Here is a 72,089-nt window from a genome sequence, read left to right as displayed (position 1 = left end):
TCTTTCTCTAGCTTTTTTTGAATTCTAATTCATTTAATTCTGATTTCAATTTAATTATTTCTTTCCGTCTACGAGATTGGGGTTTATCTTTCTGCTCTTTTTCAAGAAGGTTCAGATGTCTCATTAAATTATTGGTTTCAGATCTCTCCAATTTGTTGATGTAGGAACTCACAGCTATAAACTTGCCTCTGAGTACTGCCTTTCCTTTGTCCCAGAGGAGCTGGTAATTTGTGTGGTCATTTTTGTTGAATAGCACGAACATTTGAATTTCCTTCCTAATCTCTTCCATGACCCACTGGTGATTCATCAGGGTGTTGTTCAGCCTCCATGTGTTACAGGACTTTCTTTGGTGGCTTTTGGTGTTGAGTTTTAATTTTATTGTCTTGTGGTAAGAGAGAATGCAAGGTATAACTTCAATGTTTCTGAATTTAGACAAGTTTGCTTTGTGGCCTAAAATGTGGTCTATTTTAGAAAATGTTCTATGTGCTGCTGAGAAAAATGTGTATTCTGATGCTGCTGGGTGAAATATTAGGTAGATGTCTGTTAAATCTAGTTGATCTATGCAGCTGTTTAGATCTGCGGTTTCTCTGTAGAGTTTTTGCCGAGTTGATCTATCTAGTGGGGAGAGTGGTGTGTTAAAATCCCCTACAGTTAATGTCTTTGGATCTATATGGGATTTGAGGAAAAGAAGTGTTTCTTGGATAACTTTGGGTGCTCCATTGTTTGGTGAATAGATATTTAGAATTGTAATATCCTCCTGAAGCAGAGATCCATTAATTAGTATGTAGCGACCTTCTTTATCTCTTCTCACAAGTTTTAATTTGAAGTCTATTTTATCTGATATTAGGATTGCAACTCCCCCCTGTTTATGGGAGCCGTTTGCTTGGTAGATTATGTTCCAGCCTTTAACATTGAAAAGGTGTTTGTATTTACGGGCAAGATGTGACTCCTGAAGGCAGCAGATAAAGGATCTTGGTTTTTAATCCAACTAGACAGTCTATGTCGCTTAATTGGAGAGTTAAGACCGTTAACGTTGAGATTGTACTGAGAGGTATTTGGAATTCCTGCCATGTTATCCATCTTCTTGGGAGCTGTGAAAACTGGGTTCTTCCTATGGTTCTTTGATTCTCAGTTTGGGTGCAGTTTCTTGGCCTTTATTGTGGTCTTGTTGGTTTTCTATGTGTAGGACATCTTTAACAGTCTTTTGTAGGGCTGGTTTGGTGGAGATGTATTGTTTCAATTTTTCTTTGCTATGGAAGATTTTTATTTGGCCTTCAGTTATGAAGGAGAGTTTATCTGCATACAGTATTCTTGATTGATACTTGTTTGTTTGAAGGGCTTGGCATACATCATTCCTGTCTTTTCTTGCTTTGATTGTCTCTGCTGAGAAATCTGAGGTGATTTTAATTGGTTTCCTTTATAGGTGATTAATCTTTTCTCCTTGACAGCTTTAAGGATCTTTTCTTTGGTCTGAATTGATCCTGTATAGACTATAATGTGGTAGTGGGATGTCCTATTCTGGTCTGGTCTATTTGGAGTTCTAAAGCTTCTTTACCTGAATAAGCCTATCTTTTCGTATGTTTGGGAAGTTCTCTGCTAGGATCCTGTTAAACAAATTTCCTAGACCATTAACTTCTGTTTCTAGGTGCTCCTCTATACCCATTATCGTTAGATTAGGCCTTCTGATGATGTCTTCCAAGTGTTGGATAGATCTCTCATATTTCTTGGATTTGTCTTGGATTGTTGTATGTTCTTTCTCTATAATATCTAGGCTGTCTTCAATCCCTGAGATTCGATCTTCTGCGTGGTCTAACCTGCTGTCAAGACTATCTACTTTGTTTTTTTTTTATCTCTTTTCTTTCTAATTGGTCAGCTTTGATGGCTTCAAATTCTTTGTTGAACCTTTGTTTTAGATCTTGTATGAACTTCTTTACTTCCTTAATTTGGTGTTCAGTGTTTAATCTCAAATCACTAAGTTGATTGGTTATGGTTTTCTTGGACTCCCAATCCTTCTGTTGGGTTCCATTCAGCATTCCCTTTGTTGTTTCCCTGACTTCCCTCAGCTCTTTGTTAATGGATTCCATGAATGAATTTAGTGATCCTTCTCTCTCAATTCCTGTATTACTCTTTGATTAGCTTCCTCCTGTTTGTGCGATTCCTGTAGTTTTCTTTGAGTTTTCTCAGCCTGCTCACACCATTCCTGCCTTTCTCTTTGAGTATTCTCAAGCTGCTCTTGCAAATCCTGTATCAGTTTTTGAGTAGCTTCCTCACGCTCATGATATTTCTGTATAAACCTTTGGATTGCCTCTTCTCTCTCCCTCTAACTCTCATACAGAGTTCTTTGTAGGTTTTCAATCTTTTCATTTATCATGTTTGCCAGCAGTGTTTATAGAGCTATTTGCGAACTCTCCTGGATTATTCATTATCTGTTCTGTCCCCTGGTTATCATGAATGGGAGTTGAGATACCCGGACTTGCCATTTTTCTTGTGTTTTTCCGGCTTATTCTGCCCATTTGGGATGAAATTAACACCAGTTTTGTGGTAGAACACTATCTTAAGGCAAGCATCAACCAAAGTCTGTATTTGCACAGTCAATAGTCTGCAGATACACTCTAGTACAACAGATACATCTATTCAACCTCTAACAACTATATATTAATGGACTATGAACCGCAAAGAAGAATTTGGTAAACCAGAAATTATTAGATTTGGAAGAGATGTGGGTAAAAAATAGGAATAAATTGATGTGGGAAGGCACAGGGAGTGTTAACTAAGTCCTAACTCCAAACAGGAAATAGGTTGGGCAGGATGAAAGTAGAGAGAGAGAAAAAAAAGAAGAAAGAGAAAGGGAACAAAAAGTGACCAGAAAAAATAGAAAGGTAAAAATTAACAATATTATTCAGATTCGAAAACAAACTATTCAGAGAAGAACATGAATATGATGAGAGAAGGGGAGGGATATAAAGGAGATGTGAAAAACTTAGAAATAAATATATTTAAAATACTATATAGGTATAGAGAAGTAGTAATTCTATTAAGGAATTTAAGTCTAAGAGGTTTTGAGTTGAGTAATAAATTTGTGGATTAAGTGTGTACACAATGGGGGATAAGGTCTATTAATCGACTATGGGTTTATCTGAGGATGTGCAGCACAGCAATTAAGTCACATAAATAACGAAAGAGAAGAGCAGGTGAAAAGGATAAGAAAGAAAGAAAAAAGATCAGAAGGTCAGTAGAGCTAATCAGAAAACAAAACAAGATAAAAAGGAAGAAACACACACACACACATTTATACCCCTAAAATAAAATTCTAAGAGGAAAAAAAATTACTAGAAAATATTTTTTTTCCAAAAGGTGAAAATTAAAGATTAAAAAAAAATTTAGAAAAACAATTTTTTTATAAAAGCAACAAAAAAGAAAAAGTTCTTTGATTTTTTTGGGGAGAGGTGGGAAAAATCCGGTGTCTCCCTTGTGTCTGTAACCAGCCTCTTGTTAAAGTCTCTGGTCTGCTTGTGGTCCTGTGTCTTGGTTGGTTACTTAAGTCAGTCTCTTTGAATAGGCAGAAAAATGCTCTGCAATCCTCCTCCCAGGTTAGTTCAATGGGAGGAGATGGATTTTTCCTCGAGTTTGGAGATGCTGTGATGAGGTTAGGTTCTGGGTAGAGTTGAGGCCTTTCAGCAAGCAGTACCTTTTCCCAGGGGAAGGTTTGTGAGAAACTGACAGAGCCCAGCCTGGAGCCACTCTCAGGGTTTCTGTTTACTGAATTTCAATTGATTGTCAAGGCTGCTAAAGGGAGGGGCAGCTCTGGCTCTGATTATCCAGTGAAGAAAGCCACTCCTGGTGCTGGGCCTGGAGCTGGGTGACTTTTCCCTGGGTAAAGCTGAGTCTGGCAGGTCAGGTTAGGCTCTTGTGACCTGCTAGATAACTCTAGATTTATTCCAAGGCCTGAGTTGGAGCTAGCAGCTCCGCTGAGCTTTTTTGGTATCCAAGATGGAGATCTCCAGTACTGGGAGGGGAGGGGTGGCCTTCCGTCCTCTGCTCCTGGAGAAGGAGTGAGGTCGTTAGGCTTCTACTCACACCGAGTTTGGTTCCTGGGTCGTCTCTGGTCTGTGAACTGCAGGATGAAGATGCCTTCTCCTTGTCTGTTCTTGCTGGTATTGAGTAGAATCCACTTGCCCGCTGTGTCTGGCTTATTCATTCCGGACTCTCTGTGATTCAGGTATGGCGGCTGCAGTCCCCGCCGCCACCATGGCTGCCACCATGGCGGCTGCTGGCAAGTGCTCAGGACTGTCTCCTTGCCTTTATTTTCTCTCTCTGGCCTAACTCTCTGTCCTGTGAAGGTACACTTGGTGTGATTCTCTGGCTTAGGACTGTTCACTGGAACTCTAAAACTGCTTTCTATGCGAGAGCTTGTTTAGCCTCCAGCTTCTCCTCCACCATCTTCCTACAAAAAAAAAATTAGAAGGAAAATTTCTTTGGGGAGAGAAATCCAGTTTATTCTATAGCAAGTCTCACTTCAGCAATAAATTCAAAAGCTAGACCTCAAGTAAGTGAAATTAACTAAGGAGTGGAGTTTAAAAAAGAAAATAAAAACAAACTCCACCCACTCTTTCTTGCCTGGACACCTGGTGTGGGTAAAAATGCATCATGTTCCTGAATTGAACCAAAGTGACAATGACCTTACTTGGTGGTTCTAACTTCACTGTCGACTATTAAATTAGCTTGAAAACAGCATTGGATCCATCAGTCTCAAGTGAAACAGACAGTGGACCAAGATACAAAGAAGGCTGCAAGATGGACTGTTCAGAGACACTCAGAGGATCCCTTTAAGGATAAGACTTACTAAGTGTTAATTTGTGCTAACTAGTGTGTTTCTATAATTTACCTGTTTTCTATTAAATTTTCATTTTAAGCCTGTTCATTAGGTGGAGATAAGGGAATTTTTAGCATTTGGTAAGAAGAAATCAAGGATTTGATTGCACATGAAAACCTGTGGGGGATGTATAAAGCATCTGGGCCATAATACTCAGCAGGGCCCAGTAATCAATGTGGCCCCATGTCCTGGCCCTTGGAGTGAACGGGGCATGCCACCAAAGGGTCAGGGCATGCTGCTGGAGGGGGTAGGATGTCATCCTCACATGATGAGCTTTGAAAAAGTGATTGGGGAACAGGCAGTTTGTGAAGTGATGGTTGATAACAGTTAGGCAGGAGACCCACTAGAATGATGGAGGGGTTCAACCTATATATAGGCTGCATGGTCAGAGCAATGGAATTGAAGAAAATCAAATTAAGATCTGGAAGAAAGGAAGTGATGAGGTATCAAGAGGGGAAATATCTGGGAGAAGAATTTGAGGGAAAGCACGCAGGGAAGGATGCCAATTGGCCACCAGGCCAGAGAAGTGTAGGCCTATGGATAATGGAGAGGCCTAAAGAGAAGCAGTAAGTGATGGAAGGAAAAAATATAAATGAAGAAAGGTCTACAAAGAAGGAGGGTGTAAGGAAAAAGGATAAAGCCTTAACTATTGAAGTTTGGAACTTTGGAGATAATTTGGGTGGGGGGGTTGGTGGTTTGCAGACCAAACTATGTGTGTGGCTGCCCATTGGAGGTCTGAGAATTAGTGGTTGGTGCTGGCTTGTCACTGAGTGTGCAGCACAGGACAAGGTAAATGCAGACCCATTTCTAGTGTAAATAATGTTTTCTTCAATGTGCCTCATTGGATTGTCTTGTTTTATGCATCGTAAGTATACAAGGTCACATTAATGGTCTCAAAGGCCACGAATTTTGTAAAATGTTGAGGTCATAATAGGTTTGCAAAACCCAATGAGAAGGTGATATTGCAATGGCAATATGATATCACAATCTCAAGTCATAATAATATTTTGATGTCATAATTAGTTTGTGATGCCATAATGGTGATGAGGTCACAATAGATTTATGATGTCACAGTGGGTTGATTATGTCACAATGGCATACTTGACTTCAATTTTCATTAACTCCCAATGAGAATATGAATTCAGAATGGGATTGTGAGATCTACAAGTCATGAAATGACCCAAACGTGATGAACTCCCAACAGGTATGTGATGTCACAATGTGACATAATACTCATGATATCTGACAGAGTGATGACACAATTTTCAAGACATCAGAGTGCATTTCTAATATCACATGTCATACCTGAAATATGAAGTCAAAAACAGATTATGAGATCACAAAAGGCCTATGTATCACAAGGGCATAATGACAAGGTTATGAAGAGAGAGCTGGTTAATGATGTTACACTGGTGATTCTGCCTCCAAAGGTTTGTAATATTATAATGGTGTAGCTGATCTCAATTGTTAGACCATAATGATTATATGAGTAAAGAATTGAATTTTGATGTCACAAAGACCATGTGCTTTTTCAAAGGTGCTAAGAGGTCATAACCGATTGAAATGTCTGAATGGCAGTGTGATGATGCAAGAGGTTAGTGATATCACGATGGTAATGAGGTCACCTATGGAATAGTGATGTCACTACGAGTTTGTAATATAATCATATGTCTGATTTCTATTGCTACTAGTTCACAATGAGGTTAAATGTTAAAGGAAGAAGCTAGAAGTCCTAAAACCCATGAATTTTCTAACATGTGATTTCAAAAAAGGTTTGTGAAAACAGAATGGCACAGTGATATCACAATGTCAATGTGATGTCACAATATCATGTCATAATATTGTTAAGGGAGTTCAGAGGAAGATGGCGGAGGAGAAGCTGAAGGGCAAACAAGCTCTCTTAAAGAAAGCAGTTTTAGTGTTCCAGTGAACAGTCCTAGGGTAGAGAATCACACCAAGTGTTCCATTACAGTACAGAGAGTTTGACCAGAGAGGGAAAATCTAGGCAAGGAGACAGATCGGAGCACTTACCAGTAGCCGTGGCTGCAGCAGATGCAGAGTCAGTGGCATCTGTAGCCTCCATACCTACAACAGAGAGAGTCCAGGAAAAAGGTGCCTGACACAGAGGACTAGGTGATTCTACTCACCACCAGGAAGAACTGAGAAGGAGCATATATCTTCATCCTGCAGATTGCAGACCAGTAATGACCCAGGAATCAAGACTCTGGCTTGAGTTGAACCCTGACATCCTCACTCCTTATCAGGGAGCAGAGGTGGGAAGGCCAGCCCTTGCCCCCCCCCCCACTGGAGATCTCCATTTTTGTGACTGACAAAGGCCCGGCTGAGCAGCTAGCTCAAACTCAGGCCTTGAAAGTAAACAAAAGAGTCATTTTGCAGGTCATAGGAACTAGAAGTCACCTGCCAGGCTCAGTTCCACCCAGGGGAAAGTCACCCAGCCCAGGCCTCTAGAGATAGCTCTGCCCTTAGAAGAGTGACTTTCTTCACCGGGTAAACAGAGCCAAAGTCTGCCCCTCCCTGGAGCAGCCTAGACAAACAATTGAAATTCAGTAAACATAAACCCTGAGAATGGCTCCAAGCTGGGATCTGTGAGTGTCTCAGGAGCTTGCCCCTCAGGGAAAAGCTACTGTATACTGAAAGGCCTCAACCCTACCCAGAACCTAGCCTCATCACAGCATCTCCAAACTAAAGGAAACAGCCAACTCCCTCTTTTGTGATACTCAAAGAAGATCTCCCTCCCACTAAACTAGCCTGGAAGAAAATCCTGCCTAACACAGAGCATTTTCTGTCTGCCCAAACAAAATGACTTAAGAAACCAATCAAGCTATAGGAAAATGAAACACCACAGCATACCAGAAACTCCACTAAGAGAATGGTTACAAACACAGGGGAGATACAGGGTCTTCCCATTCCTCCCCCTCCCCCCCAAAAAAAACCAAAAAATCAAAGACCTCTTTTTTGAACCTTTTTTAAAATTTTTATTTTTAAGTGTTTTCTGTTACCCTTTTTATTCTTATAATTTTTATTTTTGGTGTGTGTGTGTGTGTGTGTGTGTGTGTGTGTGTGTGTGTGTGTGTGTGTGTGTGTTGTGTGTTTAAACTCTTTTGATCTTTTGGTCTTTTTTGTTGTTTACATTTTTTTCTCTTTCTTTTTTTCATGACTTAATTGTTGCTCTGCTCATGCCCAGATATATACCTGTTGTCAATTATTAGACCTTATTCCCCATTGTGTACATACTTCATCCAGAAATTTATTACTCAACAACCTCTTAGGCTTAATTTCTTTAATAGCAGTATTATCTCTTTATAACTACATAATTTTCAAGTAACTAATTTTAAATATATTTTTATTGTGAAAATACTGAACAAAGGGTTTACAATTACATGGGCAAAATAATGAGTACATTTCTTATCAAGCATTGTAGCCTCCTCCTTTGTTTCCCTTTCTCATCCCTTGCCATCCTTCCCTCCCCCCACCAACTCCCCCCCCCAAAGTTGTAAAGTTCGTTTTTCGACATAACAACTTGTACATCTCATTATTGCAATGGGCCCACCTGTATCCTTATTTAAACGATTTGGTTTTTTTTTCCTTCCCTTTCACAAATTTATGTTTCCCTCTCCTCCTATCATTTTCTTCTCAATATAATTTCTTTAAATTTATATAATTTTAAGTGTTTCACTTCTTAAACTTAAATTTTTGTTTTTCCATTTTTTCTTGTTTTTTTAATCTCTTTCCTATCATTCTGTCCAATTCATTTCCCTCTCAAAGATTAGGACCAGGTTAAATTTACTCTCCTTTTACCTCTCCACATGCCTCTAGTCTTATTTTTCCCCACATTTCTCCCTAAAGCTAATAATTTCTGGTTTGCCAAATCCTTCTTTGCTGTTCTTAACCAATTAATCAATGGTTGTTTGATGTTGAATAGATTGTGTCTATTGATCTAAATTGTATCTTCAGCAATTTTGATTGTGCAACTATAGGACTCTGGTTGATGGTTGCCTTAAAATAGTGCTCTAGCACAAAATTGGTATTAGTTTCATACAAAATGGACAGAACGAGCCAGAAAAACACAAGAAAAATGGCAAGTCCAGGTATCTGAACTCCCACTCATGATAATCAGGTGACAGAATAGTTAATGAATAATCCAGAGAAAAGTTCCCCAAAAGCTCTACAAATACTACTGGTAAACATGGTGATTGAAATTATTGAAAATTTGCATAGGGGGAGCAAGAGGAGGCAAACCAAAAATTAATACAGGAATCTTGTTAGCATTAAGAAGCTACTTAAATATAAATACAGGAATTGTGTAAGCAGGTTGAGAACAGTCAAAGAGAAATACAAGAATCACGTGAGCAAGCTGAGAACAGTCATAGAGAATTACAGGAGTTGTGTAAAACATGAGGAAGCTAATGAAAGAGTATTGCAGGAATTGTAAGAGTGGGATGAGAATAGACAAAGAACCATAAAGGCATTCATGGAATCCATAAACAGACAGCAGATAGAATTCAGGAGGACCATAAAGGAAATGCTGAATGGAGCCCGACAGAAGGAATGGCAGTCCAAGGTAAACATAACCAATCAAATAAGTGATTTGAGAATAAACACGGAACACCAAATTAAGGAAGTAAAGTTCATAAAGATCTAAAACAAAGCTCCAACAAAGAATTTGAAGCCATCAAAGCCGACCAAGTAGAAGGAAAAGCAATGAAAAACAACGTAGAGAGTCTTGACAGTAGGTTAGACCATGCAGAAGATCCAATCTCGGGAATTGAAGACAGCCTAGATATTATAGAGAAAGAACATACAACTATCCAAGGCAAATCCAAGAAATATGATAGAGCTATTCAATATTTGGAAGACACTATCAGAAGGGCTAATCTGAGGATAATGGGTGTGGAGGAGCACCTAGAGACAGAAGTTAATGGTCTAGGAAATTTATTTAACAGAATCCTAGCAGAGAACTTCCCAAACATGCAAAAAGATATGCCTATACAGATTCAAGAAGCTTTTAGAACCCCAAATAGACCAGACCAGAACAGGACATCCCACCATCACATTATAATCCGCACAGCATCAATTCAGACCAAGTAAAGGATCCTTAAAGCTCTCAAAGAGAAAAGATCAATTACCTATAAAGGAAAACCCATCAGAATCACCTCAGATTTCTCAGGAGAAATGATTAAAGCAAGAAGAGCCTGGAAAGATGTATGTCATGCCTTAAAGACAAACAACTGTCAATCAAGAATTCTGTACACAGCAAAACTCTCCTTCATAACCGAAGGTCAAATGAAAAGCATCCATAGCAAAGAAAAATTGAAACAATATATTTCCACCAAACCAGGCCTACAAAAGATACTTAAAGATGTTCTAAACATAGAAAACCAAGAAGACCACAGTAAAGGCTGGGAAATGGCATCCAAGAGAAGAAAATTAGAACTTAACACCAAAAGCCGACAAGGAAAGTATTGTAGCACATGGAGGCTGAACAACACATTGTTGAATCACCAGTGGGTCATGGGAGAGATTAGAACGGAAATTCAAATGTTCATGACATTCAACAAAAACGAACACACAAATTGTCACCTCCTCTGGGACACAGCAAATGCAGTACTCAGAGGCAAGTTTATAGATTTGAGTTCCTACATCAATAAATTACAAAGATCTGAAACCAACAATTTAATAAGACATCTGAATCTCCTTGAAAAAGAGCAGCAAATTAAATCCCAATCCAGTAGATGGTAAGAAATAATTAAAATTAAAATTAAATCAAAATTAAATGAATTAGAATCCCAAAACACCATAAAAAGAATCAACAAAACGAAGAGTTGGTTCTTCAAAAAAAATTAAAAAAATGGACAGACCTTTAGCAAATCTTATCAGAAAAAGAAGAGAACACACCCAAATAAACAAACTCAGAGATGAGAATGTAAATATCACCACACAAACAACCAAAATTCAGAACATTATAAGGGAATATTTCTCAAAGCTTTATGCTAATAAGTTTGAGAACCTGGCAAAAATGGAAGTTTTCCTAGCAAATATGGTCATGCCGAAACTAAACCAAGTTGAGTTAAATCAACTTAACATGCCCCTATCAAGCATTGAAATAGAAGCAGCAATAAGAGACCTCCCAACTAAGAAAAGTCGGGACCAGATGAATTTACAACAGAATTCTACAAGGCCTTCAAAGCAGAGCTCACACCAATACCCCTACAACTCTTCAATGAAATTGAAAGAGAAAGTTGACTACCGCACTCATTCTATGAAGCCATCATGACCCTCATCCCAAAACCAGGCAAGGACTCATCAAAGAAAGAGAACTAGAGACCCATTTCTTTGATCTACATTGATGCAAAACTCCTCAACAAAATTTTAGCCAATGGACTTTAACAATTCCTCCAAAAAAACATACACCAAGATCAAACAAGTTTCATTTCAGGGATGCAAATCTGGTTTAATATATGCAAATCAATTAATATAATTCATCACATCAACAAGGGGAAGGATAAGAACCACATGGTTACCTCAATAGATGCAGAGAAAGCATTTGACAAGATCCAACACCACTTTATGATGAAGGCTCTGGAAAAAGTATGAATCCAGGGAACCTTCCTCAATACAATAAAGGCTGCATATGACAAATCTACAGCCAGCATTATACTTAATGGTTAAAAACTAAAGCCATTTCCTCTTAACTCGCAAACAAGGAAAGGATGTCCACTCTCTCCACTTCTCTTCAATTTAGTATTAGGATGCCTATGTACAGCAATAAGACGAGATGGAATCATAAAATTGATCAAAATAGGGAAAGACTATATAAAACTCTCCCTCTTGGCAGATGACATGGTCTTGTATTTAAAGAATCCCATGGACTTCAATCCCAAATTACTCATGCTGATTCAAAACTTTGGCAAAGCAGCAAGGTATAAAATTAACTCTGAAAAATCAATGGCTTTTCTATATGCCAACATTGAGAAAAGCGTGTCTGAAATCAGGAAAGCAACTACATTCATAATAGCCCAACAAAAAATAAAATAACTAGGAATTAACTTAATCAAAGAACTGAAGGATCTTTATGAGGAAAAAAAAACTGAAATAGGAAATCAAAACGGAACTTAGAAAGTTGAATAATCTCCCATGCTCTTGGATTGGAAGGATCCACATCATGAAAATGGCAATACTTCCCAAGGCTATCTAGAAATTCAATGCCGTACCTATCAATATTCCAAGCTTGTTCTTCAAGAAAATAGAAGAGGCAATCCAAAAAGTCATATGGAACAATAAAATACCCCAAAGAGCAAAAATGATACTTAATAGAAAGAACAGTGCTGGAGGAATATGAGTACCAATTTTCAAACTCTACTACAAAGCCATAATAATAAAAACATCTTGGTCCTGGCACAAGAACAGTCCTCACAACAAAAGGAATAGAATTGAAAACCCAGAAATGAACCCACAGACCTATAGCCACCTAATTTTCGATAAAGGAGATAAAAAATAGAATGGAAAAAAGCCAACTTCTTCAGTAAATGATGCTGGCAAAATTGGTTAATCACTTTTAGAAAACCAAAGATAGATCCTTATATATCACCCTGCACAAGAATCAACTCCAAATGGATCAAAGACCTTGGAGTCAAGGCAGAAACCCTGAAAACATTACAGGTCAAAATAGGAGAAACTATAGATCTCCTTGGCATAGGCTGAAATTTTCTTAATAGAGATCCAGAAACACAACAAATCAAAGAGAGGTTAGACAAATAGGATTGCATAAAATTGCAGAGGTTTCTGCATGGCAAAGGCATAGCTAGCAATATCAATAGAGAGCCCACAGATTGGGAGAAGATCATCACTAGCCATACAACAGACAAGGGTCTCATATCTGAAATATACCTGGAACTCAAAAAATTTAATCCCCCAACAACAAATCCTCAAAGAAACAACTGCCCAATAAATAAGTGGGCTAAAGACTTACAGAGAAATTTCTCTGAAGAGGAAATTAGAATGGCCAATAGAAACATGAAGAAATGCTCTATTTCTCTAGACATAAAAGAAATGCAAATCAAAACAACATTGAGATTACACCCCACTCCAGTTAGAATGGCTATAATCAAAATCTCTAATCACAACAGATGCTGGAGGGGATGTGGATAGAAGGGAACTTTACTGCATTGTTGTTGAGAGTGAAAACTTGTTCAACCACTTTGGAAAGTAGTATGGAAGTTCCTCAAAAGACTCCATATAGAGCTCCTCTATGACCCAGCAATTACAGTTTTGGGCATCTACCCAAATGATCACAGACAAGGCAATACTAAAGCTATCAGCACAGTATGTTTATCACAGCATTATTTACCATAGTTAAGATATGGGACCCACCCAGATGCCTCTCAGTAGATGAATGGATCAAGAAAATGTAGCATATATATATATATATATATATATATATATATATATATATATATATATATATAGTGGAATTTTATGCTTCTATCAGAAATAATTACATTGCCCCATTTGTTAGGAAATGGAAAGACTTGGAAAAAATTATATTCAGTGAAGTAAGCCAAGCCCAAAGAAACATAGGTCCCACGGTTTACCTTATTTGCAATATCTAGTACATATGTAGGACAAACAGTAAAGGCCGAAAGCTATGTAAATATGACTGTATATGATGATGTTAAGTGAAATGCACCCCAAGATAGGGACACAAATATCTTTTTTCTTTCTTACTACAGTTTCTAATGTATTTATAATGTGCCATGTAATATTTTTGTTGCTTTGTATGTTCTCCCCTCATGGTATAACCCCTATTTTCACTGTATTTGTTGTCGTTGCCCTGCATCTTCTCTAATTCAGGAAGGAGAAGGGAAAAAACAAAATGCTTAAAAAAGGATACAAGTTGACCGATAGTAACAATGAGATGTACAAGACATTATGTTGAAAATGAACTTTACAACTTCGGCAGGGGGGTGTGGTAGTTGTTGAGGTGGGATGGAAGTAATGGTAGGGGGAAAACAAAGGAGGAGGCAAGTATGTAGTGATGATAAACTCTAGGGAGGAAGCCAGAGACAAAATGTTGTTAGTAGCTGTATTCTTTTCTGAAAGGATGCCCTTTCTCTGTCATGAGAATGACTTGTCACAGAGTTGAACTTTAAGCTGCAGCCTCATCCAGAGCTGAAAACAATACCCACCATTCTATGTCTTCTTCTTCCTGTAGAAAAAGACCCAAACCTCAGGGTTCTAGGGCACATCACAACACTTATGTCCTCTAGTGCTTGCCCATGTCCACACACACACACACACACACACACACACACACACACACACACACACACACACACACACACACTCATACACACACACACACACACACACACACACACATCAACTTGCTGAGGAAAATTATCCTCCCTTGAAACCAAAGCACTCTTACTTTCTGAGTTGGTCCTATGATATGAAGTTCAAACTGGAGTTGAGAACTTCATTCTGTCTAGATGAGTCTTTGAGGACTTCACACCTACTGAACTCTTCAGGATTTCTAGTGTTAAAGAGAATTCTCTATTTCCTGAAGCCCAGCAGAGCATGGGTTTCCTGATCATCTTAGGAAACTACGCTCAGTGCTAGAAATAACGCTTTTATGCTGTAGGTGCTCCATACATATGGACAACAAACCCCAGATATGTCTGTGTGACTAGAGTCTTCTCAGTCTGATCTCTGCTATCCTTGCTCTGTATATATCTAGGTTAGGAAATTTCTTCCAGATAGAATCTGGTATCCTCTTCATAAAAATGTCTCCCTTCTTTCTTGCCTCAGATAACTGAAGCTATATGCAGAGAATGTTATACTTATAAGGAAAGAGAGGCACAGAAAAGTTTCCACAGCTGTGGACAGCACACTCCACAGGACCAGCCTAAGCTAGCACCACCACTGTTTATGGACATGTGGTTCTGACATCAGCCAAAAAGGATGCTTCTCTGAGCACATACTTCACAAGCCTATTCCTTATGTTCTTCCTGCAGGTAAAGAGTCTCATGGTATCATGGTATTAGAATTGGCACTCACCTTTTGAACAGATAGTTCAGTATATGCTGGGTGTTAACTAACTTATGGTAGGTGTACAGAAAGGGTGGGCTGTGAAGTCAAGTTCTAGAACACCTTGTAAAAGACTTAACCCTGTCCAGGTGACAGTGACAATGTGTTGTACTGTGATATCCTAATGGCATTAGGGAAGACAAACTATACATACAATGATTCTAGGGGCATAGAGATACTCTATCTTTTACTCAAATAGCAGGTAAAATCTTTGTTGTACTATTCATTTTGAGCAGAAATGCCCTCTTTTTGCCATGAGTGTATGTGGACCATCTGCAATTATAATTCAATTCAATATCCCCTTAATTCTTACAAACACTTAATGGATGCATACTTCATCTTAGAAGATAATTCTTTTATTGTTATGGTAAAAGTGATATACAGATGGCTTACTGTTAAGTAAGTCAAGTAATAAATACATTTCTTTTTGAACAGCATCAACCCTACCCTTTCTTCCTCCATTTTTTCCATCCCAAACTTGCTCACGAGTTGTAGTTCATTTTCAAAATAGTGTCTAGTGATTATCTCTGCTGCATTTTGTCCTACAATTTCTATGCTCCCCCTTTACACTCCCCAAAAGAGTTAAACTTACATACAAGACAAAATGTACAGAAAATAAAAACAAGACAAAGAAAACATAAACAAAATATCGAAACCTTCATTTTCAAATCTTTGAATTCATTTCTATAAATATCATTTTATATACTCATATGCAATCACTTATTGGGATTCATGACCCTCTTTGGAATATCCTCCTTGGGTCTCACAGTGTGAATTATTGGAGTCCAGTATAATTTATCATGTGTTTTTTGTGTATTTTTTTTGTCTTTTTCCATCCAGTGTATTTTTTGTCTTTTATCATCCAGCTTGTTTACTTTTAACTTATATGAATATTCTAGTTAGAAAAAAGGAGGGAAACCATGCAACCTATGTCTCTGTTGGTATTGCTTAATTTACTTAATATAATTTTTTCCACATCTTTCCATTTCCTTCTGAATGGCACAGTATTATTCTGTCTTATGGAAGCATATAATTCCATTGTGTCCTTTCTTGATGCATTTGTCTTTTGTAGGGCTTTACTCAGAATCCTGGAAGCAATTGCTGGCTGCAGAGAGAGAGAGAGAGAGAGAGAGAGAGAGCCATGCCCCTGGGTGTAAAGACCCCACATGTGTACACACAAGGCCAGCCCATGTGCTGATTATATGCTTCCTTTCACCGAGGTTCTTTAGGCACACACTTGCAGCCATCTTCCCTGGACACCATGTCCAGGTACCAAGGATGCCCTATATTGTGAATGATCTTTGTTTTTCAGCACCCTGATGCTAAAGAGCTAAAACTTGGGATAAAGCACTACAATATGGACAAAAATGGAACATTTTGTTTAGGTAGTAACTTCCTGATTAAAACTCCAAATAGCTCAGTAAATAAGAACAAGAAATAACAATTGGGATTATATCAAACTAAAAACTTTTAGCACAACAAAGTAAACAATCAATAGATCAGGAACATTGTTGCTTCCTTAGGCAATGGTAAATGGATGCATTTGTAGAGACCTCTGTATATGGAATCTGGATTGTAACCTGCTTGAATCAACCAGAAATGTTCTGTAGCTGTTTTGGATAATAGGTGTGTGAATTTACCATCTGGGTATGATGCAATAATATCTTTCATTGACATCTCACTGGCATAATTTTTTTGGCCATTTCACCATGCACCTGAAATGGCATATTCTGATGCAATCCGGTTGCATCATCCCAAATAACTTTGATGCAAATAGTTCCTTGACACAGATATTAGAGCAAATACATCAAAGACAACTTCATCCCTGGGGCATCACTATCTGCGGTCCTGGAGGAAATTACACTACTTAGGATGAAGAAGGAGAATCTGCAAACATGTTTTCAACTCATGTTTTACTCTGCATTCAGGGCCGCAGATGCAGAGCACCAGGGAAGTTTTACCCATTCTTCCTGAGGATTCACAGAGGCTTTGATGAAAGGTGCACTACAGTGCACCTCTCTGTCAATAAAAAGACAGATAGACATGAATAAAAAGGTTTATGAATATATATACTTGACAGCCAGAATTTCACCTAGGCAGGTGAGTCATGGATGGAGATGTAATGATTGCTGGGTTTTTCCCTCTTTACACTTTGGGAACAAATCGCAGTCAAAGTGATGATTCTGGAGATGGACAGAACAAGCCGTAAGTAACATCATTGTATTTCAATTTACTAATTTGTTCTCAGGATGGGCAATGGTAACTCCAAGTGCACACATGAATGCTCTCTGTCTTCTCTACCCTGACATCCCATCCTTTTGCTAGAGAAACACCTCAGTTTCATTATTTTATCTTGTATCTACTTTTGAGTGGTTTTCTGCCTACAAGTAAGAGAGAAATCTAGTTTCCATCCGAGTATATTCTTCTTTCTATGATGGTAAGCTCTTCGTGATATTTACTTCAGTTTTATCTACCTTTTGATTTGTAGAACGTCCTCTTTGCTTGATTGATTATTGCTACTGTGTTTTCACACTCTATTTCCTTTCCTTTATGAATTTAATTTTAATATAAAGATGATTATAGAGAGGTTATAGTTATGTAAGTCAGGTAAGGAATACATTTCTTTTGGAACAATGTTACTCCTCCCCTTGTTTCCTCCCACTTCTTGATCTCCTGACTCCTCTTCTGCTCCAAGATGTAAAATTCATTTCCAAAGCAGTGTCTAGTAAGTATTACTTTTAAATTGGCACACCTTTTGTCTCACTGTTTCTACTTGATTATTTCATTCCTTTTAATAACTTGCAGAAGTTTTTACCATTTCCTATATTTTCTATAGCCATAGGTTTTTTTATTTTCTTTTATCATTATTATTTTATTTTCAATTTTTAAAAATTACATTGAAAAGATGATATACAAAGGGGTTACATAATTAAGCTAGTGAGTATGTTTCTTTTTGAACAGTGTCACTCCCTCCCTCATTCTCCTTCAGTTTCTCCTATCCCGACTACTCTCACTGACAAAGGGTATAGTTTCTCCCATATTGTCTAATGTGCATCATTGCTTAATTGTTTCACCTTTTGTCCCACCCTTTCTGTTTCCCATTCTCTTCCACACATTAGATAAGCTTATATGCAAAACAGAGGGTAGAGGAATAACAAACAGGACAAGAGGGGATTAAACCAAAGAAAAAGGGAAAGGAAAAAATGAAAAAAGAGGAAAAAGAAGAACAGAAAAGAGTACAATAAAAAATCACCTTGTTTCTAGTTCCTTCAGATGCAGTGCAGGTGCTTCAGCTAATTATCTGTTCTCTTTAATTATAGGAAAGGTTATGTTTTCCTTTTATTCCCCTTTTTCTATACCCATATGGTTTTCATTTTCATTTGTTCCAAGGAACAGTTTATTTCTTGAAATTTGCCTTGAAAACAATTCACTTTATCATGCATTAATCATGTAATTAAATTGAATACTCTTAATTATTATTTTACTACTTAATTTTGGTTAATGGATAATTCATGTAATTTTCTGGTTATATGCTTATTTTCCTTGTTAATTTCTTTTGGGGGGGGGTCCAGTCGTGGTGCCTGAACTCTGGGCCAGGGCTCTGTCCTTCAGCTCTTCAGCTCAAGGCTAACACTCTACCACTTAAGCTACAGCACCACTTCTGGCTTTTTTCTTTTTGCATATGTGGTGCTGAGAAATCGAACCCAGGGCCTCATGCATGCAAGGCAAGCGCTCTACCACCAAGCCACGTTCCCAGCCCCTTCCTTGTTAATTTCTATCCTTACTATATGTGTTTGTATATATGCTCAATATACTTTGAACATTTTTAAAATCTGGATGGCTTTGTGTCCCATCCCATGATTGTTTGTTTGGAGAGAAGTTTTACTCAGAAGTTGAATGAGGTGTTCTGCTGGTGTATGTAAGGATCTTCTGATCAAGTGTGAAATTTAACTCTACTGCTTCCCTGTTGATTTTGTCTGAATGATCCATTGATAAAATCTTCACCTACTATTATATTGAGGACTATCAAAGTCTGCTTAACATAGTTTAGTGATTGTATAATATGTAAATACACATTTTGAATTGCTACTTCATCTTGTAAATTTGATATCTTCATCATTACATTACAAAATGTCACTTCATTGCTTTGATTAAAGTCTATTGGATATGTTATAGACACTCCTACTTTCTTTTGTATTTCATTTGTATTTACTGAACTTTCTTATACTCACTGAGGGCCATTGATGGTGAAGGGAGTTTCTTGGCATCAACGTTTCCTTTGGCCTTGAGTTTTTATTCATTCAGCCATTTTAGCTTTTACAGGTAGAATTACATGCATTTACCTTTGCAGTCATTGTTGACAGGTCAGAGCTCCTTATTGCTATTATGTAATTTGTTCTCCATGTTAATTGAAGTTTCTTCCACTTTTTCTCTCCTTCAGTGGTTATGAAGGAAGTTCAATAGTAGTGTCTTTTGATTACTGGATTACGAGCTTTCATTTGCTGTTATATATTTTCTGGTAATTACTGGGCTGAAAATAGATGACAGGAAGCTATTTTGGAATAACAACTATCTGGGATGAGGAGGATGTAATAAAAACAGAAAATAAACATACAAGCAATAGAGGGCTATGATCAAAGTCCATAAATGAATGTTCAGAAATGTCATAATGAAATCTTTTAATTTAATTTTAAATTAAATCTTTCATTTAATATATTAAGATGAAATGTTAAAGACAAACAGGAACTGCAACTGCATTATATTCCTCTTATCATTTGTAATAGTGGATATCCAATTTTATATTCTACAGTAATTACAAGATATAATTATATTAACAATTTTTCTCTCTGCATAAAAGTTGTGTGTGTGATTTTGCTAGCACATTTACAATGTTAGAGTATTTTCAACAAGTTTTATAGCCCCTTTGCCTAGTAGGTTTTATACATTCTTGAACATTTTTATTACTCATCAATGGTTCAATCTTTTGGACAGAATGCTTTTCTGTTAACTATGTAAAAATAACTGTTTATTTTTGTATACAGTGGTTCCATAAACATTTAGCATTTCACATTTAAAAACTTCTTCAAACAGCTGTCTACCCCATTCTGATTTTCTCACAAAGTGGTCATGTTACATGGGCATTAAATTTGGCTGACATTAGAATAGTTTTTTTTTTTTTTTTTGTGGAACAGGTGTGTGGGAGTATATTCTTTTAATTGTACTTGTCTGGGAATATCTTTACCCTTTTATCCTTGACTTCTAATGGATGTCTTTGCTGGCAACAGTAATCTTGGTACACAATTTATCCATTTTTGTCCCTAATATTTTAAAGATTGTCTGCCATGCTCTCCAGGATTCTATGGATTCTACTGAGGAGTCAGCCATTAGGAAAACAGAGAAATACCTATGTGTTATGAGTTCCATTTGTAGCTTCTGTACAGACTATGTGTTGTGGTCAAACATTTGATTAAGCTTTCATCTCTAGATATCTCATATTTCTATCATTGTCTACATTAGGAAATTTAAATTCTGCCATTGCTTTTTAGAACAAGCATTTTAACTTTTTGTCATTCTCAACCATTTACTAAATCCTCAATACATTAATATTTTCTTTTTCAAAATAGTGTTGTCAGCTTTTGACCAATCATTTTCCACATGTCTTCATTCTTACTTTCAGGTTCCTCCTACATATGCATATGTTCAATTAGACTTTATTCAAGCTTACTATTTGTTTCTGTTTAGAAGACATCATTAACATGATAGGCTTCCAAATTGAAATTTCAAATATGTGTACACCATGTGTTAAACAAGTTAAGCCTCACATTTGAATTTCTTTCTTGCCTCCATTATTTCCTTTTAAAACAATATGTATTGATTCAATATTATTTCTTTAGAATGTGTGTGTACACATACTCACACCATTGCACAGACATAACAGAGAGAGAGAGAGAGAGAGAGAGCAAAGTGTTGATTCTCTTTATTCCTCTGTAGTCTTTCTAGAATCTCAAAATAACAATATTGGGAAGGTAATAGAGATTACTGCATTTTACAATGGTGGCCTTGAATCTTTGGATTTCAATGTAAAGCTTACAATTCTTTCATTACTTTTCATGTTGGAGATTTCTTTCTCCATTATGATGTGCTTGCAGTTAGATTCATCCCGCTTGTTTTATTACATAAATAAGAATAAAATTCCTTCACCTGGTATTTGAGCTCTCTTCTGGCTGATATTGTAGGAAGAGCTGTTCAATATGTCAGGTCTGTTAGTTAGAGAAACTTAATATAGAATCTTCCTTAAATGACTATTGAAGATGTATTACTTAGCCCAGCCTGCCTTATAACCACATAAGATAAACTGGGTGACCGAAAACACACAATTTTTCACACAGTGGAGCTAGTTACTCTAATTATCTTCGCAAGAGAATAATTTGGTGTCTCATGAAAGACTATTCCATGTTTAATGGGCAACATTAGTGTTTGCTGTGGTGCATGTGATAATGGGGAATAAGCAAGCTCTCTCTTAAGTTTCTTAATCTTATGCATGACAAATTCCCTTCATGTCCTTAATCCCATAGACAACCATAAAAGACTATATTTGCATTCCATCATAGTTGGGACAATGCTTTAACATATTCATTGGCAGAGAAGCAAGTATTTAGTCCATCAAATTGATAAGTTTTAAATTTCTATGCTCATTATGCAGGTTTATCTTCAACACCTACCAGTTTGTTTTGGCCTTGGCTTTTGCTATTGAAGAGATCAATGAAAATCCTCATAATTTACATAACTTGATGCTAGGATTTAATATCTGTAATGCTCACATGGAAGCTTGGAAAACATTTAAAAATCCCTTCACGAGCCTTTTTGGGAAGGACAACCTTCCAAACTACTCCTGTGTGAGAGTGAGCAAGTCTATAGCAGTACTGACAGGACCATCGGGATTATTATCTGCCCAGATTGGTATATTGCTGAACCTGTACAGGTTTCCCCAGGTGAGAGTGGGAGGAGTGAAGGGATATAAAGAAGTATCTAATTTGGTGCCATTTCAGCTGTTAGAAGATAATTATAGGAAGATACTGGATTTATGAACCTATCAAATTTTGTGATATCAAAGAGTAAGTATTCAAAGTAATAAAGATCCACACTTCCATTTTTAGGAAAGGGACTGGAAAAGTTAGAGCCACAAAGAGATTGTTTGGACTTTTAAGCCTTGTCAATAATTTTCTTAAAAAATCAGGAAATGGAAAAATTACTTTAAAGTATAGCAATATGTTGAGATGTGTCCTGATGGCTAACTGCAAACCTAGCTACTAAGGAGACATCTCTTATTAACCAAAAAAAGCAGGAAGTAATGTGTGGTTTGAGTGATAGAGAGGTAGCTTTGAGGGAGAAAGCCAAGGAAGTGCACGAGGCCTTGAGTTCATGCCCCTATAATAGTACACACACACACTCACACACACACACACACACACACACACACACACACACACACACACTCACACACACACTCACACACACACACGTGTGCGCATGCACGTAAGATATTATGTTGAATGATGTAACTCAGACTCACAAAGGGAAAGGGGCATGTGTTCTCTCATATGTGAAAGTTAAATCTAAAATATGAACATGTAATATAAAATAAATATAGGACACACACATATCCGTTTACAAATATATTTGATTAATCTGTAAACTATGGTACACATAGAGGTGGAATCCCATGGTATAACATTTCTGATCAACTAAGAGATATAAAACACTAACACTAGAACATTGAAGCATAACTTGTCTGGGGAGAGTTGTTAGATGTGCAAAGGGGCAGAGAAATATGGAGTAGATGTGTGGGAAAATACAACATATCACATATATGTATGTATATGTCTATATATAGATATTTAGATATATATACATATTCAGATGTGTGTGTGAAAATGGACCTAGGAAAGTCAAGGAATGGGTAGATTTGCTATAGATTGAATGAGTTGATGGAAATAGTGATAAAGATCAAGGAGCTTTGTAGGAACAAATTGAAATGTACAACTATTAAAAGCAATTTTTTAAACTAAGAAAAATCTATCTTCCACCTACTTCAAATGGTTATTTAATACATATCATAAGTGAGATCATAATGGATAGAAATCTTCTCATTCATGGAGCATCCAATTTTCATTCCCTTTAGCTTACATTTGGGCCTTTTGATCATGCTCTGAGTGACCATAAGAACTTTCCTGCTGTGTATCAGATGGCCTCAAAGGACACATCCATAGCCATTGCCCTGATCTCCTTACTCCTTCATTTCATCTGGAACTGGGTTGGACTATTGACCTCACAAGATGAGAATGGCTTGTGGATTCTTCCTGAATTGAAAGAAGAGATGGACAAGAATAGAATTTGTGTAGACTTTGAGCTAGCAATCCCAACCTCGGGCTTGGCATATGTTTTTAAGTCATGGCACTTTATAAACAGATTAATAAATCTTCAGCAAACGTCCTCATCATACATGGTGATAATGAAGCCTTACTAGATATGGTAAGATGTATTGAGCAATTTTTAGTAAAAGGAAAAGTTTGTATCATGAACTCACAGCTAGAGTTCACCATGAGGAGGTAATATTTTGTACTAGGTTCATTACATGTACCTCTCATTTTTTCACACCATCATCCAGAGAATTTGGGATTCACAGATTTTGTCAAGGCAGTTAACCCTTTCAAATATCCAGAAGACTTTTTCCTTGCGAGGCTATGGTTTCTGTCTTTTAATTGTTCAGATTCAGAGTCAGACTGTGTAACGTGGGAGAACTGTCCTCACGAAGCCTCCTTGGATTTGTTGCCTGGACACATTTTTGACACGACTGTCTGGAGACAGTTACCATATATACAATGCTGTGTATGCTGTGGCCCAGGCTCTCCATGAGCTGCTTCTTCATCAAACAGAAGCACAAACAGTGGGAAAGAGGGAAGGGGCAGTGACTTCCCCTGCACAGGTAAGGCCTTCTGTGTTAGATGACATACCCCATAGGCAATGTCACTTCCTAGATAGTTTTCAAGCCATATAAAATTTAAGCATTTTAGGTATGTTTTCCAAAAAGCAACAAATAATATTTGTTTAAATGTCTGTGAAGTACTCTGGACGTATTTTTGTGCTCTTCAGGAAAAGCAGGCCATAACAAGGATCAAGTGAGTTCCATGTTTCATAAATTCTTTTAGTTACAAATAGCCTCAACATATTCATAACAGATAGTTTTCCTTGTTTTTTATTGTCAAGATGATATACAGAGCGGTTACAGTTACACAAGTAAGATAGTAAGTACATTTCTTGTCAAACTTGATACCCCTTCATTCATTTTTCTCTTACTTTCCCTACCCCTCCCCCTAAAATTGTACAGATCATTTCCAAAATATTGTCTTGTATATATTGCTGTTGCATTGGCCCCTCCCTTATAGCAGATGTTTTGAAAAGTATAAATGCACCTTGATTTTCCCTATGAGTTTCTTATGTAATAGCAAAGGATGACCTGCTGAAAAGAATTATCCACATTTTGCATGAGGGACCTAGTTTTATTCTACTTTAAATATTAAAATTTTACCAAGTTCATATTAGCAACATGCATAAAATTAGTGGTTGTAGGAAACACTGGCTAGACCACTGAGAGTCATCTTATTTGTGACTCTCTAGACTTGGTTTCTTTTGAAAAGATTGCATCTACCCCTTTGTTGAATGACCAAGATTTGGCAAAATTATTTTTATTCCTCCATAGATTTTCTTCTGGAATGCTTCATTAGGTGGATCTACTATTCTTTCATTCTACATCAAAATTTAAAGGCAATTAGGAAATTTTTTTCTTCAGGTTTTCTGTCTTAACTCGGGATGTACTTCACCATAAGATGATGTATGTCTTTTAGCTGCACTCTTTTCTGAAGAACATCCAGTTTCACAATGCTGCTGGAGATCAAGTGACTTTGGATGACAAAAGGAAATTGGAAGCAGACTATGACATTGTAAACATATGGAATTTCCCAGAAGGTCTTGAACTTGAGGTGAAAGTAGGAAAGTTTTCTCCATATGCTCATCAAATGTCTTTATCTGAAGATATGGTACACTGGGCCATAGGAAATACAGAGGTGGGTTGGGTTTAATTGCAATGATTTTAAGGACATATAAGTAAGAAAATTTCAGCCTTAAAATGTATATCTGGTTGGATGACATATAAGAAAATTTCAGCCTTAAAATGTATATCTGATTGGATGCCCGCAACCTATTCCTGTAATACTAGCTAACTAGGTGACTGAGATACAAATATTATGGTTGGAAGGCAGTCTAAGCAGAATCTTCTCTGAGATGCTTATTTTCATTTAACCACCAATAAAGCAGGGCTGGACACTAGTGACTCATGCCTGTAATCCTATCTACTCAGGAGAAAGATATCCTCAGGTCTAAGATTACGTATCTGTTGAAAGTCCAACTGGGCAGAAGAGTCTTTGAGACTCTTTTCTCAATTGACCATCAAAAACCTCAGATGGAACCTCAGGTCAAATGGTAGAGTGCTTATCTTCAGGAGAAAAAAGCCCTTGGAAAATGAACATGTACTTATATCAAACCCTGGGACTAGGACAAAAAAAAAATAGACATTCACAGTCTCTAAATGGGGATTTAGAATAGTGTCATAAAATGCATATTTCTTTTTTTATTTTTTATTTTATTTTATTTTTTTTGTGAACATACTGTAGAGAGGGGTTACAATTACGTGGGCAGGATAATGCATACATTTCTAATCAAGCATTGCAGCCTCCTCCTTTGTTTACACTTCACATCCCTTCCCAGCCTCTCCCCTACCTCTCCACCAAATCCACCCTCCTTCCCCCCGTCCCACACCAACGCTGTAAAGCTCGTTTTCGATATGACAACTTGTACTTCTCATTGTTGCAACAGGTCCACCTGTACCCTTAAACGACTTGTTTTTCCCATTCCCTTCCACAAGTTATACTGACATCAAATATAGTGAAAGCAGGGGTTATACTGTGGGGGAGGGACATACAAAGCAACAAAGAGATAACCTTATAAATGCTTTAGAAATGCATGAAAGAAAAAAAACATTAAAATAAATATCTAAGGGTTCATTTTCCTAACATCACATTATCTGACCTTTTCCGATCGACTCATACATATACTAGATATTGCAAATAAGGGAAACCATGGGACTTATGTTTCCTTGGGCCTGGCGTACTTCATTTAATTTTTTCCAAGTTTTTCCATTTCCTAACAAATGGGGCAATGTCATTCTTTCTGATGGAGGCATAGAATTCCATTGTGAATATGTACCACATTTTCTTGATCCATTCATCTACTGAGGGGTATCTGGGTTGGTTCCATATCTTTGCTATGGTAAATAATGCTGCAATAAACATAGTTGTGCTGGTAGCTTTAGTGTGGTCTTGTTTGTAAACATTTGGGTAAATGCCCAAAAGTGGGATTGCTGGGTCATAGGGGAGTTCTATGTGAAGTCTTTTGAGAAACCTCCATACTGCTTTCCAAAGTGGTTGAACAAGTTTACATTCCCACCAACAATGAAGTAAGGTTCCCTTCTGTCCACATCCCCTCAAGCATCTGTTGTTGATTTTTGCCATTCTAACTGGAGTGAGGTGGTATCTCAATGTTGTTTTGATTTGCATTTCTTGTATGGCTAGGGACGTTGAGCATTTCTTCATGTGTCTATTGGCCACCCTTCTTTCTTCTTCAGAGAAGTTTCTCTTTAAGTCATTAGCCCACTTATTTATTGGGCAGTTGTTTCTTTGAGGATTTGTTGTTGGGTGTTTTAATTTTTGATTTCCAAGTATATTTTATATATGAGAATCTTGTCTGTTGTATGGCTAGTGAAGATCTTCTCCCAATCCGTGGGCTTTCTATTGATCTGGCTAGCTATGTCCTTTGCCATGCAGAAGCTCTGCAACTTCATGCAATCCCATTTGTCCAACCTTTCTTTGATTTGTTGTGTTTCTGGGTCTCTATTCAGAAAATTTCGGCCTGAGCCAAGGAGACCTAGGGTTTCTCCTATTCCATCCTGTAATGTTTTCAGAGTGTCTGATTTGACTTCGTGGTTTTTGATCCATTTGCAGTTGATTCTGGTGCAGGGTGATATATAAGGATCTAGCTTTAGTTTTCTACAAGTAGTTAACCAATTTTGCCAGCACCATTAACTGAAGAGGCTTTCTTTCTTCCATTCTATTGTTTTAGCTCTCTTATCGAAGATTAGATGGCTATTGGTCTGTAGGTTCATTTCTGGGTTTTCATTTCTATTCCATTGGTCCTGAGGTCTGTTCTTATGCCAATACCAAGCTGTTTTGATTACTATGGGTTCATAGTAGAGTTTGAAATTTGGTATTGATATTCCTCCAGCAGTGTTCTTTCCGTTGAGGAGCGTTTTTGCTATTTGGGGTCTTTTATTGTTCCATATGAATTTTTGGATTGCCTCTTCTACTTCCTTGAAGAGTGAGGTTGGAATTTTGATAGGTATCGCGTTGAATTTATAGGTAGCCTTGGAAAGAATTGCCATTTTCACGATGTTAATCTTTCCAATTCAGGAGCATGGGAGGTTTTGCCATTTTCTAAATTCTGTTTTGATTTCCTTTTTCAAGATTTTAAAGTTTTCATCATGGCAATCCTTCACTTCTTTGGTTAAGTTAATTACTGGGTATTTTATTTTATTTTTTGTGGGGCTATTACAAATGGAGTTGCTTTCCTAATTTCACCCCACTTTTCTCATTGTTGGTATACAGAAAAGCCATTGATTTTGGGGGGTTAATTTTATACCCTGCTACTTTGCCAAAGTTTTGAATCAGCTTGAGTAATTTGGGAGTGGAGTCTATGGGATTCTTTAAATATAAGATCATGTCATCTGCAAAGAGGGAGAAGTTTATTTTTTCTTTCCCTATTTGGATCCCTTTTATGTCTGCATATTGTCTTATTGCTGAATCTAGGCAATCTAATACTAGATTGAAGACAAGTGGAGATAGTGGACCTCCTTTTCTTGTTCCTGAGTTTAGAGGAAATGGCTTTAGTTTTTCACCATTAAGTATAATACTGGCTGTAGGTGTGTCATAGACAGCCTTTATTGTATTGAGGAATGTTCCATTGATTCTTAATTTTTCCAAAACCTTCATCATAAAGGAGTGTTGGATCTTGTCTAATGCTTTTTCTGCATCTATTTAGATAACCATGTGATTCTTATTCTTGCTCCTGTTTATGTGATGAATAATATTAATTGATTTGCGTATATTGAACCAGTTTTGCATCCCTGAAATGAATTCTGTTTGATCCAGGTGTATAATTTTTTGGATGAATTGTTGAAGTCGATTGGCCAAAATTTGTTGAGAAGTTTTGCATCAATGTTCATCAAAGAAATGGGTCCATAGTTCTCTTTCTTTGATGAGTCCCTGCCTGGTTTAGGGATGAGTGTGATGATGGCTTTATAGAAGGTGTTGGGTGGTGAACTTTCTCTTTCAATTTCATTGAAGAGTTGGAGGAGTATTGGTGTGAGCTCTGCTTTGAAGGCCTTGTAAAATTCCACTGTAAAACCATCTGGTCCTGGACTTTTCTTAGCTGGGAGGTCTCTTATTGCTGTTTCTATTTCAATGCTTGATATGGGCCTGTTAAGATGGTTTAACTCATCTTGGTTTAGTTTTGGCATGTCAATATTTGCTAGGAAAAGGTCCATTTCTGTCAAGTTCTCAAACTTATTAGCATAAAGTTTTGAGAAGTATTCCCTTATAATGTTCTGAATCTTGGTTGTTTCCGTGGTGATGTTTCCATTCTCATCTCTGAGTTTATTTATTTGGGTTTATTCTCTTCTTTTTCTGATAAAATTCCCTAAGTGTCTGTCAATTTTGTTAATTTTTTCGAAGAACCAACTCTTTGTTTTGTTGATTCTTTCTATATTTTTTTTTGCTTCTAATTCATTTAATTCTGATTTAATTTTAATTATTTCTTTCCGTCTACTGGATTGGGGTTTATCTTGCTGCTCTTTTTCAAGGAGGTTTAGATGTGTCATTAAATTCTTGGTTGTAGATCTTTCCAATTTGTTGATGTAGGAGCTCAGAGCTATAACTTGCCTCTGAGTGCTGCTTTGCTGTGTCCCAGAGGAGCTTGTAATTTATGTGTTCATTTTTGTTGAATAGCAGGAACATTTGAATTTCCTTTTTAATCCCTTTCATGACCCACTCGTGATTCAACAGTGTGTTGTTCAGCCTCCATGTGATACAGGACTTTCCTTAGTGGCGTTTGGTGTTGAGTTCTAATTTTATTTCCTTGTGGTTAGAGAGAATGCAAGGTACAACTTCAGTGTTTCTGAATTTAGACAAGTTTGCTTTGTGGCCTAAAATGTGGTCTATTTTAGAAAATGTTCCATGTGCTGCTGAGAAAAATGTGTATTTTGATGCTGCTGGGTGAAAGATTCGGTAGATGTCAGTTAAATTTAGTTGATCTATGCAGTTGTTTAGATCTCCGGTTTCTCTGTTGAGTTTTTGCCGAGTTGATCTATCTAGTGGGGAGAGTGGTGTGTTAAAATCCCCAACAATTAATGTCTTTGGATCTATATGCGATTTGAGGGAAAGTAGTGTTTCTTGGATAAATTTGGGTGCTCCATTGTTTGGAGAATACATATTTAGAATTGTAATATCCTCCTGAAAGAGAGATGCCTTAATTAGTATGTAGCGAACGTCTGTATCTCTTTTCACGAATTTTAATTTGAAGTTCATTTTATCTGGTATTAGGATTGCAACTCCCGCCTGTTTTATGGGGGCCGTTGGCTTTGTAGATTTTGTTCCACACGTTGAAAATGTGTTTGTTTTTACGGGCTAGAATGTGACTCCTGAAGGCAACAGATAAAAGGGTCTTGTTTTTTAATCCAACTAGACAGTCTATGTCGCTTAATTGGAGAGTTAATCCGTTAACGTTAAGATATAAGACTGAGAGGTATTTGGGATTCTGCCATGTTATCCATCTTCTTGGGGGCTGTGAAAACTGGGTTCTTCCTATGGTTATTGGATTCTCAGTTTGGGTGCAGTTTCTTGGCCTTTATTGTTGTCTTGTTGGTTTTCTATGTGTAGGACATCTTTAAGAATCTTTTGTAGGGCTGATTTGGTGGAGATGTATTGTTTCAACTTTTCTTTGCTATGGAAGATTTTTAGTTGGCCTTCAGTTATGAAGGAGAGTTTAGCTGGGTACAGTATTCTTGGTTGATACTTGTTTGTTTTTAGGGCATGGCATACATCATTCCAGGCTCTTGTTGCTTTGATTGTCTCTGTTGAGAAATCTGAGTTGATTCTAATTGGTTTCCCTTTATAGGTGATTAATCTTTTCTCCTTGACAGCTTTAAGGATCTTTTCCTTGGTCTGAGTTGGTCCTGTGTGGATTATAATTTGGCGGTGGCATGTCATATTCTCGTCTATTTGGGGTTCTAAAAGCTTCTTTTATCCTAATAGGCCTATCTTTTTGCACGTTTGGGAAGTTCTCTGCTAGGATCCTGTTAAACAAATTTCCTAGACCATTAACTTCTGTTTCTAGGTACTCCTCTACACCCATTATCCTTAGATTAGGCCTTCTGATGGTGTCTTCCAAGTGTTGGATAGATCTATCATATTTCTTGGACTTGTCTTGGATGGTTGTATGTTCTTTCTCTATAATATCTAGGCTGTCTTCAATTCCTGAGATTCGATCTTCTGCATGGTCTAACCTGCTGTCTAGACTTTCTACTTTGGTTTTTATCTCTTTTCTTTCTAATTGGTCAGTTTTGATGGCTTCAAATTCTTTGTTGAAGCTTTGATTTACATCTTGTATGACCTTCTTTACTTCCTTAATTTGGTGTTCAGTGTTTATTCTCAAATCACTGAGTTGATTGGTTATGGTTTCCTTGGACTCCCATTCCTTCTGTTGGGTTCCATTCAGCATTCCCTTTGTGGTCTCCCTGACTTCCTTCAGCTCTTTGTTAATGGATTCCATGAATGCCTTTAGTGATCTTTGTGTATTCTCTTCCTGCCCTCTCAATTCCTGTATTACTCTTTGATTAGTTTCCTCCCGTTTGTGCGATTCCTGTAGTTCTCTTTGAGTGTTCTCAGCCTGCTCACACCATTCCTGCCTTTCTCTTTGATTATTCTCAAGCTGCTCATGCAAATCCTGTATCAGTTTTTGAGTAGCTTCCTCACGCTTAAGATATTCCTGTATAAACTTTTGGATTGCCTCCTCTCTCTCCCTATCACACTCATACAGAATCCTTTGTATGGTTTCCATCTTTTCATTCATCATGTTTGCCAGCAGTGTTTCTAGAGCTATTTGGGAACTCTCCTCTGGATTATTTATTATCTGTTCTGTCCCCTGATTATCAAGATTGGGAGTTGAGATACCCTGATTTCCATTTTTCTTGTGTTTTTCCGGCTTACTCTGCCCATTTGAGATGAAAATAGCACCAGTTTTGTGCTAGAACAATATCCTAAGGCAAGCATCAACCAAAGTCTGTATTTGCACAGTCAGTAGCCTACAGATACAATCTAGTTCAACAAATACATCTATTCAACATCATCAACCATACGTTAATGGGCTACAAACCGCAAAGAAGAATTTGGAAAACCAGAAATTATTAGGGTTAGGGAGAGATGTGGGTAAAAAATAGGAATAGGGTGATGTGGGAAGGTACAGGGAGAGTTACGAAGAAAGAGAAAGGGAAAAGATAAGAGACCAGAAAAAAATAGAAAAATTTAAATTATAAATATTATGCAGAAGAGAAAACACACTATTCAGAGAAGAACGTGAATATAATGAGAGAAGGGGAGGGATATAAAGGAGATGTGAAAAACTTAAAAATAAAAATACCTCCAATATTATATATGTATAAAGAGGTAGTACTGCTATTAAGGAATTTAAGTCTCAGAGGTTTTGAATTGAGTAATAATTTGTGGATTAAGTGTGTACACAATGTAGGACAGGGTCTAATAATCAACTACGGGATTATCTGAGGATGTGCAGGACATGAATTAAGTCTTACAAAGAAGAATGAAAGATAGGAAAAGGTGAAAAGGATTTGAAAGGAAGAAAAGAGATCAGAAGTTCAGTATAGCTAAACAAAAAACAAAAAGATAATTTAAAAAGAAAAAAAAAGAGAAAGAAAACTAAAAAAAAAGAAAAACTCACATTCACGTACCCTAAAATAAAAATTATAAGAGGAAAAAAATGTTACTGGAAAACAATTTTTTTTCAAAAAAGGCAAAAATTAAAAATTAAAAAAAAAGTTAAAAAGAATTTTTTTTATAAAAGGTACACAAAAAAGAAATAAAAGTTCTTTGATTTTTTTGCGAATGGTGGGCAAAATCCTGTATCTCCCTTGTGTCCATAACCAGCCTCTTGTTGGAGTCTCTGGTCTGCTTTTGGTCCTGTGGCTTGGTTGGTTTCTTAAGTCAGTTTGTTTGAACAGGCAGAAAAATGCTCTGCTTTACTCAGGATTTTGTGATCCTCCTCCCAGGCTAGTTCAATGGGAGGCAGATCTGCTTTGAGTATCACAAAAGAGGTGGATGCAGTGATGAGGCTAGGTTCTGGGTAGAGTTGAGGCCTTTCATAAAACAGTATCTTTTCCCTGGGGCTAGTTTGTGAAAACCTCACAGAGCCCAGCCTGGAGCCATTCTCAGGGTTTCTGTTTACTGAATTTCAATTGATTGTTGAGGCTGCTAGAGGGAGGGGCAGCCTCTGGCTCTGATTACCCAGTGAAGAAAGCCACTCTTAGGGCTGGCGCCCGAGCTGGGTGACTTTTCCCTGGGTGGAGCTGAGTCTGGCAGGTCACAGCATTAAGTTCTTGTGACCTGCTAAATGACTCTAGCTTTATTCCAAGGCCTGAGTTGGAGCTAGCAGCTCCGTCGAGCTTTGTCGGTATCCAAGATGGAGATCTCTGGTACTGGGGGGGGGTGGCCTTCCCTCCTCTGCTCCCTGAGAAGGAATGAGGATGTCAGGCTTCTACTCATGCTGAGTCTTGGTTCCTGGGTCATCTCTGGTCTACGAACTGCAGGATGAAGATGTCCGCTCTTTGTCGGTTCTTGCTAGTATTGAGTAGAATCCGCTCGCCCGCTGCGTCTGGCTCCTTCGTCCTGGATTCTCTGTGGCTCAGGTATGGCGCCTGCGATCACCACCGCCACCGCTGCCGCAGCTGCAGCGGCTCCTGGCAAGAACTCAGATGTGTCTCCTTGCCTGGATTTCCTCTCTCTGGCCTGACTCTCTGGCCTGTCATGACACACTTGGTGTGATTCTCTGGCTTAGGACTGTTCACTGGAACTCTAAAACTGCTTTCTATGTGAGAGCTTGTTTAGACTCCAGCTTCTCCTCCGCCATCTTCCCGGAACTCTCATAAAATGCATATTTCTTTACAAGTTTTTAACACTATGAAAAAGTACCCAAGGAATCACTTAGTGTGGCGAAAGGGTTATTTTTCTCCCTTCTGTGGAGGTTTCATTCAATGGTTAATTGGTTAAGCATCTTTGGTGAGAGGAGTCCTTCAATTAGGCTATGTGAGAAGATTCTCACTTCATGGGCACTGGAAAACTAAGACAATACTACGTGCATGGAGTTCACATATCCTATAAAGGGGAGGTCTGTGCCCTATCTTACAGCACACTTTTGAAGCTTCAAAGAGTATTCTTCCTTCTTGCACTTCACAATTTCACAGATGAGTAGGAGACAACATATAATAACATGACTTCAAGGAAGTTCCATAGGGCTGGACACTGGAACATACTTTCTCACCATTAAGCTCTACATTTAAAGGTCTCACACTTTTCAATAGTTCCACAGGCTATAGATCAAGGTTGTAACACATAGTACTTTTGTAATTATGTGATTTGCAATCTATAACAGCATTTAAATCATTTATGTGTATAGAAATAAAACACTTAATAATTCAATATTTTTTTCAAATTTTTTATTGTGTTTAAGTGGTTACATAATTTGCCAAATTGCATAGTATTGTGGGATAGTGATGCTCAGTTAAAGTCACAAACATGTTCTAACTTTCTTGGAACAAATTGTCTATCATGGTCTATAACATTTATGAGTTCTATGTGCTTTGCGATACAGTTATATCTTCCACATTGGAGGGTATGTACATTTCATTTGTTTTGCATAGCATCAGCTGTTCCCTCTTTCCCACTTGTTCTCTCCCTCCCATCACTGCCATTAAGTTGTTTAGTTCACTTTGGTTAATGTCCAGTGCAGCTGATTGATCCCTGTTACATGTTTTTTCCTGATTCCATCTAGTCTGTGTCATCTTCCTGGTTCTCCTCCAGTGTACACAAATATACCATACATGTGATCAGCAGCACGGGGTTATTTAGTAGTGATTCGCCCAGATGAGTGGAAGTCCTTTGATTCTTAAGTCCTGTTAATTTTGTCATATCACCTAACATTTTGTATTTAACAGCCACTTAATCAGGGAGACCACGTACCATTTGTTTCTATGCTCTTCACTTACCTCGCTCAACATGATTTCTTCTAGCTCTATCCATTTCCCTGCAAATGCCATTATTTTGTCATTTCTAATGGCTGCATAATATTCCATTGCGTATACATACCACAAGTTTTGCATCCATTCATCTGTGGTGGGACATCTGGTTTGTTTCCATATCTTGGCTATTATGAACAGTGCTGCAATAAACGTGGAGGTGCATGTGTCCTTGTATAGTGGTTCCTGTTGTTCGGGATAGATGCCTAGAAGTGGTATGACTCAGTCATAAGGGAGGTAAATATTTAGCTTTCTGAGGACCCTCCAGACTGCTTTCCAAAGTGGTTGTATAAGTGTACAGTCCCACCAGCAGTGTAATAGGGTTTCCTCTTTCTCCACATCCCCTCCAGCGTTTGTCGTTGGCTGCCTTGAGGATGTGGGACATTCTGACTGGGGAAGGTGGCATCTCAGTGTTGTCTTTATTTGCATTTCCTTCACATCTAGCGATGGTGAACATTTCTTTGCCATTTTTATCTCTTCATCTGAGAAGTCTCACTTTAGTTCCCTTTCCCATTTAGTAATTGGTTTGTTAGGTTTGGAAGGAATTAGTTTCTTGAGTTCCCTGTATGTACTGCATATTAACCCCTTCTCTGATATATTGCGGGTAAATTTTTTTCCCCAATGAGATGGTTGCTTTTCTAGCTTGGTTGTTATAGCTTTAGCTGTGCAGAAGCTTTTTATTTGAAGGTAGTCCCATTTGGTGAGTCTCTTTCCAATTTGTTGTGACCCTGGGACTCTGTTCAGGAATTTCCTTCCTGTGCCTATAAGTTCAAGTGTCTCTCCTACTCTGTCCTGCAATAGTTTCAGAGATGCTGGTTTAATGTTAAGGTCTTTAATCCATCTTGATAGACTGGGTTCCACTATTAGTCTTCTGCATGTGGCCACCCAGTTTCCCAGCACCAGTGGTTGAAGAGATTGTGTTTCTTCCATTGTATATCTTTGGCTACTTTGTCAAATATCAGCTGACTGGAGGCCTGTGGTTTTATTTTTGGATCTTCTATTCTATTCCTTTGCACTTCGAGTCTGTTTTTGTGCCAGTACCATGCTGTCTTTGTTATTATGGTTCTATAATAGAGCTTGAGGTTTGGCATGGATATCTCTTCCATGTTATCTTTATTCCCTAGAATTGTTTTGGCTATTCTAGGTCTTTTGTTGTTCCACATGGATTTTTGGACTATTTTCTATATTTTAGAGATGTATGTCATTAGGATTTTAATAGGAATTGCATTGAATTTGTATTTTAATTTTGGCAGTATTGCCATTTTCACTATATTAAGTCTGCCTATCCAAGAGCATGGAAGGTCTTTCCATTTCCTAGTGTCTTCTGTAATTTCTTTCTTTAACTTTTTATAGTTTTCATTAAATAGTTCTTTTACATCTTTGGCTAGGTTAGTTCCTAAATATTTCATTTTGGGGGAGGTTATTGTGAATGGGGTTGCTTCCTTTATTTCCCACTCTGCTTGTACATTGGCAGTGTACAGGAAGACAACTGATATTTGTGGGTTGATTTTGTATCCTGCTACTTTGGCAAAGTGATTTATGATTTCTAAGAGTTTGGGGATGGAGTTTTTGTGATCGTGAATCTATAGTATCATGTCATCTGCAAAAAGGGATAGTTTAACTTCTTTTCCTATGTGGATCCCTTTAGTGTCTCTTTCTTGCCTTATTGCCCTGGCTAAGGGTTCCAGGACTATATTGAAGAAGAGTAGAGACAAAGCATCCTTGCCTTTTTGCCTGATTTTAGGAGAATTGGTTGTAACTTTTCCCCATTAAGTATAATATTGGCTATTAGTCTGTAGTAAATGGATTTTATTGTTTTAAGAAACGTTCCTTCTATTCCTATTTTCTCCAGAGCTTTTAGCATGAATGAATGTTGAATTTTATCAAAGGCCATTTCTGCATCTGTGGAGATAATCATGTGATTCTTGACGTTGGCTCTGTTGATGTGTTGGATTACATTTATTGACTTACCTATGTTAACCATCCCTGCATCTCTGGGATGAAGCCTACTTCTTTGTAGTGTATGATTTTTTAATGTTTTTCTGGATTCTATTAGCTAGAAATTTGTTAAGTATCTTTGCATCTGTTCATCAAGGAAATTGGCCAGTAATTCTCTTTTTTAGTTGGGTCTTTGCCTGATTTGGGGATGAGTGTGATATTGGTATCATAGAATGAGTTTGGGATAGCTCTCTCCTTCTCTATTTCTTTGAAGAGCTTGAGGAATATGGGTATTATTTCTTCTTTAAGGATCTTAAGGGTCTTTAAGAATTCTCTTGTGAATTCATCTGGTCCTGGGCTTTTCTCTGTTGGAAGACTTCTGATTGCTTCTTGTATCTTGTTGTAGGACATTGGCTTATTTAATTGATTAACTTCTTTGCTCAGTTTTGGCAACTTGTGTTTCTCTAAAAATGCACCCATTTCTGTCAGGTTTTCTTTCTTTAGAGAGTATAACTTTTGAAAGTAGTCAGTTAAAATTGTTTGGATATCTTGGGTATGTGTTGTGATTTTTCCCATGGCATCCCTAATCCTGTTAATATGGGTTTCTTCTCTTCTTTTTTTAAATTAATCTTGCCAGTGGTCCATCAATTTTGTTTATTTTTCAAAGAACCAGCTTTTTGTTTGGTTAATTTTGGCTATGACTTCGATTCTCTATTTCATTAATCTCCACTCTTAGTTTGGTTATCTGGCTCCATCTAGTAAATTTAGGTTCCATTTTTTCTTTATTTTTCTAGCTGTTTTAATTGCAACATGAGATTATTTACTTGGTCTGTCTCTATTTTCTTGATGTGGGCACTGAGGGCAATAAATTTGCCCCTCAGGACTGTTTTTGCTGTGTCCACAAGTTTCTTTGTGATGTGTTTTTCATTATCATTGAGTTGTAGGAATATTTAAATTTCATCTTTGATCTCTTCCGTTACCCAGGCATTGCTTAGAAATGTACTGTTCAATTTTCATGTATTTGAGTAATTTCTGCGGTATGCTTTGTTATTGAGAACTAGTTTGATTCCATTGTGGTCATATAGGATACAGGGGATTATGTTGATCCCCTTGTATTTGCTTAAGTTCCTTGCATGAACTTTGATATGGTCTATATTGGAGAAAGTTCCATGAGTTGCTGAGAAGAATGTGTACTCTGTTGTTTCAGGGTGAAATACTCGGTAGATGTCAGTTAGTTCCACATGAAGTATGGCCTCACTTAATTCGGTAGCTTCTTTGCCAATCCTCTGGTTGGTAGACATAAACTTTGGTGAGAGTAGGGCATTAAAGTCTCCTAGTATTGTCAGATTGGGATCTATTTTATTCTGTAAGTTTGAGAGTATTTGCCTAACATATTTGGGTGCACCAATGTTTGGGGAATGTAAGTTGATGATAGTAATATTCTCCTCTTGGATTGTTCCCTGTATTAGTATGTTGTGTCTGTCCTTGTCTTTGTGCATTGAATTCAATAAAAAGTTCATTTTGTCAGATATCAGGATTGCTACACCTGCTTTATTGATACACCTGCTTTCTTACTGGGGGCATTTGATTGGTAGATCCTTTTCAACCCTTCACACTGAGTTTGTTTGTATGTTTGGCTGAGGAGTGGGTCTCCTGAAGGCAACAGATGGATGGGTCATGTTTTCTGATCCAGTCTGCAGTTCTTTTTCTTTTGATTGGCGAATTAAGCCTGTTAATAGTAAGAGACAGTATAGAGAGATGCATTGTGGTCCCTGTCATTCCCTGTTTTCCTAAGTTTTTCTTCTTTCCTTTCCTCCTGTGTTTGCTCAATTAGACGTCTATTACTGCCTGTCTGGGTACAGGTCCCTGTTCCCGGTTGCATCCTTCAGGTTGTGTTCCCCCTCTTAGTATTCTTTGTAATGCTGGCTTAATGTTTCTGTATTCATTTAGTTTTTCTTTGCTATTAAAAATTTTCAGTTCTCCATCGAATGTGAATGCTATCTTTGCCAGGTACATCAGTCTGGGTTGGCAGTTGTTTGTTCTCAGGGCTCCTATGGTACTTTCCCAGGCCTTTCTTGCATTCAGTGTTTGTGTGGAGAGATCTGCAGTGATTCTAATTTTTTCCCGTTGTAGTAGAACTCTTTCTTCATTTTTGCTGCATGCAAGATTGTTTCCTTATTATTCAGATCTATCATTTTTACTATAATGTGTCTAGAAGTGTTTCTCCTGGGATCTTGCTTGTTAGGTTTTCTATATGCTTCTGTCATGTAGGTAAAATGTTCTTTTTTGAGATGGGGAAATTTTCACTGATTATCTTGTTGAATAGCTGTTGCATTCCCTTGCTTTGATATTCCTCACCTTCGTCTACTCCAATTATACGAAGGTTAAATTTCTTGGCACTATCTGCCTACTCTTGAATTTCCCTTCGGCATAATTTATGTGATTTTTCCATATCTGTAAATTTTTGGTCCAGTTGGTATATTCTGTCTTCGGTATCTGACACTCTACATTTCATTTCGTTCTCTCTATTATCTGTGGCTTCCATTGTGGTTTGCATGGAGGAAATGGACTCATTTATGGATTCAATATTGGTTCTCAAAGTCCTAATCTCACCTCTTAATGAGGAGTGTATGCTTCTATTTTGGCACTAATCTCACCTCTTAGCGAGGTGTGGTCTGCCTCTATTTTTGCTTGCATCTCCTGTTGGATATCCTGCATCTCTTTCAATATTTCGAACCTGTGCTCTTTCAATTTCTGGTCTATTTCTCACTTTATTTCTTGAGTCATTGCCTACAGCATCTCTTGGATGTAGCTTTTGTCTTCCATTCCTGTTTGCTCCCACTGGAGCTCTCCCCTGGGTGGCTGCTTGCTTTTGGAGATAGCTTGCTATCCTGGGTATTGATAAACCTTGTAATTTTTCTCTGTGATTTTGCAGGGATTCAGGGATTATTGGAGACTAATCTGAAATTTTGTTTTGTTCAATAGGTGTTTGTCATTGCTTGATTGCTGTTTCTGTGCTGGTAGAGAGAGTCTGTACCTGATCTCAGTTCTGTTAGGGGCCAACCTCCAGTTGTTGTTCTGAACCACATAGGGGTTCTCGGCTCTCTGCTGTAGATCACTGGCAGTTCCCACCTTTAGAAGTGTTGAACAGCCTAGACTGCTCCTGTTTGCTCCTACAGGTGCTCTTGTCGAGATCGGATGTGCTGGATGCACTCTTCCAGATGTTGGAGTCTGCTATGGGCTCCTGATATTTTTTTTTTTTTTTGGCCGGTTGTGGGTTTGAACTCTGGGCCTGGGTGCTGTACCTCAGCTCTTCAGGTCAAGGCTGGAACCCTACCATTTGAGCCACAGCACCATTTCTGGCCCTTTCTGCTTATGTGGTGCTGAGTAATAGATCCACGGCCTCATGCACCCAAGACAAGCACTCTACTGCTGAGCCACCTTACCAGCCTAAGATCATGACTATTATCAGATGCTCGTGGCCTGTGTTGTCCAATTCCCAGCCTAGAATATATGGGTCAGGTTCTGGTGCGGATTGGGCTTCTCTTGTCCTGACCCCTCGGGTCTTTTGCTGTCACAGGCGTGCTTCCCTGGGGGTGCAGTTCCCTGTTTTTCTCCCCTCTGCTGAGGCATATGCTCAGTTTCTGAGTTCAGTTGGGAGAAATTGGTTGTGTTTCTCAGGCACTGGATTCCCAGGCGGGGTCCCATCCCTAGCCTGGGGCACGCCGGTTGGACTTGTGCTGTTGTGTATCCTGCCTAGGTTATGCAGCCTGGAATTCACAGTTCAAATTTCTTCCACTGTTGGGTGTCTGGACCCAGTGGCAGTGTTCCTTGCTTGTGCATTTAAAGTCCCTTCCGGGGGCACTCTTGCTCTAGCCTGGCCAGCTGAGTGTGCTCCATGGGCTGGTGGAGCTCTCGAAAAGTTCCCATTTTTAGTGGGTCCTGTGGTCCAGATGTTGGGATAGGGAGGCTAGGTAGGGGTCTAGGGATTCCCACCAGCTGTGGTCTCCCTTGAGGTATACACTGTCCCCTGTAGGGTACTCACCCTGGAGCTAGTAGCTGTTTCTGTGTGATGTAGGTCATTGGTTGTTGCAATCAGAGTTCAGTTGAGGTGGTTGTGGGCTGGGATGGGCGGTGGTCACTCTGCATGTTTCTCTTCTGTCTCTGTCTCAGTTGATGCTGTTCAGGTCTGCGCCGTAGGGTGGGCAGCCTCTGCCCAAGAGGTAAGGGAGGGGCCTCTGTGCACTGAGCACTGGGGTTTGTCTCTGTTTGTGCTCTCTGGATCAGCACTGGTTCCTTGCAGTTCTTCTGCTCTGGTGTTCTGTGGGTGTACCGTGTAGCACTGGGGTTCCTGGAGTCGTGCAGAGTGGATTTGGTGGAATGGAACCTCTCTGCTCAGATATACAGTGAGGGGTGAGGGTGGGATTTTTATGCAAGCTCCTGGCTCAGAGGTTTCTCTGTTCATAGCAATCAGCAGGTCCAACATCGGTACCTCAGGTGGCTTCTGTGTGGGTGACCTGCAGACAAACCCCTGTGTCTCTAGAACTCTGTCAGCCCCCACTGGGCTGGGTTGGCAGCGGCTTCACGCGCTGCAGTGTGGCCAGTAAAGATTGGGGGAGGGGTCTTCGCTTTTCTCTTGTCTGAAATTCTTCTTTTTCTCTCTTATTTTGTTTTTTTCCTCCTTCTGTTTTCTCTGGATGTTTGTCTTTTTGTTGTTGCCGGTCTCTTGGGGAGATTAAGTGATAGAACGTGAGCCCTCTTTTTGGTTGGGGAGAGCTGTGGTGTTTCCCTACTGCCCTGTCGCCATCTTAGTCCCCCCTCTAGCTTCAATTCTAATAATTCAATATTTTAAAACTATGGATTGTTGGAGCATTATGTAAAGTCTAAACAATTACGACACATATGTGCTTGTCCTCAGCCTATTCACTCTGCCTGCAGTGAGGGTTGTGGTCCTGGATACAGGAAATCCCCTCAGGAAGAAAAGGCAGCCTGTTGCTCTTATTGCACACCGTGCTCAGCGAATGAGATTGCTAATGGGACAGGTAAGTTCATGCCATAGTGAGAAATTCATTTTCTTTGCTGGTATCCCCAATCCATGCAAGCCAATGCAAAAGTTGTATATTATGATTACAGAATCAAATTTTTCCTTCCTTCACTTAATCATCTAATTGTGACACTGGTTGATTCTTCTCCTTGAAAAAAACATCATGGGCTCTGATTTATGTATAAGATTAATTTTTTTCTGGTCTATTGTATATATGTTTATTCAAATACTTAGTAATGTAAGCTTAACTTCTGTCATAGTAAGTGCAAATCTTTTTAAGCACGAGGTCCCCATCTTCTTCAAAATTACCTTCAGACTACACAGAAAACACAGATCTTGTATATCTTTATTTCCTAGATCTTAGAACTGTTCTTGCAATGGAGAAAATACTCTGGGTTTGGTTTGGTGTAAGAAGCAAGCAAAAGTGTTGTGCATAGCATGACTTTATAGTTTCAAATAGAGATTTCTCCATCCCCTATAGGTGAGTAGAAGAGACAAATATAACAACTTCAAGGAAGGGTCACAGTTGTCCAATTTATATTGTACAGAGAATATAGAGGAAGTTGCGAAGTTTTACTACCCACAATTTTGAATAAGGGGTTTGACTTGTGCACACATGTCTGAGAATTAAGGCAGCATGAAGAGGCACAGAAAATTATTCATATGATATTAGAAATGGCAAGAAACAATATTTGTGATTGTCATTACAAGCAAAAGAATTTCAATCAGACTAAAATATGAGAATATGGGAATGAGTGTGGGAACATGATGAAGACATAAAAATAAAAGTGAACATGTCTGGTAATACTTGGTAATATTTACTTTATGCTACTAAGTATTCACGTGTCAGTATTATCTCTAGACAGGGACTTTCTAATTTCCTTTTAAGTATTGGAAATGGATAAATGTTTATTTGAATTCTTCACTAGATATGGAGCAGTGTATGAAGTGTCCAGATCATCAGTATGCCAATACAGAGAGAAACCAGTGCCTCCCAACAGATGCAAGATTCTTGACTTATGAAGAACCCTTAGGGATGGCCTTGGACTGCATGGCTCTTTTTTTATCTACACTCACAACAGTTGTTCTTGGGGTCTTTGTGAAACACAAGAACACTCCCATTGTCAAGGCTAATAATCAAGCTCTCAGCTACATCCTACTCATCTCCCTCATCTTCTGCTTCCTCTGTTCCTTGCTCTTCATTGGCCGTCCCAACAACAGCACCTGCATTCTACAACAGACCACATTTGGAGTTGTGTTCACTGTAGCTGTTTCTGCTGTCTTGGCCAAAACTGTAACTGTGGTTCTGGCCTTCAAGGTCACTTCTCCAGGGAGAAGGATGAGGTGGCTTCTGCTATCGGGAGCTCCTAACTTTATCACCCTCATCTGCACCCTGATCCAGGTGACTCTCTGTGGAATCTGGCTGGGAACCTCTCCTCCCTTCATTGACACAGATGCACACTCTGAACATGGCCACCTCATCATCCTGTGTAACAAGGGCTCCCTCACTGCTTTCTACTCTGTACTGGGATACCTGGGTTTCCTGGCTCTGGTCAGCTTCACTTTGGCTTTCCTGGCCAGGAACCTGCCTAATACGTTCAATGAGGCCAAGTTCCTGACCTTCAGCATGCTGTTGTTCTGCATTGTCTGGCTCACTTTTCTGCCTGTCTACCACAGTGCCAAGAGGGAGGTCATGGTGGCTGTAGAGATCTTCTCCATCTTGGTGTCTAGTGCAGGGCTACTGGGGTGTATCTTTGCCCCCAAGTGCTACATTATCTTGTTAAGACCAGATAGAAATTTTCTGCTTGGCTTCCGTGACAGAAGTCATCCCGGGAGAAATACACCCTCTTAAGGTGAAACTTACATGTTAGGTCAAATATATTCCTTTTTCCATCAGATATTAGTTTATATTGTTGTAATAACTTCTATGAATAAATGACTCTTACTCATTTTTCTAGCCAGAGCCAAGTAAATTTGAAATTTATTCTCTATATGTTTTATTATCCCATCATGTCAACTACTATATTTTCTCTGTTGACTTGTTTTCTAATATTGCTTTGTTAACCATTTGCCTAAAATTTCTTATTTGGTGTCACTACTGGGGCTTGAACTTAAATTCTGGGTACTTTCTCTGAGTTTGTTGTTTGTGTTTTTTTACTCAAAAAATGGCATTTCCACTTAAGTCACAGCTCCACTGTTGGCTCTTTGGTGGTTAACAAGATAACATTCTCATGAACTTTCTTGCCCAGTTTGGCTTCATACTGTGATAATCACATCTTAGCTCCTAGAGTAGCTAGAATTATGGTATTTTCTAAATTTTAAAGAACATTAGCTTCTTGCCTACACATCAGTATGCTGCTTAATCCTCAATGAAATCCTTTAATATTGCCCTCATGATGAAGTTCCAGGCTTTTATATACTTGTTAGAGTTTACTTTGTTTGATAATTGTGTATTTACATTCCTACGTGTGTTTTTTGCCAATATTCTTCAATATGTTTTGTTTCCGTCTTCTTTCCCTCACTCTCTTACTTTTATTTTTCTTCATGTGCCTTGAAGGTCACATTTTCCACATGTATTTAATACCGACCTGCCCCACCATGACTGCCTTACCACGTCCAATGGAGCCAGGCACAGCCGGGACCTCCACCACAGGGGTATCATAGCATCTCCCCATGGTGGTGTGCGACACCCTAAACGCCGTCATCACTTCCCAGGGGAAAAAGCACACGTGGAGTGTCCCAGGCCGTGTGGACAAGGACAGGCACGAGGGAGCACACAGCCACCGGTGCTTGGAGGAAAAGAGGGGAAGCAGCGACGGCCTGGGAGTGAGTCAAGGACAGAGCTCAGCAGACTGTGCAAGAGTGAGACGCCATCTTCAGGGACCCAAGTGTGCAACTGAAGCATTCAGGTCAAGCATCTGCCCAACGGCTGGTTATTTTGCATACGTGTGTGTGTGTGTGTGTGTGTGAATAACCAGCTTGGTTTTCCCCAGCATAAGCCATACCTGTAAAAGCTAGAGACAGAATCACTGAGCAAAACCTTCTTAAGAACAATTACAGATCTGAGAAAGATGAGATTTAGCAAAAATTAAGCAGTCAAATTTGGAGTTGGAGAGAGCGACAACTACAGGAATGATCTTACAAGTGAAGCAATTAAGATAGCCAACAGTGTGCTGTCAGATTACTGTGGACAAAAAGAAGGACTGATGATTTATGTTACCCTTAAGTTATGGGGTGAGTTGCCATAACACCATGCCACCACGGGCAAGGTGCAGGTGCGGAGATGTGGCCGTATTCCGGCTGTACCTTCCTGAACTTCACCACTACAAAATCTCAGCCAAAAAGAACCAGACAGGACCTTGCGACACTCAAAGAACACGCTCGTGGGTTTAGTGCTGGAGAAGATCTAAGGAACGAGTCGAGGCTGTGTCCCAAATGTCTACCAGGCCACCTGCAATGCCTTGACCCTGCCAATCCATGAGTGCGTGCTAGCCATCGCCATCTAGACAGGCAGAAGCTGCGACCCAGGGCGCACAAGTAGGCTCGCGGTTCCCGTGGTCAGCTTCCTCTTCTCCGACTCCTTATTCTGCTCCTGCTTCTTCCTCTTGCCCCACCTTGACCTCTGTATTGGCAAGGACTTGTCCGACCGTATTCTTCAATTTCTACTCTTCTTGGCCATTCCCAGTGTTCTCTTGGTAGCTCCTTTCCTGCTGTTAACTGTGTTAGTGGACATTGGTGTGGACTTGGAGCTGCCCATCCCACCATGGCCAAATGACACGGAGGAGACGGGGGAGAGGGAGAGGCCTCTATGACCCACTGACACAGGTGAAGGAAACCGGGAAGGCAGAGTGACACAAGCCTTCTCCCTGCTTCCCACTTCCTCCAAGACCCCTTTGGTCCCCAAAAGGTCAGCAAATGGGTCTTCAAAAAGGTCTAATTAAAATGGGTCCCTTCCACCAAAACATCCCTGAAGCCAGCATCTGGGTTCCAGAATGCACAACTCGGTCGGAATGACTTCCTCTTCCTCCTCCACCATGCAGCCCCTTTTGGCATTCTGGATCTTAGATGACCATCTTTGAGCTTCTACCATCACCTCCTGTTTGAGTTTTCTATCTGCTGCTTCTTGGTTCTCAGGGTTTTCGCCTGATGCACTTCACTGCTGCTTTGGGGCATGTTTCTTCTCCTCGCAGTGGAGGTGTCTTCTGAAGGCCTCACTTCACGGCCATCCACCGCAAGTCAGCGGACTGGGGTCTGCAGGTGGCCACCATCTGCCCTGGTGGCTGTGGTGGTGGCCGGTCCCCAGCCTTTCCTTTGTCTCCCTCTCTATAAGGTTGTAGAATTTCAACAATGTGGTGCATGTTCTACAAAAACACACTTCGACTGTATATCAAAATAATTGGATTTAGGAATAATAGCTGCGGGAAGTGTAGATTCCTAATAGTTTGCTTATCCATGGCGGGATATACTTTTCAACTTATTCTTGTTTAATCACTTAAAATATTAAACATACAGGATGTATACACATTTTGTCATTTTATATCATCAATTGATGTTGTTAGATCTCTTGATAACAAAAATGTTATTTTTTCCAGCACTTTATTTTTAGAAGAAATGCATTATACATTATTTTTAACACACTGAATTATTTGGTTCTATACATCTTTAAGGAACACAGGACTATTTAAGACATGGCTGCATAATGGCAGTCTTTCTAGCTGTTTTCTATTGCTCATTTAACCTTTAGAAGTTTGTATTTCTAATAGGCAAGTGATTATATACTGACAATGGACTTCTATTTAGTTTTAAGTTGGAAATATGATAATGTATTGGCTAAAATTGTATGTTCCTTTATACAGGGATACTATTTAGCAAATATTTATAAATTGTTAATGTTTTATCAAGAGATGGTAAAATATTCCCATTTCTATTGCAGTTCATATTATATTTTTTTCTTGATTTGAATGATTTCATCAATGGAGTTGGATTACTGTTGCTGTGTAAAGCACTGCTTACCCATTAGGTAGCAATCAATTAACAATCATCACAACATACGAGTTCCTCAATATCAACTATGAAGAAGTGAGAGTGCCTGGTAGCCATCAGCAAGTTATTAACTCCGTGTAAGAAAAAAGAGACAAGAGACAGTCCTTAAGACATCCTGTCAATGTTGTGCAACCATCATCATCATGGCGAAGTTCTGGCTTTAGCATTAGAGATCATAAGGCATTAAAAATCAAGAGAACATTCAAATGCTTATGACTCAATTAAATAATAGGTCACGAGATGAGCAGGCCACTCAAACTGGTAGCAAGTTTCCCACGGAAGTACATAGTAGATATATACATGTATTTTATGTATGTCTATAGCGAGTATTCACTCACAAAGGCAGAGATATGAGTGGTCTGAGGCCACTCACAGTTCCATAGGATGATGTCCCTGGAATTTGATCACCTTAATTTCATGTGAGTCACAAAAAAAGAGTGACGCTGCATTACAATCATGATTAAATGAAGTCACACACTTTTACATTACAGTTCTTGCTGGAGGGTACAGAAGACCAGATTCTCAAACACACAAGAAAAAGCAAAGGAGGTTAAAAATCAACAACTCTTTTAGAGACAGAATATTAAAATTAAATGCAATACATAGTATACATATTGGTGATTAAAACAAGACTCAGCCTGGCGCTGGTGGCTCATGTCTGTTAGCTCTAGTTACTCAGGAGGCTGAGATCTGGGTTCAAAGCCAGTTTGGGCAGGAAAGCCTATGACACCTTTATGTCCAACTAACCTCCATCTACCTGAAAATAAAGCCAGAAGTGGGACTGTGGTTCAAATGGTAGAATGCTAACCTTGAGTACAAAAGCTGACAGCACTCAGGCTCTTGTTCCAATCCTTAAGACCTACACACACACACACACACACACACACACACACACACACACACACACACACACACACACACACACAAATCAACTTACAAAAGAACAGGTACATATGAAGTCCACAACCAGGCATCAGTTTGGGAAGCCTAATCTTTCACTTAGTTGTCCAAAATTGAATTAATGTGATAATCCTTGGATCTCATGGGCCTTCAAGTTCCCAGACCTGCTATTGCTAGGTATTCCCTCTTTTCTTTTCTTGACTAAAACAATGTCCACACAAAGATGCTTGCTGATGAAAATCAAACAAAATTCTTTGAAGGACGAAATTTAAGTAGCCAAGTAACAGTAATTTACCCATCACATTTATAATCTGGAAGTAAATACTACATTCTGACATACTTCTATTTATTTAAGTATCGTGACAAAGAATCTGCTTATGTTTAACAATTGCAAAAATATCATGTCATCTCTTCTGCATCAATTCTTCTCCCTTTAGGTTGAAAGAAACATGTGGAGTGTACCTCCTTGCTCCAATGTTATAGCCTACCCTTCTAAACATAGAACTGAAACTAAAACACTGACTTCTTAGAAGAGAGACATGAAAAGGCTGTTTAAAATACAAAGAGCTTTTGTAGGAAATAGGTTAAAATACAGTATTAATACGTTGCACTCATTAGTCTAACAATTTTAGTTATGGTTAAATTTTAATAAAGTCTTTACTGAGAATATTTTATCCAGAGCTACTGATTCCTTGGGATGAAAAAAGATTTTCACATTTAAATAGGAAAAAATTGAGTTTATGGCCTAAGATTAGATACTTAGTTTACACTGATTTCAAACACAGGACTTTAAATCTTATGTTATCTGAGATATTGCAACACATAGTCTTAAACAGACCTTGTTTAAATTTTAAAAGTTTTATACTGAAAAATTGAAAACAAACACAACAACCTGTATCATGTCACAACAACAAATATTTCCTAAATGCCTAACCACCCCTGACATGTATACAACCAAAGATTTCTATACTGGAAAAAGGTGAATCTGAGGTCTGAACTTCTACCATTCTACTATACAAATGTTCACTCTCCAATGACAATGAAATAAAATATGAAAATAAAATATCAATGGAAATAATATAAATATGACCAATGAAACAGGGAAATAATTTGTCAATGGAAATGAAACAATTTCCAACAAATCTCGGACACAAAACTTATTAGAAAACACTCACTAGCAAGTATGAAGTGTAGTGAAAGGGGTCATAGGCACCATAATGAAAAATTCCTTAGACACAAGGGGAAAATACGTTTATATATGAAATATCAACAAATAATAAGAAATTATCAAAAAGACTACAGAGAAATTATGCATGTATAAAGTCACTTAAAGGAAGCCATTATTACATTTGCTCAATGGGGCACTAGAGTAAGAGGAATAAAAAAAAGTCATGAAGATAAAATTAAGGAAATCATACAGCCTGAAGAAAACAATAAAAGGAAGGGACTCCATCACCAGCTTCCACATTAGAGGAACTATTAATAGGAATTTTCTAGAGAGAAGGAAAATGTATACAAAGAACTCAGTACAAAAGTGCAGTATTGAGAATACTTACATGAATGTGAAGCAAAATAATCAACTTCTTATGTTCAAATCTGTATTCACAAAAAATGTTTTCTGACAAGATAGGAACCTCAACAATGTAGAAGGAGTTCATCGTAATGATAATATAAAGTGAATGATTTCATTTATTTAAAGGATGGACACCAGGAGTTGGGAACATGCCAAGATACTTACACTGACACAGTACACTGTAATAAGAAAGACCATTTAGATGAATTGTAAACATATGTCTGTAGGTGGGAAATCAATAACAGTATACAAAATATACTTGATTTCTGAAGAGAGCAGAGAACACACATAAAGCACCGAATTATAATGAGTGCACAGAAAGTATTAGAAATTTATACATAATCTGTAAGGACTAAACAAATAGAAAACTTTCAACTATGCATACTAATCTCAGTAGATCAATGATAACTTTCTATTTGAATTATCTACATATGATAATTAAAATATAGTGACAGTAAACTAGAAGATAAGGACAAAATTTTGTTGCTACACAAGAAAAACCATTTTAAATACAAAGACACATGCTGTGGAGTAGTTCTGGAGATACCATTCAATGAATTCAAAATTTCAGCTATACAAAAGAGTGACAGATCTATAATAAAAAATGATGACCAAGTTAAGAACATTGAAAGGCACCCGGAAAATCTCCAAGGAATTAGGTTTTAAGTCACCTTACCACAGCAAGATGACAGACAAGAGCTCATATTTACATCAATTGCCTGATCCATTCGGTAATGTTTACATATTTCAAAACCTTATGGTCTATATAATCAAAGTATTACATTTTTATGTGTAAATAGATATGGATATTTTAAAAGTAAGTCAACATGAAGATACATAGATAACATAAAGGCATAAAAATATATTTATGTGAAACTATTCAAATCATACCTCAGAAAAAACAAGACTAAGGGAATAAAGGGACTAAAAGCTCAAGTATTTTTCCTAGAGGTATAATTGTCCTTAATTTATTTGATGCTAATAAGTATTATGCTAAAGAGACCATCAAATCACAAAAGGAATAGAAAACTAAAATCAAGATCCCGACTGTATGTGGAGATTTTGACGCATCTAGATCAGTAATAGATTAGAAAGCCAAGAATACCAGTAATTACATCATGGCAATTCACAGCATACTCCATCTACTGGAGTCTTTTGACATTACAGAACACTTCATGTCAACAACTGCAATGTGTGTAATCTACTGAAATAACATAGTGCACTCATCAGCATAGATGATGTCCTGATCTACAAATAGACACTAACAGCTATACCTTTTGTAAATGTTATATGCTCTCAAGCTATCCTGAAATAAAACTGGAAATCAACATATTTAAAATATCTGATGAAACAAGTCATCACAAATTTTAAATTGCACACATTAAAGGGAAGACTTCAGAGAAACTTAAGAATTCCACAGTTTGCAGGGGCAGAAATATATGTTACTAGTAGTGAGCTAATGTAATAGCTAGTATGCTCGAGGACATAGAGTCAATGTACAACACCATATAAAAGTGTCAAAATATATGGTAACATGTATTTTGAGAAGAAAAACGTCTTTGTTCTCATATGGCATTAGTGTCTATATAGTCAATACCATGTGTGAATATTCCTGGAACTAATGGATGATAGCAGTATAATACAACACCAGACTAATACACAAAAATGCATCATCTGACTTCATTTACTATAAAATATAAACTTCAAATTAAAAACAGAATATGAGTACTAAGAGGTAAGGAAAAGAAGGAATGGAGAGAAAATGGACAGAAAGAGAATACAATATAAAGACAGGAGAGAGATACATTTTCAAATGTGAAAGACCACATAGGAACTAAGCTCCATGCAAACAACCATTAAAAATTCTGATGAAATGTTTGTACTACCAAATTTTCTTACTAATTTTGAATCATCCATAATCATTACACAATTGATGTTTCCTTAACGTAATTTATGATGCAATGAGATTTCAGACAACATAAATAGCATAGTCAATTTATTTAAAAAAGAAACAAATCAAGACATATGGAGAGAAATGACCAATAAAACAACTTGAAAATGTCTTTTAACATTCACCATATGTTCAAGTTTATGGCATGTAAACTGTTTCTGCATGAGTACATAAAAACCAAAAATAACTCAGAATCCAAGATAGGTAAAACCATGAAAGATGGTTAAAAAAAAGTCTCTCTTTCACACAGGCTAAATTAAACAGCCATCAATCTCCCAGAGAGACTGAAATAATGATTTGCGATTTTTTTTTTTCTTCCAACAGTTCTGATACCAAACCTGTGGTGTTTCTTTTTTTTTATTCTGAAAATACCATACAGAGGACTTACAATTACATAGGCAAGATAACGAGTACATTTCTTATCAAGCATTGTTGCCTCCTCATTGCTTCCCCTTCCCTTCCCTTCCCATACTCTCCCCACCTGAACCTACCCCCCACCACCAAAGTTGTAAAGTTCGTTTTTCGACATAACGACTTGTTCCCAACCCCATCTGAATGGCCCACAATGTAATTCTGACACCACCTAGACTTAGTACAGTCCACACAAGTTCAGATCTCAGCCCCGCCACACTCTCTCCAGGGCAGAAGCCAATGCAAAGCATGTGTTCACTCTGTGTAGTCACCAATAATCTTGAAGACAGAGGTCTTGCACCACAGTCACCTCATTAACATCAATTATCAACAGGCTGGAAGATGATTATGAAAAACAAAGATGCTCCTGTTCAAAACATGATAGACCTTACACATAGACCAGTCCTTAACATTCATACTGTACATAATTGGTGCTATGGTTCAAAGAGGTAGAGCACTAGCCTTGAGCAAAAAGATAAGAGACCGTGCCCAGAGTTCAAGCCCCACAACCGACAAAAAAAGGAAAAATATTGCACACGCACACCAACACTCAAACACACAAAACCTTTCTCCATCAGGCAGAACCAAAGGTATCTTTCAGACTGCCCCTTCTCAACGTTTCTCAAATGCAGTGAATTACCCTGTCTGACCAACTACCTGAAGACAAAACAACAGGTGAAATGTTTTTCCCAAATGCTGTAGTCCATCTGGATAAGTAGCTATGATACAGAGCTCTGACTTCAGCCTTTCTGTTTAAAGACATTATGGAGAAAGCAAACATCCTAAAAAGTTACATGAACTCTTCTATCCTCTTTTCTTGCTGCTGTTGTTGTTGTTTGTCATGGGAATGAACTCTGGGCCTGGGCACTGTCCCTCAGCTCTTCAGCTCAGGGCGAGCACTCTACAACTTGAGCCATGGCAACACTTCCAGCTTTTTTTTCTTTTTGCTTATGTGGTGCTGAGGAATCGAACCCAGAGCCTCATGCATGCGAGGTGAGTGCTCTACCCCTAAGCCACCTTCCCAGCCCCTCTAGGATCACCTTAAAAACAAAATGATCATAAGGAAAATCTTTTATAGACGGAGAGTTGATTTTGCACATTCAAGCATCTGATATTAATTAGAATCTTTTTAAAAAGTCTGTAGAGAGTCACTGGGGCTAAGTGGTCATAGAGGGGCCCCTCTCTTCCCACTCCGGCCTCAGCCACGTGTGTAGCAATGTGGGCAAACATGAAGTTCAGAGGCTCCATCAGCAAATCCTGAAGGGATAAACTCAAATCCTCCCTACAGAGGAGAGGGAAGGCACTGAGCCGTCAAGTCCCTCCCAGCTCCTGTCCTATGCAAGTGCAGTCCCTCTGTGCCCCATTGACTGTCTGGAGAAGTAGAGGCCTGGGCAGGGGGACCCAGGCCTCAGGTCCCTCGGAGGGGACTGCAGGGGTCACAGCCAGTCCTCCAGTTTCCCACCAACAGGCTCCATGGTCTTCTCATCTATGTTGTGTCCCCTAATGGTTCCCAAGGTTACCAGAGAAACAGTTTCCATGCTGTCCCCACCTTGGGCCTCACGGAGCAACAGGTGAACTGGGGGTTGCCATGCCTTGCTTCACTGCCCCTTCTTCTCATTGGACAGTTAGCCTTTGTGATTGGCAACTAATACCGGCCCAGGCCCGTACACTAACTGACAAGCCAGGCAAATCAGATCCTTCATGCCCAGTGCCAGCAACTGTCCTCCCTTCTCTGTCAGGGGTCCCCACCCCGGCAGGTCAGAGAGATTTGCCACAGCAGGTGTCAGCCCTGCCTGTTTCCAGCTTGCCCTCCCTGTTCCTCCTCTTGTAAGCTTCCCGTCTGGGGTGTTCTGCTATCTGTTAGCGCACCTCCCTCCACTGGGGTTTGACTTGCTGCACCCTAGGTCATCTGCTGTCTCCCAGATCAAGTGACCAGATCAAGCAGTCCTAGCCACAGCCATTGCCCCCGAGTCCCCTCCCCGGGTCGCCTGTTACCTTTAACTTCCCCTAATAATCACAGAAAATTCCCCACTCTAAGGGGAACTTTCTACCCCTGCACCCTTAAAAATACTCCCCTGCACATAAAGAGGCTACTGCACCCTCTGACAGGGGTGTCTGTCAATTGCTGACAATAAGCTTTGCCATATGTGCTTGGATTTCCGGGGGGGTCTTTTGGGCTTAAGCTTTCATTGGTGCCACGACTCTGATCTTGGTCCCCCCCGTGCCTCTTGTTCTTCCCCCTGGGAATTCAAGCTGCCCCCAGACCTTGTGCTGGTTTCAGGCCCACACAGAGGACCTCCAAGGCTACCCTCCCCACCCCACGACTGTGCATGCTACATCCCCAGCTTCCGGTACCCCCCTCTTCTGGGCGACTGGCCACTTCTCTAGGCCAGGGACTCTGAATCTGTGTTTTTGATTTTCAGGGGAGAATCTAGGAACCAAGTTCTGAGCATTCTCGGGCCTGGGCCCCAACTGTAAAACCACTCCCCCTCCCTACTGGTTAAGGGTGGCTGGAATCCCCTGGACAGGCCAGTGGATTGCCAGATGCAGTTCCACGGGCCAATCAGCAGGAGGGACCCAGCCCCAAATTACTAAACATTCCTTTTGAGCTTGTCTTTTACACAGCCTGAGGCCCGCAAGGTCTTGCCCAAGCTCAAGCCTATGGGCTAGTGCACATAGTTCATCAAGCCTGGCCCCAATATTTGCTGAAAAATGAGTCCAGGTCTCCCAATATTTTATGGAGCCTATGTAATTTCCATGAGTGCATGAGAAAATGGAAGGAAATCCACTATGTGTTCTTTCCCTCTCGTTCTCCTCTCCCTCTCCCTCTCCCTCTCCCTCCCTCCCTCCCTTCCTCCCTCCCTTCTTTGCTTGCCCTTGAGAGGTGAAGTGCAGACGGGGTCTCAGGGAACCTCCTCTAGGTTCCTTCTCAAGGCAAGCCATCCTGACTTAAATTCTCTTAGCTAAAACTTTCTCTATCTCTCCTCAAATACATCCACACTGTGTTACTGTGTTACTGTGTGATCTGTCTTTCTGTCTTTCTGCTTATATAATTTGTCTGCTTCCTGTTTGCCTGCTTCCCCTTTGCTTACTTACTTAATGTTCCACCAAGTTTTCTTACCAACCTGACATGTTTTTGCCATCTTGGACATGTGGTTGGTTTTTATACAACCCCACACTTTGAGCAAGTATTTAAAGGTCAATTAATATGATAGTATGACTTATTATTAAAATTGTTTTAAAGGTTTGACTTTTACTTTGTTTGGTGTTGCCTGTTTTTCTAGCATTGAGACCATGGTTTAATCATAAAATGGACAAAATGTATTTTGCCACTAGAATGCTGAAGAACTTATGGTCGATTTTCCTTTTTTTAAAAAAATAATCATGCCTTAAAATTTTTGTGCAAAAGTGTATGTGTGTGTGTGTGTAAATATGTTTAAAGTACTTTCATTGTAATGCATAAAAATTGTTATGCAGTGGTAGAGCGCTTGCCTTGCATGCATGAGGCCCTGGGTTCAAATCCTCAACACCACATAAGCAAAAAGAAAAAAACCGGAAGTGGCACTGTGGCTCAAGTGGTAGAGCGCTAGCCTTGAGCTGAAGAGCTGAGAGACAGCGCCCAGGCCCAGAGTTCAGGCCCCAAAACTGGACCCAAAATTAAATTAAATTAAATTAAAATTAAATTATTTTCTTTTTTCATTTAATGTAACTAATGTGAACCTGGGTCAAAGGACATAATTATTAATTTTTCTGCTTGTTAAAAGGAAAAACTTTTATCAATGGAAGTGGTGATGTGAGCCTAAAATCAACCAAATTGATTTGACCATACAGCCTGACTAAGAAGATGCATAGTAAATTGTTTTGAGGAAGTTCTGAGATAACCTGGCTCGACAGGCCAAAGGAAAAAAAGGGAAATGGTTTTAAACTCAAATATCAGAGAAGCTCATCAATTTTGGTGCAAACAAATGTGTCTACGAGTTATCACATTTTTTTTTCAAAAAAAAAGGGAAAAAGAAAGAAAGTAACATTAACCACAAAACAGTTGAGTAACATGATATGAGTACATCTTGAATTTTAAAAGATTGGAAAAGGAGTGAAGCCTTGCTAAATCGCACCTGCTCAGGGGTTGGAGGTAGAGAGGAATGAAACCCTGGAGAAAATGAAGCATTCTGGAAAGAAGGGAACAGAGCCTCATTAAACTGGCTCCTGTTGGCTAGGCAGGTCAGAGAGGAGTGGGGCTAAGGTGAAAGTAGCAGGAGTTGGCTAGGTGGGGCTATGAGGGGCAGAGCACTGTTCTCACAGCTGAAGGGTTTCCATTCACTGCATGTTGCTGAGCAGGTGAGCTGGAGACTGAGGCTCTGGTGACTTTTGTACTGGGTTTGAAATCACAGGTAGTGATTTCAGATGCTGTGTAGAGGTCTTATTACCTCACCAGATCACAAACCCTCTGAATCTGGCCACCACCTGTCCACATTTAGCTGACTCATGAGACACTTCCCTCATTTGAGAGATGATTCCTCAACTTTTCCATTGAGTAAATGGAAAAAAAACTCTGATGGCAGCACTTCCTATCAGCAATGGACTGGTGCTTCATTCACCTTCTTTGAAAATAGCAGCACACATGAACATATAACAGCTCCTGTTATATGGTCCAACCCCTCGTCTTTCTGAGCTCACTTGGTCCTTTCTGAAACCCGGAGGCTATTCAGGAGGCCAAGAACAATATAAAGCATGTAGAGTATCAGCTCTAAAGAACACTTACCTGAAATTTCTGAGAAAATACAAAGAACATAAAGGAATGGAATGGATATCTGTTTGATATCCAGAGGAACTGAAAGATGTGTGTGTGTGTGTGTGTGTGTGTGTGTGTGTGTCTGTGTGTGTGTGTGTGTGTCTGTGTGTGTGTGTGTGTGTACAATATAATAGATAATGACAAACACTCCACTCTCACACTCTTTCTATAATCATACTGCTTTCCAAAGTGGTTTAACAAGTTTACATTCCCACCAACAATGAAAGAGTTATGTAATACATAACACATAAACCAAAAGGTGTTAGAAATTTGCAACTCCAAAGACTTCAAACCCTGTTCCAATACCAAAGGAATGAAATTCTCATGCCAGCCTTTGAGGCAGTACTCAATATACTGGTGGTATTTATTTATCAAGATTCATTGTAATGTCACCTTCTTTTGGATTTTTTCCTTTTTCTGTGACTGGAATTATGAATCCTTAGAATTGTATGAATAAATGTCCCCAAACAATATCACAGGAGGCTTCTATAGTCTGGATAGGGTTTGTTCTGGGAGAAGCCATTCTGAAAGAAGGCTAGGAACACATGAGTGAAGTGGTCTTATGTCACAATTGTGGCCTTAACAGGTTAGCTTCAAACTTAAATAGGATGGAGGAGGCAGTTCCATTAGCGGTCATTTCTCTCAAGGGTTTGGAAAGCAAGAAAAGTGATGGTGGACTCGATAGTTAATTGCTATTTGAGACCTCACTATGGGTAACATAAAACGGTAGCAGCAGCCAGGCACTGGTAGCTCATGCCTCTAATCCTAGCTACTTAGGCTGTAAGGACTACAGTTGGAAACCAACCTGTGCAGTAATGTTCACCACACTCCTATCTCAAATTAACCACCAGAATTCTGGATGTGGAGCAGTGACTCAAGAGATATGGTGTAATCCCTGAGCACAAAAAGCTCAGGAGCATCCAGGCCCTGAGTTTAACCCATAGCTTAGGCACAAAAATGTTAGGAGCAAAAATATGTCTACTGTGGAGATTTCAGGACAATTTAAGATGTGGACGTTACAAACTAACCTTGGAGACTCTGTTTTGATAACGACTCTTACTTTGCCTATAAATGAAGTGTGCCCAACTACAGAAATGAGAGCACACATTGGTAGAATCTTTTCTGAATGTGGGAAGAGGAGAGGCTAGCTGGATGATGGAAGAAGTCTAAGTTTGCAGCTCTTAAAACACTGCTCTTACATGATGGAAATCACCTGATAGTCCCCAGGGTTACCTCGGAAGCATGGAGAATAATATGGAAGAAAATACTTTTTTGTTTGTGTTTTATGCTAGAGAGTTATAAGATGAATTGTTTTTCTTACAGCATAAAAGAAAAGTTGTGTCCAGGAAAAGGAACCAATCCCTCACAGTCCTGGGTTGATATTGGGACATCCTGAACCAGATTGTCCTCTAATTCAAGCTGCTTGTGAATGATTACCTGCTGTGCAGCCCTGAGCTGGTTGCTAGTTGGGTACTCCCTTAGCCACCATAGAGAGTTGTCACTTTCCACTTAGGTAGTTCTGACTGGAATTTGTGGCTGCCTGGAGATGATCCCATGCCCTCAGGACTAGACTAGAGGCTGGACTACCAGGCTCTAACTGTGCAAGCCTACACACCTACACATGCTGAAGTGGAAGCACTGGGACTGGAATGACATCCTTGGCTGGAAGGAAGACCAACAGAGGAGGGAGAAATGGAAGAAATCTTTGGAGCCAAGATGAAAAAAAAGAATGATTCATTTTGTCTAAGAAAGGGAAAATCCAACCTAAAGGCTCTCCTTGCATATATGAATGTATGAGGACTTGTTGGGACTATAGCTAGCAAGTGCAAAGTCAAGATGTACCCTATGCTGGTGGCAGAGCCATACCTGGGAGTATCCAACATCTCTGGGCCATTGAGTGGACCCTTTATGTCCTCTAGACATGGTAGCAATGGCTTATCATATCTAAGTGGAAGCCAGGCCTTAGGCTCACCCCTCACTCCACCAGCTTCACTAATATACTCTCCTCAACCTCCACATCTGACAACTGCAGAAGGTCAATAGACACTCTCTTGTGGTATTTGGGCTGGTGCACACCATGAGCACTTAGACTTAGATTCTCTCTGTTCTAAATCAGAGGATCTTTGCCAGATATGATCTCCCTATGGCACATGCTCATGCCAGTGAAAGCTGATTTCTGCGATAGTGTGTTAATAATTGTCTAAGGGGAACTGGGGAAAGTAGAGTCGTCCATTGAATCCATGGGGATTTAGATTATGGTTTAGTAACTAGCAGCAATCACAAAAAATTTGGTCAATAAGTCAATATCAAGGACTACTAAATCTCCACACTGGTTACACATACCTATAATCCCAGCTCCTCAGGACGTTGAGATGTTAGGCTCAGAGTACGAAACCAGACTGTCACGAAAATTCCTGTAATACTCTTAAGTACAACTAACCATGAAAAAGCTGCAATTGGTAAATCCCTGGCCTTGAGCGTAGGAATAGTACACAGAGCCTCCATTTCAGTATCAGTACTAGCATGCACACACACACACACACACACACACACACGTGTTTACATGCCCAGACACACACATGTTAACTAGTTAGGCATGGAAGATTGAAATGTAAATTCAGTCTCTAGGCATATGTTACATTTTCCTATCAGACATCAATTACCAGGCAAGATTTGAAATTTACTGCAGCAAGAATTTGAATTTTTATTGCCCAGCTTCTGCCACTGCTGGGATCACATTTCTTTCAACCTCATATATCACCTCATCTACCTAGCTCCTTTTAAAATATGTACATTGAGTTTAATGATTGCATTTATCCACTCTTCCTTTCTCCATGCCTTTGCTCCTTTCCCTTGACTTCATCCAGCCACCACTCACCAACAACACATGTTCCATCTTTCTGATATTCATTTTCTTAAACTGTAAAAATTACTCAAAAGACTTACACCACTGAAATCCTCTGGTATTTATTCAGTTTGTATAGAAATGCATATGACCCTGTATGTGTTTTCATAAATATGTATACTTTAAATCTAACGTCCATATGTGAAAGAAAATATGTTCTTTGTATGTCTGGGCTAGACCTACTTCACTTAACATGATTTTTTCCATCAATTTCCTTGAAATTATACAATAATATTCTTCCTTATGGGTGAATTAAATTCCATTGTGGATCTATACCATATTTTCTTGATCCATTTGAAGGCATCTAGGCTGATTCCTAACTTGGCTACAGTGAATAGTGCAATAATGAACATGGGTGTGCAAATATCTTTACCATATCATGACTTGTAAACATTTGAATAGATTCCCAAGAGTGGTATGGCTGGATCATCCTACGTTGGTTATTTTAAGAATCCCTAAACTGCCTTCCATAATGTCTACACCAGTTTATATTCTCACAAACAATTCATCCTCACTAGCATCTGTTGTTTGTAATTTTGATGATGACCATGCTCACTGGGGTGAAATGGAGTCTCACTTTGTTCTGATTTGCGTTTACTTCATGAACAGAGATGTTGAGCATTTCCTGATATGTTTATTGACCTTTTTTACTTCTTTTCTTAAGAAATCTGTATTTAGTTCCTTTGCCCATTTATTTATTGGTTATTAATTCTTTGACTTCTAATTTCATAATCTTTCAATTCTGGATATTAGACCCTTATTGAATGTACAGCTGGTAGAGTTATCCCATTCTCCTATTTTCTGATGTTATTTATTTCATTGGTCTGAAATACATATACTTGCTGTACATTAGTTTCAAATGGAAAGCACAAGTTTAATTAAAATAGTTGATTTTAGCTTGGTGCCAGTAGTTCACACCTATAATTTTAACTACTCAGGAGGCTGAAATCTAAGAATTATAGTTCAAATACAGCGTAGGCAGGAAAAATCCAGGAGACTCTTACCTCTAATTAATCACCAAAAAGCCAGAGATGGAGGTCAGGCTCAAGTGATGGTACAGTAGACTTAAGATGGAGGGGGAAAGCTCAAGGACAGGACCTAGACCTCTGAGGTTCAAGCCACAGGCATACACGTGCCTGTGTGCGAACCCTTCCCCCCCACACACACGCAGTTGATCTTTATTTTATTCATTTTGCTTCTTACAGTATATGGTCTTTTTTAAATTGGTTATTTTAAACAATTTGAAAAAATTGATAGAAATGGTGCAGACGTTTTAATTTTCCTGAGTTCATTTGAGAGCTTATTGCTAACAAGCTCTGATCAACCCTAAGTGTTTTATTGGATACCTCCCTAAATAAGTATGTGCTTCTATAGAGGGCCAAAATAAACAATCCAGGTCCAAGAATATATTCACATTAATACATCACAAGAAACAAAACTTGGGGCTGGGAAGGTGGCTCAGTGGTAGAGCGCTTGCCTTGCATGCTCAAGGCCCTGGGTTCGATTCCTCAGCACCACATAAGCAAAAAGAAAAAAGCCAGAAGTGGCGCTGTGGCTCAAGTAGTAGAGCGCTAGCCTTGAGCTGAAAAGCTGAGGGACAGCGCCCAGGCCCAGAGTTCAGGCCCCACGACTGGACTCAAAAAAAAAAAAAAAAAAGAAAGAAAGAAAGAAACAAAACTTGAAACTCCATTGTTTTATTACCAAACATAACCCCTAAAATTATTCAGTCTTGGCATTCTCACTTGCAAAAAGGATGGTTGAGATTCCTTTTTTATTGTTTTCTTTTCTTTTTTTATTGTGAAAATACTGTACAGAGGGGTTACAATTACATAGGCAAGATAATGAGTACATTTTTTATCAAGCATTGTAGCCTCCTCCTTTGTTTCCCCTTCCCATTCCTTCCCATCCTCCCTCCACCCCCCCCACCCAATCCTCCTCACCCCTACTCCCTCCCCACCAAAATTGTAAAGTTCGTTTGCTACATACGACTTGTACATCTCATCTTATTTATTCTTTAAGTAGTTTTGCACAGGGTATCCATCAAATTTGTCAGTTTCTAAGGTCTCTTTCATCTGTGATCACTTACCACTTTGCTTTCCTATCCAAGACATTCCAGTCAGGCGCAGTGTTGTGGTGTATACTTAAGGAACCCACTCTCATTGCAGTATGATTTTCTCTCCTTTATACCATTCAACCTTTTTAATTTCATGTAAGATAACATTCTTGTGACACACAGTAGATTATGTCAGTGGTGTAGATCTTTAAAACACAAACTTTTTAAGACACAGAAAGGTAAGCAATTTCTACTTAGAATAGTGCTCCCATCTTTACATAGTTTTTAACTATTTAAACTCCTTCATAACATATTCAATTGGAAAAGATTATAATTATATTATTATAGTTGACCTCTTTCTTTCTGTTTCTTTCTTTCTTTCTTTTCTTTCTTTCTTTCTTTTTTCTTCATTTCTTCCTTCCTTCCTTCCTTTCTTCCTCCCTTCCTCCCTCCCTTCCTTCCTTCCTTCCTTCCTCCCTTCCTTCCTTCCTTTCTTTCTTTTTGTCATTCATGTGGCTTGAACTCAGGGCCTGACACTGTCCAGGATGTGAACTTCTATCCTGAGCTCAGCCTCCTGAGTAGCTAGGATTACAGGTATAAACCACTTGCTCCTGTCTATAGTTGACCCTCTCATTGTAAGAAAATTCTCCTTCTTTATTGTTTTCTTTTCATTGATTGCCATGTCATAGCTCCACTTCTTACTTTTATGGTACTTAATATAAGTTTCATGGAGCCAAGTTCATGGTAGGTACTCACGAGGCTGAGCTTAGAGGCTCATGGTTCAAAGCCAGCCCCAGGCAGCAAAGTCTGTGAGACACTTAGTTCCAATTAATCACAGAAAAAAATGTGCTGTGTCTAGAGTTTAAGCCCCAGGACTACGCAAAAAAAGCAAACAAACAGAAAAAAAATGAGTTTCATGGACTTTTCTTCCCAGACTCGCTTCAAAACACATCCTCAGACCTCAACCTCCTGAGTTGGTAGGATTATAGGCATAAGGTACCAATAAAAGCAATTGGTCAGTATTTTAGTCATATATAAACATAACTATATAATAAGACCTTGTTTTGTTCAAAGTTAAATTTCTGAGATCATCTATATTGCTGTGTATTCTGGTGGTTTATATAATATTATTGCAGAGTACTATTCAGTTATATAATTGTTCTACTCATCCATTGTAAGGTAATTGATATTTGGGTGGTACTTAATTCTTAGCTGTTCTGAATAGTGCTCTATAAACATTCTTGTAGATATTTTTAGTGAACAGCTTACACACATTTTCCCTTTGGCCAATATTGAGAAACATGATTCTAGAACTTAATGATGTTTTAACTTCCATTCCTAAGAGCAATGTAAAGCATTCCACTGACTCCCGATTCTCACCTCACCAGGTTTTCATTACAAAATTAAATATTATTTTTATTATTATATGCCTATAGTTAAAGAAGCACATGATTTTTTGAAACACTGAAGCTTTAAATAAAAAAATATAATCTTTGCAGAAAAGCTCTCTCTCATGCTACATATTATACATATTATAGTATATACTATGTATACACAATTATACTATATCATATATATAATCTATGATAATCTATAATGTATTATATGTCATCGATAAAATCTATATTTTATATGCCATATATAATCTATGATATAAATTATATATTATAGATATAATCTGATATAGATTATATAGTAATATATATATAGTGTATAATATATAGTATATGTTATATAATATTATATATCATAGATATAACCTATGACATATATAGATATAATACAGATTTTATAGATACAGTCTGTAATGTAATTAATAATATAAAATAAATACATACAAATCTAATTACTATAGATATAATATTTAATATAATATAGATGTAATCTATGATAAATATATATTGCTAAATAAACTATACATATTTTGTAATTATAAAGAAATATAATAATCTATTATATATGTGTGTGTATATATATATATATACATATATATATAATACATACATATATATATATATAAATATATATATATATATATATATATAAATCAGTCCTAACTGAAAGATACTTTTTTTCCAGTACTGGGGCTTGAAATCAGGGCTTCATGTTCTTAGATTTGTGCTCAAGTCTGGCACTCTACTACATGAGTTACACATCTATTTTCACCATTTTGGTGGCTCATTGGATATAAGAATCTCATGGATTTTCCCACCAGGGCTGGCTTTGGAAACTTACTCATTAGATCTCAGCTTCCTGAGTAGCTAAGCTTGAACCATGGATGCTTGGCTAAAATAAATCTTTTAGAAAGATGCAGTCTGTGGTTCACTGTAAATATGTTGCTTGTATGAGAAGGCACTAGGTGGCCGTGTTGTTTTACTGTGGAGATCAGAGTCGGGGAGAGGAGGGAGAGGAAGAAGAGAAAAGAAACGAAGGGAAAGGAAGAGAAAATAAAGAAGGAAAGGAAAGGGAAGGGTCATTGTCACATGATTATCATATAGAGATAACCTTATGATTTGTTCTTTATAATTAATTGTTTAAATTTTTTTATGTTAGCTGGGTACTTACGGATCATGCTTGTAATCCTTGCTCCTCAGAAGGCTGAGATCTGAGGATCACAGGTCCACCCAGGCAGACAAGTCAGAGAAACTTATGTCCAATTAACCACTAAACATCCAGAAGTGGATCTGGTGCTTAAGTGGTAGAGTGCTAGCTTTGAGCAAAAAAATCTTAGGTCCAGGGCTGGGAATATAGCTTAGTGGTAGAGTGCTCGCCTAGCCTACAGAAAGCCCTGGGTTTGATTCCTCAGTACCACATACACAGAAAAAGCTGGAAGTGGCACTGTGGCTCAAGTGGTAGAGCACTAGCCTTTAGCAAAAAGAGCTCGGGGATAGTGCCCAGGTTTAAGCCCCAGGACTGGCAAGGAAGAAAGAAACAAAAAAAGAGAGGAGGGAGAGGAGAGGAGAGAAATAAGAAGGAGGAAAAATGCTCAGGGACAGCACACCAGGACTGGCAGGCAGCAGGGCAGAGTGGGGGTAGAAAAGACATGCATTCTCTTCCCTTTCCTTTAGATAAAATGATTCCTGTCTATATGACATTAGAGCCGATCATGAAAAATTGAACAATAATAAGCCTCTGATTATATGTGAAGGAAAATATAAATGTCTATAATATAAAACAGAAACAATAAATGAAATATAAAAATATAATGATAATAGCGAAGTTTTCTTTAACACCTTCATTAGGGCAAGCACTGAAACTGCAATTTTATTTTAATGAAACCCCTAAAATACTTGTTCCCTAATTCAGCTTACTCCAGGCGGTTTGACCTCAGTTTTGTTTAGAACTTTCATCACCAATCTTCCTCAAAGAAAGTGGCTTTGAAGTGTGCAAGCTATCACAGTGGCTCACAAAAGATGTTCTTCCATTTCTATCTCAGCCACAGGAATTCACTCCATGAATTGCATGTCCAATTTCAGTCGATTTTCCTTTGCAATATCATATTCTGCAAAATAAATAAGTGAGGGCAAAAGATTGCATTACTAGATGATCTTGATCTAGATGCATTGTACTAATGAACAACCATGTTGAATTGAAATCTTTTTGTACAATTACTTAAAGATTTTTTAAAAGGTCCCCTCATAATAAAAATAAAAAATAAGGCCAGGCCTCGGTGACTCATGCCTGTAATCCTAACTACTCAAGAAACTGAAATCCAAGGATCCCACTTCAAAGCCAGCCCTGATAGGAAAGTCCATGATACTCCTATCTCTAATTCCCTACCAAAAAAAGTTGAAAGTAAAGATGTGCCTCAAGTGATAGAGTGCTAGCCTTGAGTGATAAAACTCTGAGTTCATGCTACAATATGAGCACAAAAAATAAAACAATAAATGGAAAAAAGATACAGTATTAACTATTCTTGATTAAAATTATATTTATATAAACTTCTAAAGCCTAAACAAGGGATGGTAGCCTGGATTCTGAGACAGAGCCTGAAGACCGAGATCTTAGACCTATAGGAACGACCATCTTAGCCTTCTAGACATCAAATATTCAAAATGCATAATACAGGCATAAATTCTGTGGATATAAGAGGAGAAGGCATTACCTCAGACCCAATTTACCACAATCCTAATATTTGGGTTCCATAACTAGGGTTCAGATAAAATTGTGTGAAATTCCAATAAATAAATACATACTTAAATACATAAATATACAAATCTAGCTGGGCACTGGTGACTCAAGCCAATCATCCTAGCTACTCAGGAGGTTGAGATTGTGAAAATCAAAGTTCAATATTAGCCCAGGCACCAAAGTCTATGACATTCTTGATAATTAATCACAACAACTGGCAGTAGAACGGTGATGCAAGTGGTAGAGTGCCAGCCATGAGTGAAAAAGCTAAGAGACTATTCCCAAGCCCTTGTACCAGGAGAGGCAAAGAGAGAGGGAGGAAGGAGGAGAGAGGGAGAGACTGGTGGGGGAGAGGGAAGAAAGAGAGGTTCATGGGTCTTAGGGACTGTGCAACTTAAGGGAAATCTTGTCTAGGTGTTACTGCATACTTCTCCGATTAAGAAATAATAACAAAAACAAAAGACAAATATGAAAACATCCCAACTTCACTTTGAACTTGACCTTTCCTGCATTTTTTCTTGTTTGATTCATGTAAATAATATTTCTAGATAAACAAGCCACCACACTACTTATCATTTTCTACCCCCATCCCTTTTCAATACATTTAATTTTGGCTACCTACTTAAAAAAAAAACAAAAAAAAAGTATTACTTGATATTTCTCTTTTTAATAAAAATATGATTACATATTTTCTAAACTATCAACATATAAGTAAATGTCTGAGCATTAAGATACGTAGGTATCTAGGGATCACTTGTGGGCATAAAGTAGTTAAAATGACCCAAAGCTATACAGAGATATAAAAAAATAAGAACCACTGCAATGCAAATAAGAAACTTTGCAATTTATAAGATTCTGGGTAGGAGAGAGACTAAAAAGAATCAGAGGAAGAAATAAACGCCAGACAGGATGAGTCACATCATGTTCTCCACGCCCCCACCCCCAATCATCAAATTTCCACTCTCTAAAATAAACAACTTGGTTAAAACTCTTTTTACCAAGGGTATAAAAACTTTAATTTATTCATAGCATTGCTAAACACTAAACAGAAGCATGGTGTCTTTTTAGTTGTTTTTCCTGAGAGCATGTTTCACACCATTCTTTTCTAGGACTTGAGATATAAGATCTTTTATTCCAGAGCAATTAGACCTCTTGTTTGTGTAAAACCTGCACTTGTTCCATAGTATCCATGAACTTTGAAGGGAAGAGTTACCTCCTAACTACAATAGTGAATCACTTAGTAGCTTTAACAATCCATTGAGTCATCCTTCCAGAATCTTCCTTGAATTTCATCAGTTTTTTCTTCTGTTGCTTAGAGTACTTGGGCTGCGGTTAGATGAATCTCATACAACACATACTCCTTAATGGTTGAGCATTATGAACTTTCTCAAACAGGCAACTCTCTACATTAACCTAATTGGATTTTCTTGATATGCAAAGCTATGAGGGTAGTGGGAGAAAAAAAAGCAAACTAAACGACTCCAAACCCAAACTCTAGCACTAACTGTACCCATAAAAACCGATGGCAGCGATTTTAGTAGAATAGAGACTTACAAGGGAATGGTAAATTAATACATCATGGAAGCTCTGCATTCATGTACCCTGTAGTCAGGCTGTAGTAGTTTTACTTAGATTTTTTATTTCTATATTTTAACTTTTCCACCTAGTATGACACATTTAATTGACATTGAAAGTTTGGGTTGTTTTTTTTTTTTTTTTGCAAGAATAAAGACAGATTTAAACTAATTGAAATAATATTGATTCCTCAGTAGGCCAAATGGTGCGCGGTTTTCAAATTATACTAATTTTATGTCATGAAAAAGTTGGGGTTATTATTTCAGGAATAGTCGTCAGTTCTTTAGACCTAAAGGTGTTCAAAAAGGCCCTATATCACACTGGATCTGTATTTGTTGCCCTGCAGTCTCTGCCTAAGCCAGTGGGACTGGTCTCTGCTCTGTGTCTGGTTTTTAATGTCCACAGCCTGGGCAGGAACTCCTGAGGTGAGAAGTTTATCAGCCCTGGGCTCTTGGAAAAGCTCATCACCAAAGAATTTCCCCCAAGGGAACAGAACACAACCCAGCTCTGTCATCTTTCTTCTGCTTCTTATTAGAGAAGTCCTTTATACAGCTGATTTGTTTTCCTAGCAATTGAGTATGCTCAGATGCATTCTTTCATTTGCTGACTATTTCACTGATGGTGGGGGTGGGGAAGCAAAAAACCTGCTACAAGAATTTCCTTAGCAGGCTGGGAAGTTGGCTCAGTGATACAGCGCTTGCCTTGCATGCCTGAGGCCCTGGGTTGAATTCCTCTGCACCACATAAGCAAAAAAGAAAAAAACCAGGAAGTGGTGCTGTGACTCAAGTGGAGCGCTAGCCTTGAGCTGAAGAGCTAGTGCCCAGGCCCAAAGTTCAGGTCCCATGACCAGACCAAAAAAAAAAAAAAAAGAATTTCCTTAGCAACCCTGAAATGTCATGGGGCTCATCAAAGAACTTCCCATTTGGAGCACTCTTTCTACCCAGCAATTTCTCTAATAATGTCTCTAATATTTCCAGCATTTCATCTCTGTGGCCTTTTTGAAAAAGTGCAAAACAGCTGTCCACTCACAAAAAAAAAGAAAAAAAAAAGGGGGATCTGGGAATGTGGCTCAGTGGTAGAGTGCTTGCCTAGCATGCATGAAACCCTCGGTTCAATGGCTCAGTACCACATATACAGAAAAAGCTGGAAGTAACACTGTGGCTCACGTGGGAGAGCCTTGAGCAAATGATGCTCAGGGGCAGTGTCCAGACCCTGAGTTCAAGCCTCAGGACTTGCAAAAAGAAAGAGGAAGAGAGAGACAGAGAGAGAGAGAGAGAAGAGAGAAAGAGGAGAGACAGAGAGACAGTCAGAGGCACAGAGACAGAGAGAATGAAAGAAAGAAAGGAAGAAAGAGAAAGAAAGAAAGAAAGAAAGAAAGAAAGAAAGAAAGAAAGAAAGAAAGAAAGAAAGAAAGAAAGAAAGAAAGAAAGAAAGAAAGAAAGAAAGAAAGAAAGAAAGAAAGAAAGAAAGAAAGAAAGAAAGAAAGAAAGAAAGAAAGAAAGAAAGGAAGAAAGAAAGAAAGGAAGAAAGAAAGAAAGAAAGAAAGGAAGGAAGGAAGGAAGGAAGAAAGGAAGGAAGGAAGGAAGGAAGGAAGGAAGGAAGGAAGGAAGGAAGGAAGGAAGGAAGGAAGGAAGGAAGGAAGGAAGAAGGAGAGAGAGAGGAGGGAGGAGGGGAGGAAGGGAAGGAAGGAAGGATGGAGGGAGGGAGAAGGAGAGAGAAAGAGGAGGGGGAGAAAGATCCATTGGAAAAAACACATTTTTAATGATTCCAACAATTTTCTTCCCACTGTCAGCTTATGCACAATTAAACAATTCTAAAACTTGCATGTGCATGTGGACTGTCCACACTCTCTCAGGTACCATTTTAAAGGAATAAGCAGCTGGGTGCAGATGGCTCATGCCTGTAATCCTAGCTACTCATGAGGCTGAGCTCTGGGGATCATGATTTAAAGACTGCCTAGGCAGGCTTTAAACTCCTGGAGAATCTTATGTTCAATTAACTACTCAAAAAAGTCAGAAATGGCGCTGTGGCTCAAGTGGTAGAGTGATCAAATTGAGCAAAAGAAGCTCAGAAAGTGTCCATTTTGCTTAACATCATCCTATTTGGTCCTATGTACAGAGCTTTTGACCTTTTCCGCTTATCCTATACATGCACTAGTTATTGCAAATAATGGAACCATGGGACCTATGTTTCTTTGGGCCTGGTATAATTCACTTAATATAGTTTTTTCCAAGAGTTCCCATTTCCTAACTTTCTGATTGAGGCATAGAATTCCATGATATATTTATACCAAATTTTCTTGATCCATTCATCTACTAAGGGGCATCTGGGTTGGTTCCATACCTTAGCTGCAATAAACATAGTTGTGCTGGTAGCATTAGTATGGTCTTGTTTGTGATCATTTGGGTAAATGTCCAAAAGCGGGATTGCTGGGTCATAGGGAAGCTCTATGTTGAGTCTAAGCGAAATGAACCCCAAGATAGGGACAGAAGTTTTTTTTTTTCTTTCTTGCTATTGTTCCTAATGTATTTATAATGTACCATGTGATTTTTTTCCATTTTTTTATTTTATTGTGAAAATACTGTACAGAGGGGTTACAATTACATGGGCAAGATAATGAGTACCTTTCTTATTAAGCATTGTAGCCTCCTCCTTTGTTTCCCCTTCCCTTCCTATCCCTTCCCATTCTTCCCCCACCCACCCAATACTCCCCTCCCCCTCCCCCCCACGAAAGTTGCAAAGTTCGTTTTTGAAATAACGACTTGTACATCTCATTGTTGCAATGGGTCCACCTGTATCCCTATTTAAACAATTTGTATTTTCCCTTCCCCTCCACAAATTATACCAACATCAAATACAGTGAAAGCAGGGGTTATACTGTGGAGGAGGGACTTACAAAGCAACAAAGAAATAATCTTATAAATGTATTAGAGACAATCACATGTAAGAAAAATACATTTGAATACATATCTTAGGGTTCATTTCCCTAACATCAACTTACCTGACCTTTTCTGCTTGACTCAGAAATATACCAGTTATTGCAAATAAGGACAGAAGGGAACCTTACTGCATTGTTGGTGGGAGTGTTCAACCATTTTGGAAAGCAGGAAAGGAGGTTCCTCAAAAGACTCCACATAGAGCTCCCCTATGACCCAGCAATCCCACTTTTGGGCATTTACCCAAATGTTCACAAACAAGACCACATTAAAGATATGTTTATTACAGGGCTATGTTTATTGCAGCATTATTTACCATAGCTAAGATATGGAACCAACCCAGATGCCCCTCATTAGGTGAATGGATCAAGAAACTGTGGTATATATACACAATGGAATTCTATGCCTCCATCAGAAAGAATGGCATTGCCCCATTTGTTAGGAAATGGAAAGACTTTGAAAAAATTATATTAAGTGAAGTAAGCCAGGCCCTAAGAAACATGTTTTTTTTGGTTTCTTTCTATGTTCCTCCCCCATGGTATAACCCGTGTTCACTGTATTTGACGTCGGTCCCTGCATCTTATATATACACTTGTCTAGCCTGGGGAGGGGAAGGGAAAAAGCAAAATTCTTAAATAGGTATACAGATTGACGCATTGTAACAATGAGATGTACAAGACACTATATTGAAAAATGAATTTTACAATTTAAGCTAGGAAGAGGGGAGGGAGAGAGTGTAGTTGGGGAGGTGGGGAGGGAAAGGATGGTAGGAGAAAAACAAAGGAGGAGGTAACAATGCTCAATAGGAAATGTACTCATTACTTTGCTTCTGTAACTGTAACCCCTCTGTACAGTATTTTTACAAAAAAAAAAGTATTTAGAAGAAGGAAGAAAAGAAATAGTGTCCAGACCGAGTTAAAGCCCTAGGACTATAAAAAAAAAAAAAGAAAACAGACTTCTATATGTAATGGCATTCAGGAATAATCATAATAATAACAATAATAATAATAATACAGGAAGAATAATATCTTGTTTGTTTTTGGTTTAGTTTAGTGCTTCTTGTTTTGGGTTTTATTTTCGTGACAGGGTCTTGCAATGTAGCCCAGACTGCCTTGATCTCTTAATCCTCCTGCGTCCAGAGTGCAGGGATTATAGATGTGCATTACCAAACTTGGCTACTTTTTAAAATAATATAGTATACATAAACTTATTTTAATAATAGTATATATATATATAACCTTTTAACTGTTTTAATAATGGTGTATATACCCTTTTAATATAGTGTATATGTATAACATTATTCACATTATGCTTTTTCTTTGGTTTTTGTTGTTGCTGCTATTTTTGAGTGTGCTAGTATTAGGGCCTGTGCACTGTCCCTAAGATATTTTTCCCCCATGCCTGTTGCTCTATCACTTGAGCCACAGCTCCACTTCTGGCTTTTCTGGTGATTGCTAATCCTATAATGGTAAATTGATTAAAAGCCTGTTTTGAATTGGCAATATTCTAGTTGTATGTAGGTATTCAAATGTATTTCTTAAAATTCATGTAATTCGTAGAAACTCTAATATTACATTTTATATTATACATTATTATGATACACAAATTATATTATTATTTCTTAAAGATTCTAATATTATATACTTCTTTTATTACCACTGATATATCAAGGTTGAGTTTTTTGTTGTTGTTGGTAGTCATGGGCCCTGGACTCTGGGCCTGGGAGCTGTCCCTCAGCTCTAAAGCTCAAGGCTAGTGCTCAACAATTTGAGCCACAGTTCTACTTCTAGTTTTCTGCTGGTTAATTGAAAATAACAGTCTCATGGACTTTCCTAACTGAGCTGAATTTGAACCACAAGCCTCAGATCTCAGCTTCAAGAGTAGCTAGGATTACAGGTGTGAACCATACATTCCTGCCTCGTGTGTGTTTCTGTGGATTTTTAACTTCCCCAACTCCAGTGATTAAATCAGCACCTTCAAAGGACCCATGACCAGATGTCAAGGCTCTACCAAGTTCCAGATGCCAATGTGTGGTACGGAATTTGGTCTCAACTCTGATATAAAGCAGCAAAGCAGGAGGAAGGTGGCTTTGTAGTCACCCTGACTCAGGTTTAAACCCTTCCACTGACACTTAATCTTCTAAATAACCTTGAGCAAGTTATTTTGCAGTTCTCTGATTTCTTGAAATAAATAAATAAAACACAAAATAAAATTAATAACAGCACTAACTGCAATATGCAGTAAACATGTATATGTAGATATAAACCATGTATTGGTATACTAGGACTTGAATTCAACCCCTGGGAACAAGCCTGACTTTCTTCTC

General features: G+C 38.5%; 1 protein-coding gene across 1 annotated transcript; it reads left to right on the top strand.

The window, feature by feature from the left end:
* The first annotated feature begins 17,087 nt into the window (after nucleotides 1-17,087).
* LOC122118393 (vomeronasal type-2 receptor 116-like) lies at nucleotides 17,088-43,345 on the top strand. The gene is made up of 7 exons (XM_042692364.1): nucleotides 17,088-17,185; nucleotides 21,684-21,972; nucleotides 23,163-23,378; nucleotides 23,450-23,512; nucleotides 24,886-25,104; nucleotides 41,368-41,491; nucleotides 42,423-43,345. Exons 1-7 carry the CDS (start codon nucleotides 17,088-17,090, stop codon nucleotides 43,343-43,345), a joined length of 1,932 nt encoding a protein of 643 aa, XP_042548298.1.
* The last annotated feature ends 28,744 nt before the right edge of the window (nucleotides 43,346-72,089 follow it).

The sequence above is a fragment of the Dipodomys spectabilis genome, unplaced genomic scaffold (genome assembly GCF_019054845.1).
Source record: "Dipodomys spectabilis isolate Male_0828 unplaced genomic scaffold, ASM1905484v1 ptg000149l, whole genome shotgun sequence".
Taxonomy (NCBI): domain Eukaryota; kingdom Metazoa; phylum Chordata; class Mammalia; order Rodentia; family Heteromyidae; genus Dipodomys; species Dipodomys spectabilis.
Note: the sequence above shows the minus strand (reverse complement) of the source record. Positions and strands in the feature narration are given on the sequence as shown.

Bases quoted from the DNA above. Each gene is read 5' to 3' on its own strand.
- LOC122118393 (XM_042692364.1), top strand. From the start codon at position 17,088: ATGGATGGAGATGTAATGATTGCTGGGTTTTTCCCTCTTTACACTTTG. The intron at 23,513-24,885 runs GTAAGATGTATT...TATGTCTTTTAG, and splicing joins ATGAAGCCTTACTAGATATG to CTGCACTCTTTTCTGAAGAA. The intron at 25,105-41,367 runs GTGGGTTGGGTT...GCTTGTCCTCAG, and splicing joins GGGCCATAGGAAATACAGAG to CCTATTCACTCTGCCTGCAG.